This window comes from Salmo salar, chromosome 09 (assembly GCF_965601325.2).
Source record: "Salmo salar chromosome 09, fSalSal1, whole genome shotgun sequence".
NCBI lineage: Eukaryota > Metazoa > Chordata > Actinopteri > Salmoniformes > Salmonidae > Salmo > Salmo salar.
In genome coordinates this window covers 91,488,482-91,560,570 of record NC_138299.1, presented here as the reverse complement: position 1 = coordinate 91,560,570, position 72,089 = coordinate 91,488,482, and positions in this window count along the sequence as shown.

Here is a 72,089-nt window from a genome sequence, read left to right as displayed (position 1 = left end):
AGAGACAGTGTGTTATAGTGTTAACAAGATCTGCTGCCAGAGAAAGGGACAGTGCTTTATAGTGTCAAATAGCTCTGCTGCTAGAGACAGTTTGTTATAGTGTTAACTAGCTCTGCTGCCAGAGACAGTGTGTTATAGTGTTAACTAGCTCTGCTGCTAGAGACAGAGACAGTGTGTTATAGTGTTAACTAGCTCTGCTACTAGAGATAGTGACAGTGTGATATAGTGTTAACTAGCTCTGCTGCTAGAGATAGAGACAGTGCGTTATCGTGTTAACTAGCTCCGCTGCTAGAGACAGAGACAGAGACAGTGTGTTATAGTGTTAACTAGCTCTGCTGCTAGAGACAGAGACAGTGTGTTATAGTGTTAACTAGCTCTGCTACTAGAGATAGTGAGTGTGATATAGTGTTAACTAGCTCTGCTGCTAGAGATAGAGACAGTGCGTTATCGTGTTAACTAGCTCCGCTGCTAGAGACAGAGACAGCGTGTTATAGTGTTAACTAGCTCCGCTGCTAGAGACAGAGACAGAGACAGTGTGTTATAGTGTTAACTAGCTCTGCTGCTAGAGACAGAGACAGTGTGTTATAGTGTTACAAAGCTCTGCTGCCAGAGACAGTTTGTTATAGTGTTAACTAGCTCTGCTGCTAGAGACAGAGACAGTGTGTTATAGTGTTAACTTGCTCTGCTGCTAGAGACAGGGACAGTGTGTTATTGTGTTTACTAGCTCTGCTGCTAGAGACAGAGACAGTGTGTTATAGTGTTAACTAGCTCTGCTGCTAGAGACAGTTTGTTATAGTGTTAACTAGCTCTGCTGCTAGAGATAGAGACAGTGTGTTATAGTGTTAACAAGCTCTGCTGCTAGAGACAGAGACAGAGACAGTGTGGTATAGTGTTAACTAGCTCTGCTGCTAGAGATAGAGACAGTGTGTTATAGTGTTAACTAGCTCTGCTGCTAAAGACAGGGACAGTGTGTTATAGTGTTAACTAGCTCTGCTGCTAGAGACAGTTTGTTACAGTGTTAACTAGCTCTGCTGCCAGAGAAAGGGACAGTGCATTATAGTGTCAACTAGCTCTGCTGCTAGAGACAGTTTGTTATAGTGTTAACTAGCTCTGCTGCCAGAGACAGTGTGTTATAGTGTTAACTAGCTCTGCTGCTAGAGACAGTTTGTTATAGTGTTAACTAGCTCTGCTGCCAGAGATAGAGACAAGGACAGTGTGTTATAGTGTTAACTAGCTCTTCTGCCAGAGACAGTGTGTTATAGTGTTAACTAGCTCTGCTGCTAGAGACAGTTTGTTATAGTGTTAACAAGCTCTGCTGCTAGAGACAGAGACAGAGAGAGTGTGGTATTGTGTCAACTAGCTCTGCTGCTAGAGATAGAGACAGTGTGTTATAGTGTTAACTAGCTCTGCTGCTAAAGACAGGGACAGTGTGTTATAGTGTTAACAAGCTCTGCTGCTAGAGACAGGGACAGTGTGTTATAGTGTTAACTAGCTCTGCTACTAGAGACAGGGACAGTGTGTTATAGTGTTAACTAGCTCTGCTGCTAGAGATAGAGACAGTGTGTTATAGTGTTAACTAGCTCTGCTGCTAGAGACAGGGACAGTGTGTTATAGTGTTTACTAGCTCTGCTGCTAGAGACAGGGACAGTGTGTTATAGTGTTAACTAGCTCTGCTGCTAGAGACAGTTTGTTATAGTGTTAACTAGCTCTGCTGCTAGAGATAGAGACAGTGTGTTATAGTGTTAACAAGCTCTGCTGCTTGAGACAGAGACAGAGACAGAGACAGTGTGGTATAGTGTTAACTAGCTCTGCTGCTAGAGATAGAGACAGTGTGTTATAGTGTTAACTAGCTCTGCTGCTAAAGACAGGGACAGTTTGTTATAGTGTTAACTAGCTCTGCTGCCAGAGAAAGGGACAATGCTTTATAGTGTAAATTAGCTCTGCTGCTAGAGACAGTTTGTTATAGTGTTAACTAGCTCTGCTGCTAGAGATTGAGACAGAGACAGTGTGTTATAGTGTTAACTAGCTCTGCTACTAGAGATAGAGACAGTGTGATATAGTGTTAACAAGCTCTGCTGCCAGAGATAGAGATAGTGTGTTATAGTGTTAACAAGCTCTGCTGCCATAGACAGTTTGATAAAGTGTTAACTAGCTCTGCTGCTAGAGACAGGGACAGTGTCTTATAGTGTTAACTAGCTCTGCTGGTAGAGACAGAGATAGTGTGATATAGTGTTAACTAGCTCTACTGCCAGAGATAGAGATAGAGACAGTGTGGTATTGTGTCAACTAGCTCTGCTGCTAGAGATAGAGACAGTGTGTTATAGTGTTAACTAGCTCTGCTGCTAAAGACAGGGACAGTGTGTTATAGTGTTAACAAGCTCTGCTGCTAGAGACAGGGACAGTGTGTTATAGTGTTAACTAGCTCTGCTACTAGAGACAGGGACAGTGTGTTATAGTGTTAACTAGCTCTGCTGCTAGAGATAGAGACAGTGTGTTATAGTGTTAACTAGCTCTGCTGCTAGAGACAGGGACAGTGTGTTATAGTGTTTACTAGCTCTGCTGCTAGAGACAGGGACAGTGTGTTATAGTGTTAACTAGCTCTGCTGCTAGAGACAGTTTGTTATAGTGTTAACTAGCTCTGCTGCTAGAGATAGAGACAGTGTGTTATAGTGTTAACAAGCTCTGCTGCTTGAGACAGAGACAGAGACAGAGACAGTGTGGTATAGTGTTAACTAGCTCTGCTGCTAGAGATAGAGACAGTGTGTTATAGTGTTAACTAGCTCTGCTGCTAAAGACAGGGACAGTTTGTTATAGTGTTAACTAGCTCTGCTGCCAGAGAAAGGGACAATGCTTTATAGTGTAAATTAGCTCTGCTGCTAGAGACAGTTTGTTATAGTGTTAACTAGCTCTGCTGCTAGAGATTGAGACAGAGACAGTGTGTTATAGTGTTAACTAGCTCTGCTACTAGAGATAGAGACAGTGTGATATAGTGTTAACAAGCTCTGCTGCCAGAGATAGAGATAGTGTGTTATAGTGTTAACAAGCTCTGCTGCCATAGACAGTTTGATAAAGTGTTAACTAGCTCTGCTGCTAGAGACAGGGACAGTGTCTTATAGTGTTAACTAGCTCTGCTGGTAGAGACAGAGATAGTGTGATATAGTGTTAACTAGCTCTACTGCCAGAGATAGAGATAGAGACAGTGTGTTATAGTGATAACTAGCTCTGCTGCTAGAGACAGAGACAGTGTGTTATAGTGTTAACAAGCTCTGCTGCCAGAGACAGTTTGATAAAGTGTTAACTAGCTCTGCTGCTAGAGACAGGGACAGTGTCTTATAGTGTTAACTAGCTCTGCTGCTAGAGACAGTTTGATAAAGTGTTAACTAGCTCTGCTGCTAGAGACAGGGACAGTGTCTTATAGTGTTAACTAGCTCTGCTGCTAGAGACAGTTTGTTATAGTGTTAACTAGCTCTGCTGCTAGAGACAGAGACAGTGTGTTAAAGTGTTAACTAGCTCTGCTGCTAAAGACAGGGACAGTGTGTTATAGTGTTAACTAGCTCTGCTGCTAGAGACAGATACAGTGTGTTATAGTGTTAACTAGCTCCGCTGCTAGAGATAGAGACAGTGTGTTATAGTGTTAACTAGCTCTGCTACTAGAGACAGGGACAGTGTGTTATAGTGTTAACTAGCTCTGCTGCTAGAAACAGGGACAGTGTGTTATAGTGTTAACTAGCTCTGCTGCTAGAGACAGTTTGTTATAGTGTTAACTAGCTCTGCTACTAGAGACAGAGACAGTGTGTTATAGTGTTAACTAGCTCTGCTGCTAGAGACAGGGACAGTGTGTTATAGTGTTAACAAGCTCTGCTGCTAGAGACAGGGACAGTGTGTTATAGTGTTAACTAGCTCTGCTACTAGAGACAGGGACAGTGTGTTATAGTGTTAACTAGCTCTGCTGCTAGAGATAGAGACAGTGTGTTATAGTGTTAACTAGCTCTGCTACTAGAGACAGAGACAGTGTGTTATAGTGTTAACTAGCTCTGCTACTAGAGACAGAGACAGTGTGTTATAGTGTTAACTATCTCTACTACTAGAGATAGAGACAGTGTGTTATAGTGTTAACTAGCTCTACTACTAGAGACAGAGACAGTGTGTTATAGTGTTAACTAGCTCTGCTGCTAGAGACAGAGATAGAGACAGTGTGTTATAGTGTTAACTAGCTCTGCTACTAGAGACAGAGACAGTGTGTTATAGTGTTAACTAGCTCTGCTGCCAGAGACAGAGACAGTGTGATTATAGTGTTAACTAGCTCTGGTGCTGCTGTCGCTAGTTTTAGCGTTCCTGATAGAGTAATGGTTTGGAGAGAATAAGAAAAAGTGTAAGAGCTATGTTACTACTGTCTTTCAGTATGCCAATATGTATGTGTTTTTTTCTGTGTGTCTCTCAGTGTGAGAGAGATGGGGAGAGAGAAAGAGAGGGAGACAGAGAAAAAGAGAGAGAGAAAGAAAGTGAGAGAGAGAGCTTGCAAGAGAGAGAGAGGGAGAGCGAGGGAGAGAGAGAGAAATTCAATCCCTTTTAGACATCTTCCTAGACAAAACATTTCACTGTAATAGATGCAGTAGAAAGCCTAAATAGTTTATTTGACTTTTTACCTTCCCTATTAAATACAACAATTTCAAGCAGACAACCTAAGAAAATTAACAAAAATGACCAATGGTTTGATGAAGAATACAAAAACCTAAGAAATGGATTGAGAACCCTATCAAACCAAAAACATAGAGACCCAGAAAATCAGAGCCTACACCTTCACTACCGTGAATCACTAAAACAATACAGAAATACACTGAGCATTAAATTGGACCGCAGAGTGAAGGAAAAGCAGCCAACAAGTGCTCAGCATATGTGGGAACCCCTTCAAGACTGCTGGAAAAGCATTCCAGGTGAAGCTGGTTGAGAAAATGCCAAGAGTGTGCAAAGCTGTCATCAAGTCAAAGGGTGGCTACTTTGAAGAATCTCAAGTTTTTTGGTTACTAGATGATTCCATATGTGTAATTTCAATGTTTTGATGTTTTCGCTATTATTCTACAATGTAGAAAATAGTAAAAATAAAGAAAAACCCTTGAATGAGTAGGTGTCCAAACTTTTGACTGATACTGTATATTAGAGAAAACAAATTGAATGTTTAGATAAACTCCCATATCTTTCGGGTGAAATACCACTTTTGTTTATTATCTAGTTCACTCGCTTTGGCAATGTTAACATATGTTTCCCAAGCCAATAAAGCCCCTTAAATTGAATTGAGAGAGAGAGAGAGAGAGAGAGAGAAAGTCAGGTGGTATATTGAGTTGACTGGTATAGAGTCTTGGAGCCTGTCATTAAAAACCCATTTAGGCTTGTTAGCAGTTTGACATCCACTTTAGACAAATTGAGTATGCAGACTGACTTGACGTACACACACACACGTACGCAAACAACTGCGCAAATGCCTTTCATACACATACTGTGACTTTCATACTGTTAATGCTGCATGGTGTTTAAAACACTGCATATGAGTAGGCCTACATTGTCACATTACAGCTCCAGCCTATCCAGGCTTTAGATAGGGACATTTCTACAATCTAGCCCGGAATGGCCCCGAGGAGCTGAAACAGTGACCTGATTTAAACCACATGAACAGGAAGGAAAAGTGAAACTGTGAGCGGCAGGTTGCCCCGTCATTACTCCCAAAAATTGTGGAAATAACTGTTAATAATAATGAATGGTTCTGGAAAGGAATGTAACTATTGTTCCAGTTGCATTGTGTTCTATTCTTACCAGGACCTATTTCGGTGTGAGGAGATGAAAACATGTTACCAGGACCTATTTCGGTGTGAGGAGATGAAAACATGTTACCAGGACCTATTTCAGTGTGAGGAGATGAAAACATGTTACCACGGCCTATTTCGGTGTGAGGAGATGAAAACATGTTACCAGGACCTATTTCAGTGTGAGGAGAGGAAAACATGTTACCAGGACCTATTTCAGTGTGAGGAGAGGAAAACATGTTACCAGGACCTATTTCAGTGTGAGGAGATGAAAACATGTTACCAGGACCTATTTCAGTGTGAGGAGAGGAACACATGTTACCAGGAAGTGGAGTGAGAATGAACGATAGAATTGACATACATGGCGAGAGAATTGGAAGAGGAGGGAGAACGGAGGCGGAGAGGGTCGGAGAGCATATGAAAAAAAGTTTGGGAGGAGATATGAGAGGTGGGAGTTATGAGAGAGAGTGGACGTTGGACAGTACAGAAAAGAAGATAGGCAAAGATGAAAGGATGAACAGAGGAGAAAGAAAGAAGAGGGAGGGAGGAGAGGAAGAAAGCAAATCTTAATCCTTGCTCTCCATGTTGAGAACCCAGCGCGTGGGCGGTGTGGGGATGAGAAGAAAGGGGAAGGAGAAGAGAAGAGAAGGGAAGAGGAGAGAGGGAGGGAGGCAAGAGGGAGAGATGAAACCCTAGGCCCTCGTTGGTGGTTTAGAGTATGTGGCCATGTTCTCTCTGTTTTTCTGTACATCAACTGATAACCACTTCAAAGTGAGAGGGTTGAGGGAGCGAGAGATAGGAGAGAGAAAGAGAGAGCGGGAAAGAGAGAGATAGAGGGAGAGAGAAGGGAAAGAGAGAGGGAGATAAGAGAAAAAAGCAAAGGGGCGAGAGGGAGATAGCATGGTGTAGGGATGGTGGGAGAAAGAGAGAATGGTGTAGGGAGGGTGGGAGAGAGAGAATGGTGTAGGGAGGGTGAGAGGGAGAGATAATGGTGTAGGGAGGGTGAGAGGGAGAGAGAATGGTGTAGGGAGGGTGGGAGAGAGAGAGGGAGGGAGATAGAATGGTAGAGGGAGGGTGGGAGAGAGAGAGGGAGGGAGATAGAATGGTGTAGGGAGGGTGGGAGAGAGAGAGAGGGAGATAGAATGGTGTTGGGAGGGTGGGAGAGAAAGAGGGGGAGATAGAATGGTGTAGGGAGGGTGGGAGAGAAAGAGGGGGAGATTGAATGGTGTAGGGAGAGAGAGAGAGAGAGAGAGAGAGAGAGAGAGAGAGAGAGAGAGAGAGAGAGAGAGAGAGAAGAGAGAGAGAGAGAGAGAGAGAGGAGAGAGAGAGAGAGAGAGAGAGAGAGAGAGAGAAAGGGAGAATAAACAAGGGTGTTTCTGCTGAGTGCAAACTACTGTGTGGGGTGTGATGTGCCCTCCGGTTCAGTCTCAGAGCTGAGAGTCGCTCACTTAATACTTTGTCAAATCCTGTCTCAGCTGTGAAGGCACAAGCTATGTATTTAACACTGGCTATGGCATAGGCCACACACACACACACACACACACACACACACACACACACACACACACACACACACACACACACACACACACACACACACACACACACACAAGGGCTGGGTAGGTAGAATATAATAATTCGTTACAGTGTGACTGTCCTTGTCTATCAGTGTTTTATTACTTGTCAAGTTTTATGTTTTTGTGGACCCCAGAGAAAGTAGCTTCTTCTTCTGCAAAAGGATGTAAACCAACAGACAGCCACTGGACACACCAGAGCATACGACGTGGAGAATTGGCTGATATTTGGTAGATATGTACGTTGATCAATAAAATTCCAACTTCTTTTCACCCACTAAAAAGAAAACAGCCAAAAGTTTGTTGAATTCCCAATGTGTTATCACTATGCTTTCAACCATCTAAAAGCACAACCAACTTTGAATGGAAATGAATGTCTGATTTATGGTTTTGTTGTCACGTAAATGTGTTATCACTCCACTTTCAACCATGTAATAGTACACAAAGTTCAAATGGGAATACGATGTCAGATATTTAGCTTATTTATACAACAACTGTGCCTCATTTAATAGCACAACCAAATGATCTGGATTACTGTTGGTTGAGATTACGTTGAAATACATGGTGCGAATGATCAATGCCGTTTGAGATTCTGTCCAGATTATTATAGCAATTGTGAAGATTTCCACAGACCTGCGACCCTGAACATTCATACTTTCTATGATTACATAAGAAATGTATATTTAGAGTAACCTTAACATTTGGAAATGAATGTTTTACTCATTTTATGGTTGAATAAATACTTTTACATTACTTTGTAAGATAGCCTTAACATTAAACTATTGACCGTCTTACAAAAGTTATATTGAATTGTGTTTGGTTGACAAGAAATATTTAAAGGAGATTTATCTACTACTTGGATAGTTATATCTGAGCCATTGGCTTAATCCTATTGTTTAACTTTTATTTTTGGTTGAAATGGAGAAGTGAATCATATAATTTGTTAACTTTTCGACAAGTTAATTGGCTATTTATCATATTGAAAAAGTGATATTGAATTGTGTTTGCTTGTCAACGCAACCAAACATCAACATTTGAAGGAGATGTACAGTGCCAACAGAAAGTATTCATACCCCTTGAGTTATTCCACATTTTGCTGTGTTATAGCCTGAATTCAAAATGGATTAAATTCATGTTTTAGTCTCAAATTAGTTATTGATCATTGCTAGACAACCATTTTCAGGTTTCACCATAGATTTTAAGTACATTTAAGTCAAAACTGTAACTTGGCCACTCAGGAACATTCACTGTCTTCTTGGTAAGCAACTCCAGTGTAGAGTTAGCCTTGTGTTTTAGGTTATTGTCCTGCTGAAAGGTGAACTCATTTCCCAGCGTCTGGTGGAATGCAGACTGAATCAGGTTTTCCTCTAGGATTTTGCATGTGCTTAGTTCCATTCTGTTTCTTTTTTATCCTGAAAACTCCCCAGTCCTTAACGATTACAAGTATACCCATAACATGATGCAGCTACCATTATGATTGAAAATATGGAGAGTTATAATGTGTTATATTGGATTTGCCCCAAACATAACGCTTTGCATTCAGGACAAAATTGTAATTGATTGTCACATTCTTTTGCAGTAGTACCTTAGTGTCTTGTTGCAAACAGGATGCATCTTTTGGAATACTTTTTATTCTGTACAGGGTTCCTTCTTTTCACTTTGTCAATTAGGTTAGTATTGTGGAGTAACTAAAATGTTGTCTTTGTAATGATTGGGTGTATTGATACACTATCCCAAGTCTAATTAATAACTTCACCATGCTCAAAGGGATATTCAGTGTCTGCTTTTTTTATTTTTACCCATCTACCGATAGGTGCCTTGTTTGGCGAGGCGTTAGATATCCTCCCTGGTCTTTGCGGTAGAATCTGTGTTTGAAATTCACTGCCTGACTAAGGGACCTTACATATAATTGTATGTGTGGAGTACAGATATGAAGTAGTCATTGGTAAATTAAATGTTAAAAACCCTCAAAATAACAGTAGATGTCTTTTTTAAAATTCAATGTATTTTCCACGTAGATTCCATGTCACAATACGTTGACAAGTTACATAGAAACAACGTTGGTTTAACCAGTTTGTGCCCAGTTGGTAGTTAAGTATCCAAAACAGTAATTAGTAAACTAACTTTTGGATTACCCAAACGCAGTAATGAAATCTGATTACTTTTGGTTACTTTGGTGTGTCATCATAGTGGTCTCATAGTGGAACAAACTTAAACATGTGCCTTTTTTTCAATGCTGAATTGAATGTCATTGAGAAAACAGAGACATTCTTTCTGAATTTAAAAGTAATCCAATAAGTAATGGTCTAGTTTTTCAAAGTATCTGTAATCTGATTAAAATATTTTAGTTGGTAACGTAACTGATTACAGTTACATGTTTGTTTTTTTACATGTAATCTGTTATCCCCCAAACCTGCACAAACAACTCCTTCTCTCGCTCTCTCACCTAGCATGCCCCGCCCTAGGCCCTCTCCTCTCCCAGTGTGTAGTAGGGATAGTTTATCACAGGCACCAGAGGTATTCTGAGCTCTTTTCTGTTCCCTTCTGACACCACTAATGAGGAGCTTTATACTCCCTCCCTCCCTCCCTCCCTCCCTCCCTCCCTCCCTCCCTCCCTCCCTCCCTCCCTCCCTCCATCCATCCATCCATCCATCCATCCATCCACCCTAGGGATAGTGGTTAAGGCCTGTGTAAGCTCTCCTACCTCTCTCTCTCTTTCTTTCTCCCTCTACTCTGTCTCTTTCAAGTGAATTCAATTCAAAGGGGCTTTATTGGCATGGGAAACATGTGTTATCATTCTATCTCTCTCTGTCTCTCCTACTCTTGCACAGATGTGGTACTGGTGGTCCAGTCACACATCGGGTGTGTACATTGTTCATGTATGTGAGTGCCTGCATGTGTATGTGTGCTTCTCCATTTCTCCCTCCCTCTTTCTATCTCTCTGTTTCTACATCTCTCCCTCTTTCCATCCATCCTGTCATCCTCTGTGTGGCCTTCTGTAGCTTGTTTAATTACTGTCTGGTAGAGGAGAAGAGAAGCCCAGGCTGATCTGGTCTGTTCTGCTGTTAGAGCCACACATTGATAGATGTGACATTTACAATCTCTCTCATTAATCAGAGAGCTGCCAGAACAGTCAACAGGGTCAGCTGCAGAGTAAACATACATTAACTACACACACACGTACACACACACAACACACACACACACACACACACACACACACACACACACACACACACACACACACACACACACACACACACACACACACACACACACACACACACACACACGTACACACACACACACACACACACGTATACACACACGTATACACACACTCACACACACACACACAGCCACACTAAACACACATTAACCACACTGTCATATTTATATCCACACTACAGTACGCCGTCTTTCTGAGTAAAGACATTTTATTTTGGATTAAAAGCTCTGAAGTCAGCATCTCGTCTGTCTGTCTGTCTGTCTGTCTGTCTGTCTGTCTGTCTGTCTGTCTGTCTGTCTGTCTGTCTGTCTGTCTGTCTGTCTGTCTGTCTGTCTGTCTGTCCTGTCTGTCTGTCTGTCTGTCTGTCTGTCTGTCTGTCTGTCTGTCTGTCTGTCTGTCTGTCTGTCTGTCTGTCTGTCTGTCTGTCTGTCTGTCTGTCTGTCTGTCTGTCTGTCTGTCTGTCTGTCTGTCTGTCTGTGTGTGTGTGTGTGTGTGTGTGTGTGTGTGTAGCCACCCGAGGGAGAGTAGAATACTGTGGCTACAGGTATAGGCATGTAGAGACTGAACACAACTGAGCCCCTGGGGGTATCCCTGTGGATACTGTCAATTGAACGTGGGGTTTTGGCAGACTGACAGGAACCTCCACACTAATATAGACTACTATGGAGAACTAGAGAAGTGGAGGAAAGAACAGGAAGCAAATGATGAAATGAAAAGAGTGAGAGGAAGAGAAGCGAGAGGAGAAGGGTAGCGGGGGAGGAGGGAGGGAGAGGAAAGAGAAGAAGAGGAGCGAGAGAAGAAGGGTAGCGGGAGAGGAGGGTAGGAGAGGAAAGAGATGAAGAGGAGCGAGAGGAGAAGGGTAGTGCGTGCAAGAGATGGAGGAGAGAATGAGAGGAAAGAGAGGAAGAGAAGTGAGAGCCTGACGTGGAGAACATTTAAATACGAAGAGGTGTGAGGAAGATGTAGAGAAAGAAGGACTTAAACTAGAGGAGAGATTGGATCTCCACCTCTCACCGGGCCAGTCGATGGGTTTGATGAGCAGTGACAACCAGTACCCATTAAGCCAATGTTCAGCTGAAAGGGACTCACACCCATCAGTCTCACGCCTACCCACTGATAAAAGCACAGACAGATCCATTTTGTGCAACTGTGAGAACAAGGAAGATCAGTTCTAGTCATGTGTACTGTGTGAGTGTAGCTTTGACAGACATGGAAAGTTAACAACAACAGGAAATAGAGAGCAGTGTGGTCTTTTCTTTTGGTGTAAAAATAACATCATTATATTTTCATCAAAGCTAATATTTTGCAGGCTCATGAATAACTAATAGTCTAAAGGTCAGCTGAAATATCAAAACTCGCCTCTAGCCGCATGGTTGTATACCCCATATATATATATATTTATATATATTTATATATACACAAATATATAACCTTCTATTGGTTGAAAGAATTGTATATAATAATTTCAATTGAAAACCTTAAGTTTTGAATATATATTGTATCCCCCATATATATATATACATTTTTTGGTCCTTCAATAAAACTGAGGAAATGAACTAGTCTGCTGTTAATGGTAATGCAGAGGATTTTCCCAAGGTTGCTGTTGACACATATCCCACGGTAGTTAATGGGGTCAAATTTGTGTCCACTTTTGTGGATTGGGGTGATCAGTCCTTGGTTCCAAATATTGGGGAAGATGCCAGAGCTAATCATGATGTTAAAGAGTTTAAGTATAGCTAATTGGCATTTGTGGTCTGTATATTTAACCATTTTATTTAGGATACCATCAACACCACAGGCCTTTTTGGGTTTTTGGGTTTGTATTTTGTCCTGTATAATTGGAGGATCCAGTGGGTTCTGGAAGTATTTAATAGTTTATTCTAAGATTTGTATTTGATCATGATCATAATTTTTCATAGGTTGTCTGCTTGACATTTTTCGTTTTGATAAGGAAGTTGAGAGGTCAAATATACTGTTTAGGCGCTCTACTGCCAAAATTACACATTCACTATTACAGTGGAATGTTTTGTCCAGGAATTTGTCTAGAAGGGATTGAATTTGTTGTTGCCTAATTGTTTTTTGGTAGGTTTCCACACTACATTCCTTCCATCTATAGCAGTGGTCACCAACTGGTCGATCTCCAAGGATTTCTAGTCGATCGCCAAACATTTCTGTAAAAAACCCAACGATAAAGCCTTGTGGTCCTATTTATTTTTTTATTCTCGGACTGTTGGTGGTAGGTTCAGCCAATTCAGCTGCCCTGCGCGCTGGGTAGGCACACTGTTGCCATTTCATGTGTCTGAAGGTACAACCTCTGCCATCCCGGTGGGCCTGGAGAGGAAATCAAGTGCACTATGCTACCGCAGGCCAATCAGATTGCTCATATGACCGAGTCTGCAGTAACGTAGCGGCATAAAAGAAAGAAAGCTATGACAAAGTTGATACTTTAAGAATTGAAAATGTTTAAAACCAGACTAGAGAGAGACAGTCAACAAATACAGTAAAGTTGATACTGTAAGAATTGAAAATGTTTAAAACCAGACAACAGAGAGACTGTCAACGAATACAGTAAAGTTGATACTGTAAGAATTGAAAACGTTTAAAAACCACGACTAGAGACTGTCAACGAATACAGTAAAGTTGATACTGTAAGAATTGAAAACGTTTAAAACCACGACTAGAGACTGTCAACGAATACAGTAAAGTTGATACTGTAAGAATTGAAAATGTTTAAAACCAGACTAGAGAGAGACCGTCAACAAATACAGTAAAGTTTATACTGTAAGAATTGAAAACGTTTAAAACCACGACTAGAGACTGTCAACGAATACAGTAAAGTTGATACTGTAAGAATTGAAAACGTTTTAAAACCAGACTAGAGAGAGACTGTCAACGAATACAGTAAAGTTGATACTGTAAGAATTGAAAACGTTTAAAACCACGACTAGAGACTGTCAACGAATACAGTAAAGTTGATACTGTAAGAATTGAAAACGTTTAAAACCAGACTAGAGAGAGACTGTCAACGAATACAGTAAAGTTGATACTGTAAGAATTGAAAACGTTTAAAACCACGACTAGAGACTGTCAACGAATACAGTAAAAGTTGATACTGTAAGAATTGAAAACGTTTAAAACCACGACTAGAGACTGTCAACGAATACAGTAAAGTTGATACTGTAAGAATTGAAAATGTTTAAAACCAGACAACAGAGAGACCGTCAACAAATACAGTAAAGTTTATACTGTAAGAATTGAAAACGTTTAAAACCACGACTAGAGACTGTCAACGAATACAGTAAAGTTGATACTGTAAGAATTGAAAACGTTTAAAAACCAGACTAGAGAGAGACTGTCAACGAATACAGTAAAGTTGATACTGTAAGAATTGAAAACGTTTAAAACCAGACTAGAGAGAGACTGTCAACGAATACAGTAAAGTTGATACTGTAAGAATTGAAAACGTTTAAAACCACGACTAGAGAGAGACTGTCAACGAATACAGTAAAGTTTATACTGTAAGAATTGAAAAACGTTTAAAACCACGACTAGAGAGAGACTGTCAACGAATACAGTAAAGTTTATACTGTAAGAATTGAAAACGTTTAAAACCACGACTAGAGAGAGACTGTCAACGAATACAGTAAAGAGCTTCTGTTTTTTATGAGTGCCTTCATGTTTAAGGTCTTACTCAGCACTGTCAACACTTTGTATTAAACACTTTGTATTCAACACTTTTATAAACCACAAAATGCGCGTTCTTCCTATTTCCACTCAGCGCTACAACAAGCAGTGCAGCACTAATTAATGATTTGGAAAGTGTTTATATAGGCTTGCGTTGTTATTATTAACGGCTTGGGTTTTTTTTAATAGGTATATTTCACTTTCTCTGTTCATAGAAGTAACAAAATGAATTTGTGTATGAGGCAGAAATGTGGTGCGACTCGAGTTTCGCCATCAGCTGGAAGACGGTGTCCCTTTTTGGTCAGTGTCAGTGGAGGAAAGGGAGAGCGGAGGGATGCTGAGAGACTGACCCTCAGTCTGCTGCTCTCTCACTCTGCTGAGACTGACCCTCAGTCTGCTGTTCTCTCCCTCTGCTGAGACTGACCCTCAGTCTGCTGCTCTCTCACTCTGCTGAGACTGACCATCAGTCTGCTGTTCTCTCCCTCTGCTGAGACTGACCATCAGTCTGCTGCTCTCTCCCTCTGCTGAGACTGACCATCAGTCTGCTGCTCTCTCCCTCTGCTGAGACTGACCATCAGTCTGCTGCTCTCTCCCTCTGCTGAGACTGACCATCAGTCTGCTGCTCTCTCCCTCTGCTGAGACTGACCATCAGTCTGCTGCTCTCTCCCTCTGCTGAGACTGACCATCAGTCTGCTGCTCTCTCCCTCTGCTGAGACTGACCATCAGTCTGCTGCTCTCTCCCTCTGCTTAGACTGACCCTCAGTCTGCTGCTCTCTCACTCTGCTGAGACTGACCATCAGTCTGCTGTTCTCTCCCTCTGCTGAGACTGACCATCAGTCTGCTGCTCTCTCCCTCTGCTGAGACTGACCATCAGTCTGCTGTTCTCTCCCTCTGCTGAGACTGACCATCAGTCTGCTGCTCTCTCCCTCTGCTTAGACTGACCATCAGTCTGCTGCTCTCTCCCTCTGCTTAGACTGACCATCAGTCTGCTGCTCTCTCCCTCCACTGAGACTGACCATCAGATGCAGGCACCATCAGCCCAGTAAAATAAAAAGCTAATTATTTAAATGTGTGCTCACTCAGCTGTGCCTCACAAGTAATACAACAGTGGATCTATTACCGGTGTGATCATATGGCCCACCTCAAAGTTTGAAATATAATTTAAAAAAATATCCCCAACAACAATTTATTGGCAGGTAAATTAAAGCAAAGCCACTGTGTTGATAATGTATTGGGCCTATAGCTTACTGCACAAACCTCATCGCTACAGAACTGTTTTTAATTGGTTCATGTTGCATAGGCCTACATTTTTTAAGTCATGTAAATAAAAAATCAGAGCGGTAGATCTCGGCATGCATTTTAGCATGATCTATAGCATTTCTTAATATTATGCAGTTCTCTCTCTCTCTCTCTCTCTCTCTCTCTCTCTCTCTCTCTCTCTCTCTCTCTCTCTCTCTCTCTCTCTCTCTCTCTCTCTCCCTCTCTCTCTCTCTCTCTCTCTCTCTCTCTCTCTCTCTCTCTCTCTCTCTCCTCTCTCTCTCTCATATGGTGCAGCAACACTGTTGGGCTCCAGAGGTCACACTACCCACGATGCATCTGTGGCTCTGGGGACGGAGAGACTTGATAGGCTGAGGGGGAGGAGGTATCGACCAGTCAAATCAACCAGTGGTCTACTGTGTTCATGTTCGTTCTCTCACCCTCACTCTCTTTCTCCCCATACTCTCTCTCCCTCTCGTTGCCTATAAGGCAAGGAAAACAGAGCTTAGTGCAGATCGATTCCATCTCTTCTATTCTGTAGTCTTTCTCTCCCTTCCTTCCTCTCGCTCTCCTCCCTCCATGTCTCTCCGTCTGAGCTAGGGAAACAGAGCTTAGGGCAGATCAATGCTCCCTTTTCTCTGTCTGTCTCTATCTTCCTACCAGTCTCTGTCTCTTCCAAGTCTCTTCCCAGTCTCTGTCTCTTCCCAGTCTGACTCATTCTCTCCCTCCCTATCACCCTCCCGCTCTCCCTACTTCCCTCCTGAGCAAGGCAGTTAACCCACTGTTCCCCAGGGCGCCAAAGACGTGGTTGTCGATTAAGGCAGCCCCCCGCACCGCTCTGATTCAGAGGGGTTGGGTTAAATGCGGAAGACTTGTTTCAGCTGAATGCATTCAGTTGTACAACTGACTAGGTATCTCCCTTTCCCTTTCCTCCCTATCTCTCTGTCAGAGCTAGGGAAACAGTATTTAGTACAGATCAATGGTATAGAGTAAAATGGTCTAGACTCAGATGGTCTAGACTCAGATGGTAAAGACTCAGATGGTCTAGACTCAGATGGTAAAAACTCAGATGTTCTAGACTCAGATGGTAAAGACTCAGATGGTCTAGACTCAGATGGTCTAGACTCAGATGGTCTAGACTCAGAGTCCCTTTTTTCTCTTGCTGTCTCTATATCTCCCCCAGTTTCTTTCCAGTCTCTCTCTCTCTCTCTCTCTCTCTCTCTCTCTCTCTCTCTCTCTCTCTCTCTCTCTCTCTCTCTCTCTCTCTCTCTCTCTCTCTCTCTCATCTCTGTCTCTCTGTCTCTCTCCCTTCTTCCCTCCCTCTCTGTTTCTCTGTCTGAGGTAGGGAACCAGAGATTCAACATCTAGTTATACCATAGCAGCACTAACACAATCAGTGAGGATGTGTCTAAAAACAGACATGTTCCTTCCTCTTCCTCTTCGTCTAGGTTCTAGGTTCTAGGTATACAAATATGTTCACTTCACAACTTGGGGAGACATGAGACCTTGTATGTGAGGTGAAAGTGGAGTTAGGAGCTAAGACACTTCTGGTCAGTTAGTTCAACTCTATGGGCAGATATACAGTCAAGCTACCAAATATACTACAAACTACTTCCCTATGCATGTTCAGGACATGGGGAGTAACCATAGCCGTCCACGGAGGCCCTGTCCAGACACCCACCTTGCCTGTTGTACTCATCCGCCTTGTGGTGCACCAGATCAGCCACAGTGCAGCCTCCGTAGACCAGCCTCTGGTCGTGGTGGTCGAAGGCCTTGAGCGTCTCACTGGAGCTGTAGGACTTCTGGGTGGGCACGCGGCACTCCTCTGTGTCCAGGGAAGATGCGGTGTTCTGGGGGTCTTTACCACACCGAGCCCTGGTCAGGGAGCGCTGCTGGTTCTGCTGCCCCCGACGGTCCTTTAGATCCATGCCGGGAGAGGGGTTAGGAAGATAGAGGGACGGGGATGTGGGCCAGGGAAGAGGGAGGTTTGGAGGCCTCCTAGAGTGTTGTGGCAGTCAGACTCGTCTTCGGTCACCTAGAGGAAATGAGAGAAGGGGAGAAAAATGTCAGATTTAATGAAAGGTATTACCATTATATGAGTCATCTAAGTACTACCGGTAAAATACAATTTGGGAAGTAGAAACTAGATATTTTGGGAGATAGGAAAATGTCTCTATTAACCTGTCTGGGCTAGGGGGCAGTATTTTCACGGCCGAATGAAAAACGTACCCAATTTATACAGGTTACTACTCTGGCCCAGAAACTAGAATTTGCATATTATTAGTAGATTTGGATAGAAAACACTCTGAAGTTTCTAAAACTGTTTGAATGGTGTCTGTGAGTATAACAGAGCTCAGAAGGCAGGCAAAAACCTGAGAAAATTCCAAGCAGGAAGTGGAAAGTCTGAGAATTGTAGTTCTTCTTTTGATTCTCTATCGAAACTACAGTGTCTGTGGGGGACGTTGCACTCCCTAAGGCTTCCATTGGCTGTCTAAAGCCTTCAGAAAGTGGTTTGAGCATTTTCCTGTCACTGGGCAGATAATTGGAGCTCAGTTACTGAGTGGTCTGCCTGGCAACAAAGGGATTGGATATGCTCGGTCCAACGAGCACACTCCTCCTTCTTTTTCTTCTTGAATGAATATGCTATTGTCCGGTTGGAATATTATCGCAATTTTACGTTAAAAATACCATAAAGATTGATTTTAAACAGCGTTTGACATGCTTCTAAGTATGGTAATGGAACATTTGGACTTTTTGTCTCTCGTTCTGCACTCACGCGTAATGCCTTTGGATAAGTGATCTGTACGCATGAACAAAACTGAGGTATTTGTACTTAAATATGGATTATTTCGAACAAACACAACATTTCTTGTGGAAGTAGCAGTCCTGGGAGTGCATTCTGACGAAGATCAGCAAAGGTAAGAGAATATTTCTAATACTAATTCTGAGTTTAGGTTGCCCCGAACTTGGCGGGTGTCTGAATAGCTCGCCATGATGGCTGAGCTATGCACTCAGAATATTGAAAAATGTGCTTTCTCCGTAAAGCTATTTTAAAATCTGACACAGCGGTTGCATCCAGGGGTAGTCTATCTATAATTCTTAAAATAATTGTTATATATTTTGTCAACATTTATGATGAGTATTTTTGTAAATTGATGTGCACATTCACCGGACGTTTTGGTGGGAATACATTTTCTGAACATCACGCGCCAATGTAAAATGCTGTTTTGGATATAATTATGAACTTTATTGAATAAAACATACATGTATTGTGTAACATAATGTCCTAGGAGTGTCATCTGATGAAGATCGTCAAAGGTCAGTGCTTCATTTAGCTGTGTTTTGGGTTTTATTGACACCTGTCCTTGCTTGGAAAATGGCTGTGTAATTATTTTTGTCTATGTACTCTCCTAACATAATCTAATGTTTTGCTTTTGCTTTTGCTGTAAAGCCTTTTTGAAATCGGACAATGTGGTTAGATTAACGAGAAGTTTATCTTTAAAATGGTGTAAAATAGTTGTATGTTTGAGGAAGTTGAATTATGACATTTTGTTGTTTTTGAATTTTCCGCCCTGATATTTCACTGGCTGTGTCCCGCAGGTGGGACGCTAACGTCCCACCTAGCCCATAGAAGTTAAATGCCATTTAAAAACACCAGAGAACGGACACAGAGAGTGATGATATTCTGCTGATGACAGAAAGAACTGTCAGTGCTGTGCTGTCGTTGAACAGTCTAATGCTGTACTGCTGTGAGATGGACGGGCTTAGTCAGTGTCACGACTTCCGCCGAAGTCGGGTCCTCTCCTTGTTCGGGCGGCACTCGGCGGTCGGCGTCGCCCGGTCTTTTAGCCATCATCGATCCACGTTTCATTTTCCATGTGCTGTGTCTTGTTTTTCCTCACACCTGGTTTCAATTCCCTCAATTACTTGTTGTGTATTTAACCCTCTGTTCCCCCCATGTCTTTGTGTGGGATTGTTTATTGTAGTGCTTGTGCACGTTCCCTGTGTGCGCACGATGGGTTATTTTTGTGCCCATTTATCTTGTTGTTCTGGATTCCATTGGTTTTGCTTAATAAATCTCCGGTTATTACCCAGTTCTGGTCTCCTGCGCCTGACTTCTCTGCCGCCAATTACGCACCCCGCTACAGTCAGCTGCTGCTAAGTCATCGTCACCCTCCCAAAATACACCATATTCCCTGCTTTTGGAAAGTACTCATACCCCTTTACTTTTCAAACATTTTGATAAGTTACAGCCTCATTCTAAAATGGATTTAAAAAAATTATAATCCTCAGCAATCTACACACAATACCCCATAATGACAAAGCGAAAACACATTTTTAGAATGTTAGCAAATTTATTCAGACCATTTGCTATGAGACTGGTAATTGAGCTCAGGTGCATCCTGTTTCCATTGATCATCCTTGAGATGTTTCTACAACTTGATTGGAGACCACCTGTGGTAAATTCAATTGATTGGACATGATTTGGAAAGGCACACACCTGTCGATATAAGGTCCCACAGTTGACAGTGCATGTCAGTCTTGAGGTCCAATGATTTGTCAGTAGAGCTCCGAGACAGGATTGTGTTGAGGCACAGATCCGGAGAAAATGTCTGCAGCATTGAAGATCCCTAAGAACACAGTGGCCTCCATCATTCTCAAATGGAAGAAGTTTGGAACCACCAAGACTCTTCCTAGAGCTGGCCGCCCGGTCAATCTGAGCAATCGGGGGAGAAGGGCCTTGGTCAGGGAGGTGACCAAGATACGGATGGTCATTCTGACAGAGCTCTAGAGTTCCTCTGTGGAGGTGGGAGAACCTTCCAGATGGACAACCATCTCTGCAGCACTCCACCAATCAGGACTTTATGGTAGAGTTGCCAGACGGAAGCCACTCTTCAGTAAAAGACACCTGACAGCCTGCTTGGAATTTGCCAAAGGCACCTACAGACTCTCAGACCATAAGGAACAAGATTCTCTGGTCTGATGAAACCAAGATTGAACTCTTTGGCCTTAATGCCAAGCATCATGTCTGGAGGAAACCTGGAACCATCCCTACGGTGAAGCATGGTGATGGCAGAATCATGCTGTGGGGATGTTTTTCAGAGGCAGGGACTGGGAGACTAGTCAGGAAAGATCAGAGAGTACAGAGAGATCCTTAATAAAAACCTGCTCAAGAGCGCTCAGGACCTCAGACTGGGGCAAAGGTTCACCTTCCAACAGGACAACGACCCTACGCACACAGCCAACACAACGCAGGAGTGGCTTCGGGACAAGTCTCTGAATGTCCTTGAGTGGCCCAGCCAGAGCCCGGACTTGAACCTGATCTGAAAATAGCTGTGCAGCAACATTCCCCATCCAACCTGACAGAGCTTGAGAGGATCTGCAGAGAAGAATGGGGGAAACTCCCCAAATACAGGTGTGCCAAGCTTGTAGCTTCATACCCAAGACGACTCAAGGCTGTAATCGCTGTCAAAGGTGCTTCAACAAAGTACTGAGTAAATGGTCTGAATACTTATGTAAAGGTATTATTTAAGTTTTTTATTTTTAAGAAATTAGTAAACATTTCTAAAAACCTGTTTTTGCTTTGTCTTTATGGGGTTTTGTGTGTAGATTGATGAGGAGAAAAAAACTATTTAGTAAAGTTTAGAATAAGGCCGTTACGTGCAAAATGTGAAAAAAGTGAAGGGGTCAGAATACTTTCTGAATGCACTGTACTACTGACCAGAGCCATATAGGCCCTACATGCACTACATAGTGAATATAACCATCACTACTACCATCATAACAAGATCAGACACAGAGGAGAGAGAGAGAGAGAGAGAGAGAGAGAGAGAGAGAGAGAGAGAGAGGAGAGAGAGAGAGAGAGAGAGAGAGAGAGAGAGAGAGAGAGAGAGAGAGAGAGAGAGAGAGAGAGAGAGAGAGAGAGAGAGAGAGAGAGAGAGAGAGAGAGAGAGAGAGAGAGGAGAGAGAGAGAGAGAGAGAGAGAGAGAGAGAGAGAGATATTCCACAGTAATAAACATTAGACTGCCTGTCAAAGGTTAATCCCCCTCCAGCTTTATACAAAAGCATTACATTCATTAGATTAAATAAAGTCTGATACAGTCTGATCCCATCCTGGTGATGCAGATGAAATATGATCCTGCATGATTGTGACACTAATACAGCATGATATTAGAGCAGTAGCCTAAAGCACTGCTTTACATTATGGTGGTTCAAGATCCGACAACAACAGTCAACATTCAGATCTTGTGTAGGTCTCTTTAAATCTGTCCAATCCCATAACGTTTTAGTGATGATAATCTAAGGAATGTTTCCAGCTACAGAACCCAGCACCAGTCAAGTCCATAGCCAGCAGTAAAGTCCATAATCGCCATATATTGGCTATAATAAAGACTAGTAAGTAAAGTCCATCCAACAGCCAGATATAGAACATAGAAGGCAGAAACATAAACACACAATAAAGAGAATAACATTTATAATTACCTCGGAGGGAGGGAAGGAAGGAAGGAAGGAAGGAAGGAAGGAAGGAAGGAAGGAAGGAAGGAAGGAAGGAAGGAAGGAAGGAAGGAAGGAAGGAAAGGAAGGAAGGAAGGGAAGGAAGGAAGGAAGGAAGGAAGGACGGAGGGAGAGATGGACAGGAGAGGAGAGGAGAGTGGGAAGATGCATCCCTGGAATGGAGTATGGAAGATGTATGAACAGGTATAATTGTGTGTGTGTGTGTGAGAGAGAGACAGCGACAGGGCAGGGAAGTGGGGCCAAGGTGGTGAGAACGGAGAGAGAGGGAGAGGGGTAAACATGGTTAGAGGGACGGAAGAGGGGGTAAACATGGTTAGAGGGATGGAGGAGGGGGTAAACATGGTTAGAGGGATGGAAGAGGGGTAAACATGGTTAAATGGATGGAAGAGGGGGTAAACATGGTTAGAGGGATGGAGGAGGGGGTAAACATGGTTAGAGGGATGGAAGAGGGGGTAAACATGGTTAGAGGGATGTAAGAGGGGGTAAACATGGTTAGAGGGATGGAGGAGGGGGTAAACATGGTTAGAGGGATGGAAGAGGGGTAAACATGGTTAGAGGGATGGAGGAGGGGGTAAACATGGTTAGAGGGATGGAAGAGGGGTAAACATGGTTAGAGGGACGGAAGAGGGGGTAAACATGGTTAGAGGGATGGAGGAGGGGGTAAACATGGTTAGAGGGATGGAAGAGGGGGTAAACATGGTTAGAGGGATGTAAGAGGGGGTAAACATGGTTAGAGGGATGGAGGAGGGGGTAAACATGGTTAGAGGGATGGAAGAGGGGTAAACATGGTTAGAGGGATGGAAGAGGGGTAAACATGGTTAGAGGGATGGAAGAGGGGGTAAACATGGTTAGAGGGATGGAAGAGGGAGTAAACATGGTTAGAGGGATAGAAGAGGGGTAAACATGGTTAGAGGGATGGAGGAGGGGGTAAACATGGTTAGAGGGAGGGAAGAGGGAGTAAACATGGTTAGAGGGATAGAAGAGGGATAAACATGGTTAGAGGGATGTAAGAGGGGGTAAACATGGTTAGAGGGATGGAGGAGGGGGTAAACATGGTTAGAGGGATGGAAGAGGGGTAAACATGGTTAGAGGGATGGAGGAGGGGGTAAACATGGTTAGAGGGATGGAAGAGGGGTAAACATGGTTAGAGGGATGGAAGAGGGGGTAAACATGGTTAAAGGGATGGAAGAGGGGGTAAACATGGTTAGAGGGATGGAAGAGGGGGTAAACATGGTTAGAGGGATGGAGGAGGGGGTAAACATGGTTAGAGGGATGGAAGAGGGGTAAACATGGTTATAGGGATTGAAGAGGGGGTAAACATGGTTAGAGGGATGGAAGAGGGGTAAACATGGTTATAGGGATTGAAGAGGGGGTAAACATGGTTAGAGGGATGGAAAAGGGGGTAAACATGGTTAGAGGGATGGAAGAGGGGGTAAACATGGTTATAGGGATTGAAGAGGGGGTAAACATGGTTAGAGGGATGGAAGAGGGGTAAACATGGTTATAGGGATTGAAGAGGGGGTAAACATGGTTAGAGGGATGGAAAAGGGGGTAAACATGGTTAGAGGGATGGAAGAGGGGGTAAACATGGTTAGAGGGATGGAGGAGGGGGTAAACATGGTTAGAGGGATGGAGGAGGGGGTAAACATGGTTAGAGGGATGGAAAAGGGGGTAAACATGGTTAGAGGGATGGAAGAGGGGGTAAACATGGTTAGAGGGATGGAGGAGGGGCATAGAGGAATATCAGGAACAGGATATCCATCAAATCCCGCCCACAGGTGTGTTCTCTTCAAGGTGTGTGTGTGTGTGTGTGTGTGTGTGTGTGTGTGTGTGTGTGTGTGGTAGAGAAAGCTGCCTACAGAGTACAACAAGCCTCTAAACACATGTATTAACTGTCTGACTCTGAATAATGGCTGAAGGAACACATAGTAATAACCTCCACATTAAAACAGAACAGAGCACCTCTCTTCTACTTAACATTCTTTCTATGTCTCCTTTGTTTGGCTTATAGAGGAGTCGTATTGTGTTTTTGTCTTCATTTTTTTTATTTGAGGGGAATTAAAATAACAAAAAGCTGCTGGTTTCCAAACACAAGACACATGTATCACGAAAGGCTGTGAATTGTGGGTAAAAACATTTGGCTTCAATTATCTGCTGTTGTCTGCTGTTACCGTGGTAATTAAATTGTTTACTGAGTTTGTCATGAAAGAGAGAAATGAGAAAGAGAGAGAGATAGAGAATGAAAGGGAGAGAAATAGAGGGGGAGAGAGTGGGGAGAGAGAGGAGAAAGAGCGATGGAGAAGGAGAGAGAGAGGGAGGGGGAGAGAGTGGAGAAAGAGCGATGGAGAAGAAGAGAGAGAGGAGAGAGGGATGGGGAGCGAGTGAGGAGAGAGAGGAGAAAGAGCGATGGAGAAGGAGAGAGAGAGGACAGAGGGATGGGGAGAGAGTGAGGAGAGAGAGGAGAAAGAGCGATGGAGAAGGAGAGAGAGGGATGGGGAGAGAGTGAGGAGAGAGAGGAGAAAGAGCGATGGAGAAGGAGAGAGAGAGGAGAGAGGGATGGGGAGAGAGTGAGGAGAGAGAGGAGAAAGAGCGATGGAGAAGGAGAGAGAGACGAGAGAGGGAGGGGGAGAGAGAGTGATTCATCTTGACTCATAAGGGTAATTCTAGGAGATGTATCCCCTCTGCTTAACAACACAGATCTCCACTTAAAACTCTTATTTCTTATCACAACATTTCTTAGAACTGTTATGATATTTGGGAGAAGGTGGACCTTATTTATGAATATCAAAAGTAAACTGTGTTCCGTGCGATGCAATTACCAACTGCAAACCCGTCGGTAATGTCTTCCCTTGTATAGCTGCTATCATTGATCACTTTCCCTTTCAACCTAAGAGAGAATTCTAACATTCAACGTTTCACCTCCTGCACTGTACAGAGGAAGCCACGTGGGGTCTGTCTGACTGTTTGACAGGCTGTCTGTCTGACTGTCTGGGGAAATGGGATCCTTGCTGCTGATTTCATAATGACAGTTTTTAGACTCAGAGTGTGTCCTCTGAGATCTGCCTTCCCAGGCACGGAACCAACAGGCACAGACACATATACACACACACACACACACACACAGACACACACACACACACACACACACACACACAGACACGCACACGCACACACACACACACGCACACACACCCAGGCTTTGCGTGTCTCAGGACTGGGATCTGATTGGGGTCTTCTTCCAGGCAAGACTCTCACACCACAGGAAAGAAAACTGTTATAACACCATGGGACAGACCAGAGAACGATCACTCCTCCTCTCATCCTCTCACTCTCCTCTTCTCATCCTCTCTTTCTCTCACTTCCCTCCTCACTCTCCTCTTCTCATCCTCTTTCTTTCATCTTCTACTCCCTCTCTCCCTGCCTCCCTGTCTCCCTGCCTCCCTGTCTCCCTCTCTCCCTGCCTCCCTCTCTCCCTGCCTCCCTCTCTCCCTGCCTTCCTGTCTCCCTCTCTCTCTGCCTCCCTCTCTCCCTGCCTCTCTGCCTCCCTCTCTCCCTGCCTCCCTGTCTCCCTCTCTCGCTGTCTCCCTCTGTACCTGACTCCCTGTCTCCCTCTCTCCCTCTCTCGCTGTCTCCCTCTCTACCTGACTCCCTGTCTCCCTCTCTCCCTGTCTCCCTCTCTCCCTGCCTCGCTCTCTACCTGCCTCCCTCTCTCCCTCATTCCCTACCTTCTTCTCTCATTCTCCGCTCGCCTGCAAGGATGGGCCTGGGTGACACATACTCACACAGATCCACTGTCACACACACACGAACACGGACAGTGAGAGGGCTTCGCGGCAGAGCGAAGGTGCAAACACCGTGGCTCAGAGAGGTTCATGGGAAAAATGATGAGAATGATCTCTGAGAGCAAGAGGGGAGAGAAGGGAGGGGGGAGAAGAGAGAAGGGAGGGAGGAGGAGAGAGGACAGAGGGAGGAGAAGAAAGGAACAAGGACAGAATGAGAAAGAGAGAACTATTGCGTGGTTGAAAGAGGAATAAATAATTACAGAAAGAGAGAGAGACAGAAAGAGAGACAGACAGAAAGAGAGAGAGAGAGAGACAGAGCAAGAGAAAGATAGAGAGAGGAAGAGAGAGAGACAGAAAGATAGAGAGAGAGAGAGAGAGAGACAGAAAGAGATAGAGAGATAGAAAGAGAGAGAGAGAGAGAGAGATCACCCTCCTGTGATCTAAGAACTAACAGTGAATTATTAGAACAATACGCTCCTGACAGACCCCTTTTCTCTCTGCTGCTTACACCCAGGGAGAGGGCTAAGAAATAACAACTCAGAGTCACACACACACACACACAGCGTGCTCAGTGTCAGGACTTGACATTCTTACCATCTGTCCTGTCGAATATTTAAATGTGCAACAAATGCCAGTGGGGATAAGCGATGACATCTTCTCATTAATGCCTGCCAGAGGTGACACGCCAAGGGGTTAGGGTGGAGGGAGGGAGGGAGGGAGGGAGGGAGGGAGGGAGGGAGGAAGGAAGGAAGGAAGGAAGGAAGGAAGGAAGGAAGGAAGGAAGGAAGGAAGGAAGGAAGGAAGGAAGGAAGGAGAAGGAAGGAAGGAAGGAAGGAAGGAAGGAAGGAAGGAAGGAAGGAAGGAAGGAAGGAAGGAAGGAAGGAAGGAAGGAAGGAAGGACTTACGGAAGGAAGGAAGGAAGGAAGGAAGGAAGGAAGGAAGGAAGGAAGGAAGGAAGGAAGGAAGGAAGGAAGGAAGGAAGGGAGTGTGTGTGTGTAAATGATTGAGTAGGTTGTTCCGACGAGGAAACACAGCGAACGTGCCAATCAGACACTCTGGTATTTAGAAATACTCTGTGCACTGACTGACAGAAAACACACACACACACACACACACACACACACACACACACACACACACACACACACACACACACACACACACACACACACACACACACACACACACACACACACACAGCATAACAACAGCTATAGGGCTGGCTGACCCTGGATCAGTGACACATGCCAGCAGAGACACTTCCACCAGCTGAAATGTCAGAGAGAGAAAGAGAAAAAGAAAGGGAGAGATAGAGAGGGAGGGAGAGAGAGAGAGGTGATTTCACTTGCTTTGGCAATGTAAACGTATGTTTCCCATGCCAATAAAGCCCTTAAATTGAAATTAAAATTGAGAGAGAGAGAGCAAAAGAAAGAAAGAGAGGAAGGGGGTGAGGAGAAAGTAAACACACACACACACACACACACTCCAAACCCATTAGATTTGACATAAAAACCCTGTCATAGACACATGGAGGCTGTAGTGCAGCTCAATGGACAGGATGCTTGATTGTGGGTTCACACTCTCTCTTCCTCCTCCTCCTCCTTCTCCTCCTCTTCCTCCTCCTCCTCTCTCTCTCTCTCCATTACCTGTCTAACTCTCCCTCTTTTCTCTGTTTCTCTGTCCCTCCTTTTGCCATCCTCCCTCTCTCGCACCATCTCTGCTACCTCTCATCCCTCTCTCCCTCTCCATCTCTGCAAGCTCTCAATGGTAGTAGTAGTAGAAGTAGCAGTAGTAGAAGTAGAAGTAGTAGTAGCAGTAGTAGTAGTAGTAGTAGTAGTAGCAGCAGCAGTAGTAGTAGTAGAAGTAGTAGTAGCAGTAGCAGTAGTAGTAGTAGTAGTAGCAGCAGTAGCAGTAGTAGCAGTAGTAGCAGTAGTAGCAGTAGTAGTAGTAGTAGTCATAGAAAGAGCAGCAGCAGTAGTAGTAGTAGTAGCAGCAGCAGTAGCAGTAGTAGCAGTAGTAGCAGTAGTAGCAGTAGTAGTAGTAGTAGTCATAGAAAGAGCAGCAGCAGTAGTAGTAGTAGTAGCAGCAGTAGCAGTAGTAGTAGTAGTAGTAGCAGCAGTAGCAGTAGTAGCAGTAGTAGCAGTAGTAGCAGTAGTAGTAGTAGTAGTCATAGAAAGAGCAGCAGCAGTAGTAGTAGTAGTAGTAGTAGTAGCAATAGTAATAGTAGTAGTAGCAATAGTAGCAGCAGCAGCAGTAGTAGTAGCAGTTATAATAATAGTAGTAGTAGTAGCAGTAGTAGAAGCAATAGTAGTAGTAGTAATAGTAGTAGTAGCAGTAATAATAATAGTAGTAGTAGTAGTAGTATTACTAGTAGCAGCAGCAGCAGTAGTAGTAGCAGTTATAATAATAGTAGTGGTAGTGGTGGTAGTAGTAGTAGTAGTAGCAGTAGTAGTAGCAAAAGTAGTAGTAGTAGTAGTAGTAGTAGTAGTAGTAGTAGTAGTAGTAGCAGAAATAGTAGTAGTAGTAGTGGTATTAGTAGTAGTAGCAGCAGCAGCAGTAGTAGTAGTAGCAGTTATAATAATAGTAGTGATAGTGGTGGTAGTAGTAGTAGTAGTAGCAGTAGTAGTAGCAATAGTAGTAGTAATAATAATAATAGTAGTAGTAGTAGAGGTAGTAGTAGTAGCAGTAGTAGTAGTAGCAGTAGTAGTAGTAGCAGTAGTAGTAGTAGTAGTAGTAGTAGTAGTAGTAGTAGTAGTAGTAGTAGTAGTAGTAGTAGCAGTACCAGTATTTCCCATGGTACCAGTAGCCTAGTAGTTTGGGCACCAGTGGTCATGATATTGATGAAGATTGAAGCTGAGTGATCCCCCCTCACCAGGCTATATAACAGCTTGGGGTCATGATATTGATGAAGATTGAAGCTGAGTGATCCCCCCTCACCAGGCTATATAACAGCTTGGGGTCATGATATTGATGAAGATTGAAGCTGAGTGATCCCCCCCTCACCAGGCTATATAACAACTTGGGGTCATGATATTGATGAAGATTGAAGCTGAGTGATCCCCCCCTCACCAGGCTATATAACAACTTGGGGTCATGATATTGATGAAGATTGAAGCTGAGTGATCCCCCCTCACCAGGCTATATAACAACTTGGGGTCATGATATTGATGAAGATTGAAGCTGAGTGATCCCCCCCTCACCAGGCTATATAACAGCTTGGGGTCATGATATTGATGAAGATTGAAGCTGAGTGATCCCCCCCTCACCAGGCTATATAACAGCTTGGGGTCATGATATTGATGAAGATTGAAGCTGAATGATCCCCCCCTCACCAGGCTATATAACAACTTGGGGTCATGATATTGATGAAGATTGAAGCTGAGTGATCCCCCCCTCACCAGGCTATATAACAACTTGGGGTCATGATATTGATGAAGATTGAAGCTGAGTGATCCCCCCTCACCAGGCTATATAACAACTTGGGGTCATGATATTGATGAAGATTGAAGCTGAGTGATCCCCCCCTCACCAGGCTATATAACAACTTGGGGTCATGATATTGATGAAGATTGAAGCTGAGTGATCCCCCCCTCACCAGGCTATATAACAACTTGGGGTCATGATATTGATGAAGATTGAAGCTGAGTTATCCCCCCTCACCAGGCTATATAACAGCTTGGGGTCATGATATTGATGAAGATTGAAGCTGAGTGATCCCCCCCCTCACCAGGCTATATAACAGCCTGGAGGAAACATAAACCGCTCGCTTCTTTATTTGTTTATAATGTTAGGCCAGACGGGTGGCCCACTGATGGAAAACAGGCTCACTGCAGTCACGCCAATATGCATAGTTACATTTAGACAATCGACTGTATGTGCTCGTTACAACCCAACTCAGCAAGCATCTCAATTCGGTTTGAATTGAATGAAAATCCAATACGAATGCCAGAGGGGGAGAGGGACATGCACAAAGATAGAGAGAGAGAGAGAGAGAGAGAGAGAGAGAGAGAGAGAGAGAGAGAGAGAGAGAGGAGAGAGAGAGAGAGACTGGAAAGAAACTGGGGGAGATATAGAGACAGCAAGAGACAAAGGGACTCTGAGTCTAGACCATCTGAGTCTAGACCATCTGAGTCTAGACCATCTGAGTCTAGACCATCTGAGTCTTTACCATCTGAGTCTAGACCATCTGAGTCTAGACCATCTGAGTCTTTACCATCAAAGGGACACACAGAGATGGAGTGAGAGAGAGAGAGGGAGAGAGAGAGGGAGACGCAAAGATATGGAGAGAGAGAGAGAGAGATAGATAGAGGGAGACACAGAGATGCAGAGAATAACCTGAAATAATCTCTCCTGAGTGTGTGTGTGAGTGTGTGCGCGAAGATGTTCCTACATTGAAAGCCAAAGTGCTGTTCAGCATCTCCCAAGGCAAGTGTCGCTTCTCTGTCCCTTCTCTGTCTCTGCCTGTTGGAACTAGTGCACTACATTGGCAACAGGGTACCTGTTGGAACTAGTGCACTACATCGGCAATAGCGTACCTGCTGGAACTAGTGCACTACATCGCTACTGGTCACACTCAGGGAGAGGAGACACGTTGTCAAGAAGATGAAGTTGTCACAGTGTGTGTGTATTACTGGCAGACTGTCAGAGTGTGTGGGGAGCAGTGTGTGTGTATTACTGGCAGACTGACAGAGTGTGTGGGGAGCAGTGTGTGTGTATTACTGGCAGACTGACAGAGTGTGTGGGGAGCAGTGTGTGTGTATTACTGGCAGACTGTCAGAGTGTGTGGGGAGCAGTGTGTGTGTATTACTGGCAGACTGACAGAGTGTGTGTATTACTGGCAGACTGACAGAGTGTGTGGGGAGCAGTGTGTGTGTATTACTGGCAGACTGACAGAGTGTGTGGGGAGCAGTGTGTGTGTATTACTGGCAGACTGACAGAGTGTGTGGGGAGCTGTGTGTGTGTATTACTGGCAGACTGACAGAGAGTGTGGGGAGCAGTGTGTGTGTATTACTGGCAGACTGACAGAGTGTGTGGGGAGCAGTGTGTGTGTATTACTGGCAGACTGACAGAGTGTGTGGGGAGCAGTGTGTGTGTATTACTGGCAGACTGACAGAGTGTGTGGGGAGCAGTGTGTGTGTATTACTGGCAGACTGACAGAGTGTGTGGGGAGCAGTGTGTGTGTATTACTGGCAGACTAACAGAGTGTGTGGGGAGCAGTGTGTGTGTATTACTGGCAGACTGACAGAGTGTGTGGGGAGCAGTGTGTGTGTATTACTGGCAGACTGACAGAGTGTGTGGGGAGCAGTGTGTGTGTGTGTGTGTGTGTATTATATTGTTCAGTTTTTCTCCTTCACCAGCTGCTCATCTTTTTACTCTTTTTCCTCCAGATTCCTCCCTCCCTCCCCCTCCCTCCCTCCCTCCCTCCCTCCCTCCCTCCCTCCCTCCCTCCCTCCCTCCCTCCCTCCCTCCCTCCCTCCCTCCCTCCCTCCCTCCCTCCCTCCCTCCCTCTGTCATTGACTTATACAACTATCATTGTAGAGTTGATAGAGAGTGTCTTGCTCAGCTACACAGAGCTAATTGAGATGCATTCGGGGCGCAATAACAGTATTACTCCGGAGTTTGATATGAACTAATTTACCAGCTCTGGACCGTATTAGTCAAGTTCAGGAGAGAAAGCAGCTCCAGAGACTAATGACTCTCTCCTGAGACCACCTGGATCCATTCTGAACCCTCCTGAGACCACCTGGATCCATTCTGAACCCTCCTGAGACCACCTGGATCCATTCTGAACCCTCCTGAGACCAACTGGATCCATTCTGAACCCTCCTGAGACCACCTGGATTCATTCTGAACACTCCTGAGACTACCTGGATCTATTCTGAAACCTCCTGAGACCACCTGGATCCATTCTGAACCCTCCTGAGACTACCTGAATCCATTATAAAACCTCCTGAGACCACCTGGATCCATTCTGAACCCTCCTGAGACCACCTGGATCCATTCTGAACCCTCCTGAGAACACCTGGATTCATTCTGAACCCTCCTGAGACCAACTGGATCCATTCTGAACCCTCCTGAGATCACCTGGATTCATTCTGAACACTCCTGAGACTACCTGGATCCATTCTGAAACCTCCTGAGACCACCTCGATCCATTCTGAACCCTCCTGAGACTACCTGAATCCATTATGAAACCTCCTGAGACCACCTGGATCCATTCTGAACCCTCCTGAGACCACCTGGATCCATTCTGAACCCTCCTGAGACCACCTGGATCCATTCTAAACCCTCCTGAGACCACCTGGATCCATTCTGAACCCTCCTGAGAACACCTGGATCCATTCTGAACCCTCCTGAGAATACCTGGATCCATTCTGAACCCTCCTTAGACTACCTGAATCCAGTATGAACCCTCCTGAGACCACCTGGATCCATTCTGAACCATCCTGAGAACACCTGGATCCATTCTGAACCATCCTGAGAACACCTGGATCCATTCTGAATCCTCCTGAGAACACCTGGATCCATTCTGAACCCTCCTGAGAACACCTGGATCCATTCTGAACCCTCCCGAGAACAACTGGATCCATTCTGAATCCTCCTGAGACCACCTGGATCCATTCGGAACCCTCCTGAGAATACCTGGATCCATTCTGAACCCTCCTGAGAACACCTGGATCCATTCTGAACCCTCCTGAGAACACCTGGATCCATTCTGAACCCTCCTGAGAACACCTGGATCCATTCCGAACCCTCCTGAGAATACCTGGATCCATTCTGAACCCTCCCGAGAACACCTGGATCCATTCTGAATCCTCCTGAGACCACCTGGATCCATTCGGAACCCTCCTAAGAATACCTGGATCCATTCTGAACCCTCCTGAGAACACCTGGATCCATTCTGAACTCTCCCGAGAACACCTGGATCCATTCTGAAGCCTCCTGAGAATACCTGAATCCAGTATGAACCCTCCTGAGACCACCTGGATCCATTCTGAACCATCCTGAGAACACCTGGATCCATTCTGAACCCTCCTGAGAACACCTGGATCCATTCTGAACCCTCCCGAGAACAACTGGATCCATTCTGAATCCTCCTGAGACCACCTGGATCCATTCGGAACCCTCCTGAGAATACCTGGATCCATTCTGAACCCTCCTGAGAATACCTGGATCCATTCTGAACCCTCCTTAGACTACCTGAATCCAGTATGAACCCTCCTGAGACCACCTGGATCCATTCTGAACCTTCCTGAGAACACCTGGATCCATTCTGAACCCTCCTGAGAACACCTGGATCCATTCTGAACCCTCCTGAGAACACCTGGATCCATTCTGAACCCTCCTGAGAATACCTGGATCCATTCTGAACCCTCCCGAGAACACCTGGATCCATTCTGAATCCTCCTGAGACCACCTGGATCCATTCGGAACCCTCCTAAGAATACCTGGATCCATTCTGAACCCTCCTGAGAACACCTGGATCCATTCTGAACCCTCCTGAGAACACCTGGATCCATTCGGAACCCTCCTGAGAATACCTGGATCCATTCTGAACTCTCCCGAGAACACCTGGATCCATTCTGAAGCCTCCTGAGACCACCTGGATCCATTCTGAACCCTCCCGAGAACACCTGGATCCATTCTGAACCCTCCTGAGAATATCTGGATCCATTCTGAACCCTCCTGAGAACACCTGGATCCATTCTGAACTTCCTCTTTTCATTCATTTAGAATTGTTTTCCTTTTTCCCTCACTCTCTCTGCAATGTGACAGTGAGATTAAATGTCCTTGCAAAACTCTGAATTAAGGGGTGATTTTCATTCTAAAATGAAATTGCATTTCAGTCTCTTGAAATAAAAGAAAATACAATCTGAAAGACTAGCAAAAGTTTGTGTGAAGTCAGGGATGAGAGAGAGAAATAGATAGACAGATAGTGGGTATAAAAGCAGGAGAGAGAGTCTTTGATGCATTCTCCAGAAAGGGGGAGAAAGAGAGAAAGATCGTGGGGAGAGATTGTCCTCTAACAAAGTGAACTCTTTTGATGCAACCATTTCCCCTTTAATCTAAAACACTCTGCTTCTAAAATCAGAGAGGTACACACCTATACTTCTCTCCTCTTCTCCTCCTGGACTCTTCTGAGAAGAAGTGTTCATTAGAAAAACGATGATAGCTCTTATGTAGGGAGTTCAGTAATTAACCTGCTAATTGTCTAATTTGATTTACAGTCACCTCCCCCAGTGGGAGACACAGGGCACTAGAGAGAGAGAGAGAGAGAGAGAGAGAGAGAGAGAGAGAGAGAGCGAGAGAGAGAGAGCGAGAGAGAGAGAGCGAGAGAGAGAGAGAGAGAGAGAGAGAGAGAGAGAGGAGAGAGAGAGAGAGAGAGAGAGAGAGAGAGAGAGAGAGAGAGAGAGAGAGAGCGAGAGAGAGAGAGCGAGAGAGCGAGAGAGGGCGAGAGGGGGAGAGGGGAGAGAGAGAGAGAGAGACAGAGAGAGAGAGAGAGAGCGAGAGGGGGAGAGAGAGAGAGAGAGAGAGAGAGAGAGAGAGAGAGAGAGAGAGAGAGCAGGGACTAACTGTAACAGGGATTTATTAGGAGATGAGAGGAGTCAGTAAAGAGAGTATAAATGAGTGTCTTCTCACCTCTACTTCACCTTCTCTGATAAGACCAAGCCAAGCCAGGCTATTCTGAATCATTTTAATGTTAACTAAGTGCCATGCACTCTGTGTGCGTGTGCGTGCGAGTGTGTGTGTGCGAGTGTGCGCGCGTGTGTGTACGCAAATGTCAACAGAATGGTTCTGATCGAGTTTTATCTCTACCACTGACTTTCTGTCGGTGAAGGACCCGTCTTTGCAACTTTCTCTCTTTCTGTGAAGAACCCTTCTATGCAACTTTCTCTCTGTCTGTGAAGGACCCGTGTTTGCAACTTTCTCTCTGTCTGTGAAGAACCCTTCTATGCGACTTTCTCTCTGTCTGTGAAGGACCCTTCTACACAACTTTCTCTCTGTCTGTAAATGACCCTTCTACAAGATTTTCTCTGTTTGTAAAGGACAATTCTACACAACTTTCTCTCTGTCTGAAATGACTCTTCGATGCAACTTTCTCTCTGTCTGTAAAGAACCTTTCAATATGACTCTCTCTGTATGTAAAAGACCCTTCTATACGACTTCCTCTCTGTCTGTGAAGGACCCTTCTACACGACTTTCTCTCTGTCTGTAAAGGACCCTTCTATGGAACTTCCTCTCTATCTGTGAAGGACCCTTCTACATGATTTTCTCTCTATCTGTAAAGGACCCTTCTATACAACTTCCTTCTGTCTGTGAAGTACCCTTCTATGGGACTTTCTCTCTGTCTGTAAAGAACCCTTATACACAACTTTCTCTCTGTCTGTAAATGATGCTTCTATGCGACTTTCTCTCTGTCTGTAAAGGACCCTTCCATGCAACTTTCTCTCTGTCTGTGAAGGACCCTTCTATGCAACTTTCTCTCTGTCTGTGAAGGACCCTTCTATGCGACTTTCTCTCTGTCTGTGAAGGACCCTTCCATGCAACTTTCTCTCTGTCTGTGAAGGACCCTTCTATGGGACTCTTTCTGTATGTAAAGGACCCTTCAATGCGACTTTCTCTCTGTAAAGGACCCTTCCATGCAACTTTCTCTCTGTGTGTAAAGGACCCTTCCATGCGACTTTCTCTCTGTCTGTGAAGTACCCTTCTATGGGACTCTCTCTGTATGTAAATGACCCTTCTACAAGATTTTCTCTCTGTCTGTAAAAGACAATTCTACACAACTTTCTCTCTGTCTGTAAATGACACTTCCATGTGACTTTCTCTCTGTCTGTGAAGGACCCTTCTATGCAACTTTCTCTCTGTCTATAAAAAACCCTTCCATGCGACTTTCTGTCTGTAAAGAACCCTTCTATATGGCTCTCTCTGTATGTAAAGGACCCTTCTATACGACTTCCTCTCCGTCTGTGAAGGACCCTTCTACACGACTTTCTCTGTCTGTAAAAGACCCTTCTATACAACTTTCTCTCTGTCTGTGAAGGACCCTTCTATGGGACTTTCTCTCTGTCTGTGAAGGACCCTCCTATACAACTTTCTCTCTGTCTGTAAAGGACCCTTCTATGGGACTTTCTCTCTGACTGTGAAGAACCCTTCTATATGACGTTATCTCTGTCTGTGAATAATCCTTCTATATGACTTTCTCTCTGTCTGTAAACAACCCTTCTACCCAACTTTCTCTCTGTCTGTAAAGGACCCTTCCATGCGACTTTCTCTTTGTCTGTGAAGTACCCTTATATGCAACTTTCTCTCTGTCTGTGAAGGACCCTTCTATGCGACTTTCTCTCTGTCTGTGAAGAACCCTTCTATGCGACTTTCTCTCAGTCTGTAAATGACTCTTCTACACGACTTTCTCTCTGTCTGTAAAGGACCCTTCCATGCAACTTTCTCTCTGTCTGTGAAGGAACCTTCTATGGGACTCTCTCTGTATGTAAAGGACCCTTCCATGCGACTTTCTCTCTGTCTGTACAGGACCCTTCTATGCAACTTTCTGTATGTAAAGGACCCTTCAATTCAACTTTCTCTCTGTCTGTAAAGGACCCTTCCATGCGACTTTCTCTCTGTCTGTGAAGGACCCTTCTATATGACTCTCTCTGTCTGTAAAGGACCCTTCTATACGACTTTCTCTCTGTCTGTGAAAGACCCTTCTATGGGACTCTCTCTGTATGTAAACGACTCTTCTATACGACTTTCTGTCTGTCTGTAAAGGACTCTTTTATGGGACTTTCTCTCTGTCTGTGAAGAACCCTTCTACACGACTTTCTCTCTGTCTGTAAATACAGGCCATGGTAGAACTGGGACATTTTCAGCTTCCAGGAATTGTGTACAGATCCTTGCGACATGGGGCCATGCACTATCATGCTGAAACATGAGATAATGGCGGCGAATGAATGGCACGACAATGGGCCTCAGAATCTCTGTCATGGTATCTCTGTGCAATCAAATTACCATAATGCAATTGTGTTCATTGTCTGTAGCTTATGCCAGCCCATACCAAAACCCCACCGCCACCATTGGGCACTCTGTTCACAATGTTGACATCAGCAAACCACTCACTGACACGTCCCCATACACGTGGTCTGCGGTTGTGAGGCTGGTTGGATGTACAGACAAATCCTCTAAAACGAAGGAGGCGGCTTATGGTAGAGAAATAATCATGCTATTCTCTGGCAACAGCTCTGGTGGACATTCCTGCAGCCAGCATGCCAATTACATGCTCCCTCAAAACCTGAAACATCTGTGGCATTGTGTTGTGTGACAGAACTGCACATTTTAGAGTGGCCTTTTATTGTCCCCCAGCACAAGGTTCACCTTTGTAATTATCATGTTATTTAATCAGCTTCTTGATATGCCACACCTGTCAGGTGGATGGATTATCTTGGCAAAGGAGAAATGCTCACTAACAGGGATGTAAACAAATGTGTGCACAATATTTGAGAGAAAAAAAGCTTTTGTGCTAATGGAAAATGTCTGGGATCTTTCATTTCAGCTCATGAAACATGGGACCAACACTTTACATGTTGCGTTTATATTTTTGTGTAAATGTGTGTGTGTGTGCTAGAGCAGGGAGAAGAGAGGGGAAATTACAGGTATTCTTTTTCTGGGGACACTAACGCACACAGAGTCAGATTAAAACTAGATTGATCACTGTGCCGCTGCAGTTTAGCGCACACACACACACACACACACACACACACACACACACACACACACCACACACACACACACACACACACACACACACACACACACACACACACAAAGGTCCTTTATGCGACCACATCCCTTCCATAAACACAAGTGTCTTTGGCTCTGCGATGACCCTAGCAAGTCAGTCGGATTGTGGAACCCTAGACGGACAAACAACCGTTCCACAGTGTTTACAACTGTAATGATAATATTCTAGATGCTGCTTCCCCTGGCCTCCTTTTAATTTTACTTTATTTATTTATTTATTTACTCATTCGGAGGGTAGCTTTGACTCAACATGGGCTTCGACTAACATGTGATCAACACACACTACGGTGCATACCTCAGCCAGTTAAATGACCACAGCATGTGTCAAGATAATGTATTCAGGCAACATATGACATGTACTGTAAATGGGCAGCACTTACTTCCAAAGTAGGAGTTTATTTGTCCACCATTGTTTTCAAGAAAGTTATTTACGTGGTTGCATCATATTTCGCTGTGAAAAATGTCAGCTGAAGCTTACATCGACGCATGCTTCGAAATGTGTACAAACTAAGTACGCGTCCGGGAAGTGCCCTACCTTCTCCGTTTAGCATAGTTTGATTTGGTTCCAGGCTCTGACCCTTCCTCCCTCTAATTTGTGTGCTCGGAGCACAGAGGTATCCATATTGAAAAACGCCCTGTGTGAGTGAGAGTGAGTGAGTGTGTGAGAGTGTGTGAGTGTGTGTGAGCGTTCCCCTTCCGCCTCATCAGTATTGTGATACAGACATCTTGTACAGGTGAAATAGATGTGGTCATGTCTTCTCCAGAGTCTTGTTAGTGATTGGTTGTGTCATGTTCTCTATCATCTCATTGGTTCTGCTGTGTTTACACTATTCTAGCTCTTTTTCTCCTTCATTAGTCTCCCTGAAGGGTGGTAGACAATCACACACACTCACTCACACACACACACACACACACACACACACACACACACACACACACACACACACACACACACACACACACACACACACACACAACACACACACACACACACACAGACACACACACTCACAAACAGAGGAACCTCTTCTTTAAGGACAATTATGAATCATAAGAGGACAAAATAGCAGACAGACAGACAGACAGACAGACAGACAGACAGACAGACAGACAGACAGACAGACAGACAGAAACAGTATAACAGTAGTTAGATCCTGCCGATATCTAACAGCATAGTGCCATGATGTCCATCTGGCTGTTGCTTTACTGCATAACTTCTCAGTAATATCTTTCAGCAGGACGAGGGGAAGATGCAAGCCTAGGGAGGGAAGACGCGGGATAGACAGGTATAAAGAGGAGAGGAAGAAAGACATGTCTGGTCCAAATATACTGTTGGACTAGTTGTCTTTAAATGGTGCAAATTGGACAGAATATGAAATCTAGTTATCCTCTGTCTGTCTGACACTCTTTCTTTCTCTTTCTGTCTGTCTGCCATTCTCTCTTTCTGTCTGTCTGCCATTCTCTCTTTCTGTATGTCTGCCATTCTCTCTTTCTGTCTGTCTGCCATTATCTCTTTCTGTATGTCTGCCATTCTCTCTTTCTGTATGTCTGCCATTCTCTCTTTCTGTCTGTCTGCCATTATCTCTTTCTCATCTCTCTCTCTCTCTCTCTCTCTCTCTCTCTCCCCTCCTGATCTGTGGGGATCCCTGCAGTTCAGATGACATAACAGCAGGTGATCTGACTGGCCAGCTGAGAGAGTCTTAGTCCAATCAGACGACAGGATAAGTGTCTGAGTCCGGGACTAATCTCCTAATAGGCCTAACACATTGACACACTTCTTAGTACACACATCTGACACTTCGTATTAGTAGCAATTAACAACACACAGTATAAACCAGGCAGACTGTAGACTCAATCCTAACTTAACCTGTTAGGGCTAGGGGGCAGTATTTGCACGGCTGGATAAAAAAATGTACCCGATTTAATCTGGTTACTAATCCTACACAGTAACTAGAATATGCATATACTTATTATATATGGATAGAAAACACCCTAAAGTTTCTAAAACTGTTTGAATGGTGTCTGTGAGTATAACAGAACTCATTTGGCAGAAAAAACCCTGAGACATTTTCTGACAGGAAGTGGATACCTGATGTGTTGTATTACCTTTAAACCTATGCCATTGAAAAACACAGGGGCTGAGGAATATTTTGGCACTTCCTATTGCTTCCACTAGATGTCACCAGCCTTTACAAAGTGTTTTGAGTCTTCTGGAGGGAGATCTGACCGAACAAGAGCCATGGAACGATGATGGCCCATTAGACACCTGGCGCGCGAGTTCATGTTGGGTACCCTCGTTCCAATACGTTATAAAAGAGAATGCATTCGTCCACCTTGAATATTATTCATGTTCTGGTTAAAAAAGGCCCTAATGATTTATGCTATACAACGTTTGACATGTTTGAACGAACGTAAATATATTTTTTCCCCTCGTTCATGAAGTGAAGTCCGGCGGGCTTAGATCATGTGCTAACAAGACGGAGATTTTTGGACATAAATGATGAGCTTTTTTGAACAAAATTACATTCGTTATGGACCTGTGATACCTGGAAGTGACATCTGATGAAGAGAATCAAAGGTAATGGATTATTTACATAGTATTTTCGATTTTAGATCTCCCCAACATGGCGGCTAGTCTGTATCGCAATGCGTATTTTTCTGGGCGCAGTGCTCAGATTATTGCAAAGTGTGATTTCCCAGTAAGGTTATTTTTAAATCTGGCAAGTTGATTGCGTTCAAGAGATGTCAATCTATAATTCTTTAAATGACAATATAATATTTTACCAATGTTTTCTAATTTTAATTATTTAATTTGTGGTGCTGACTTGAATGCCGGTTATTGGAGGGAAACGATTTCCTGAACATCAACGCCACAGTAAAACGCTGTTTTTGGATATAAATATGAACTTGATAGAACTAAAAATGCATGCATTGTCTAACACAATGTCCTAGGAGTGTCATCTGTTGGAGATTGTAAAAGGTTAGTGCATAATTTTAGCTGATTTTATGGTTTTGGTGACGCCTGTCTTTGAATTGGCACAACATTACACACAACTCTTGTAAATGTACTGTCCTAACATACTCTAAATTTATGCTTTCGCCATAAAACCTTTTTGAAATCGTAAAACGTGGTTAGATTAAGGAGATGTTTATCTTTCAAAGGGTGTAAAATAGTTGTATGTTTGAAAAATTTGAATTTTGACATTTATTTGGATTCAAATTTGCCGCTCTTGAAATGCACCTGCTGTTGATGGAGTGCACCACTGCTGGGACGCTTGCGTCCCACCTAGCCCATAGAGGAACATCCAGACTCAAAGCTTTAGACAACAGGATTTAGACAACATTGCAGTCAGAGGAACTTAAGAATGTACTCCTATGGAATAGCCAAGCAGCTCAGAGAAGACCAACAGTTTCAGACAGAGATATCCAAGAGCACAGCATTAAGTTGTAAAACAAATGTTGTAATTTGACGTCTGACAAAACAGAAGTGTTTGGTCTGCATCGCATTGTATATGTATAATATCAACCATTATTCACTTATCTGACTCTCTCAGTCTCAGATCTGCAACGCTGTAGGTGTAGATGGCTAGAGGTTGTTTCAGGACCGGGTTTGTCACATCCTGCTCTGTTTCAACTGTCCTTGTGATTGTCTCCACCCCCTCCAGGTGTCGCTTATTATCCCAGGTGTATATATCCCTGTGTTTCCTGTCTCTCTGTGCCAGTTTGTCTTGCATGTTTCCAAATCAACCAGCGGTTTTCCTTGCTCCAGTTTTTTTCCCAGTCTCTTTTGGTTCTAGTCCTCCTGATTTCAACCCTTGCCTGTCCTGACTCCGAACCCGCCTGCCTGACCACTCTGACTGTTCTGTCTTCAAGCCTGCCTATCCCCTTGTACTGTTTGGACTCGGATCTGGTTTCTGACCCCTGCCTGGCCTGACCTAGAGACAGCCCTTCGTCTGGTACTGTTTTGGACTCTGACCCGGTTTATGAACTCTCGCCTTTCCCCGACCTACCTTTTTGCCTACCCATTGGATTAATACATATCAGAGCTCAACCATCTGCTTCCTGTGTCTGCATTTGGGTCTCGCCTTGTTTCCTTATAGGTGTCACGCCCTGACCTTACAGAGCTGTGTTTTTTCTCTATGTGGTGAGGTCAGGGTGTGGGGTGGGCATTCTATGCATTCTATTTCTTTGTTTTTGCCGAGTATGGTTTTCAATCAGAGGCAGCTATCTCTCGTTGTCTCTGATTGGGAATCATACTTAGGCAGCCTTTTTCCCACCTGTGTTTGTGGGTAGTTGTTTTCTGTTTTGTAATCGTTACCTGACGGAACTGTTTGGCTTTTCGTTTTGTTGTTTTTGTTTGTGTGTTTCATAGTTAAATAAAATCATGAACACGTACCACGCAGCACTTTGGTCTCATTCTTCAGACAGCCGTGACAGAACTACCCATCACAACTGGATCAAGCAGCGTGCCCGGGAGGAGATGGCATTCTGGTCTCTGGAGGAGTTGGAAGAAAGAATAGACTGGACTTGGGAGCAAGTATTGGAGAGATATAAAAACCTGCTGGGAAGGCAGATGGAGGCAGCGAGAGAGGAACGGCGACGATACGAGGAACTATCACGGCAACGACGGAAGCACGAGAGGCAGTCCCCCCCAAAAAATGTTTTGGGGGGGGCACACGGGTAGATTGGCGTGCTTACCGTGGAGAGCATGTGAACTGTCAGGCACTGTGTTATGCTGTGATGCGCACTATATCTCCAGTGCGCATTCATAACCCGGTGCGCTCTGTGCCTGCGCCCCGCATTTGCCGTGCTAGAGTGGGCATTCAGCCAGGACGGGTTGTGCCAGCCATACGCTCCAGAACTCCAGTGAGCCTCCATGGCCCAGTATATCCTGCACCAGCTCTACGCACTGTGTCGCAAGTGCGCCTTCACAGCCCAGTTCATCCTGTGCCAGTGCCCCGCACTTGCCGGGCTAAAGTAAGCATCCAGCCAGGACAGGTTGTGCCAGCCCTACGCTCCAGACCTCCAGTGCGCGTCCACGGCCAAGTATATCCTGTGCCAGTTCTGCGCACCCGGTCTCCAGTGCGTCTCCTCAGTCCGGTGAGACCTGTTCAAGCTCCACCTACGAAGCCTCCAGTGATGATCAATGGTCCGAAGCCTCCAGTGATGATCCATGGCACGAAGCCTCCAGTCATGATCCATGGCCCGGAGCCTGTAGTGATGATCCATGGCACGAAGCCTCCGGTGATAATCCATGGCCCAGAGCCTCCAGTGATAATCCATGGCACGAAGCCTCCAGTGATGATCCATGGCCCAGAGCCTGTAGGGATGATCCATGGCACGAAGCCTCTAGTGATAATCCATGGCCCGGAGCCTCCAGTGATAATCCATGGTACGAAGCCTCCAATGATGATCTATGGCCCGGAGCCTGCAGTGATAATCCATGGTACGAAGCCTCCAGTGATGATCCATGGCCCGGAGCCTCCAGTGATGATCCATGGCAAGAAGCCTCCAGTGATGATCCATGGCGCGGCACCTGTAGCGATGATCCATGGCACGAAGTCTGCAGCGAGGGTCTCAAGTCCGGAGCCTCCAGCGACGTCCCCCAGTCCGGAGCCTCCAGCGACGTCCCCCAGTCCGGAGCCTCCAGCGACGTCCCCCAGTCTGGAGCCTCCAGCGACGGTTCCCAGTCCGGAGCCTCCAGCGACGGTCCCCAGTCCGGAGCCTCCAGCGACGGTCCGCAGTCCGGAGTCTCCAGCGGCGGTCCGCAGTCCAGAGTCTCCAGTCGCAGTCTGCAGTCCAGAACCTCCAGCGGTGGTTCCCAGTTCAGAGCCTCCGGTGATGATCCACGGTCCGGTTCCTCCTCCGACGATCCACGGTCCGGTGATACAAAAGCAGAGGGATCAGCTGGTAGAGCGGGGGCTACGCCCTGAGCCGGAGCCGCCACCAAGATTAGATGCCCACCCGGACCCTCCCCTATAGGTTCAGGTTTGCGGCCGGGAGTCCGCACCTTTGGGGGGGGGGGGGGGGGGTACTGTCACGCCCTGACCTTACAGAGCTGTGTTTTTTTCTCTATTTGGTTAAGTCAGGGTGTGGGGTGGGCATTCTATGCATTCTATTTCTTTGTTTTGGCCGAGTATGGTTTCCAATCAGAGGCAGCTGTCTCTCGTTGTCTCTGATTGGGAATCATACTTAGGCAGCCTTTTTCCCACCAGTGTTTGTGGGTAGTTGTTTTCTGTTTTGTATTCGTTACCTGACGGAACTGTTTGACTTTTCGTTTTGTTGTTTTTGTTCGTGTGTTTCATAGTTAAATAAAATCATGAACACGTACCACGCAGCGCTTTGGTCCCATTCTTCAGACAGCCGTGACAATAGGGTTGTTTTCTCTTCTGCCTTTAACAAAATGTAGCTATTTCTCCTATAAACCTGAGATGAGGAAGAGCCTTACTGACTGCATAAAAACCCATGATGCAACTCTATCTAAATGAGCAGACAAGTCAATAAAATTGCTCCCATTCTCAGCCAGGGACCAATTATGGGTGTCTGTAGCAGCTGGATGTTTGCCTCTGTGTGTGTGAAGGTGTTTAACTATTCTTGTGGGGACCAGAAGTCCCCAAAATAACAGTAAGAAAACCAACATTTGACCAACTAGTGACATTCTGTTGTTCCCCACGAGGTCAAATGTTTAGGGGGTTTAGGGTTAAGGTTAGAATTAGTGTTAGGGTTAGAATTAGGTTAAGGGTTAGGGTTAGTTTTAGTTTCAGTTTAGGGTTAAGGGTTAGAATATTGAATGGGAGTGAATTGTGTATTCCCACAAGGTTAGTGTGTGAGTGTGTGTTTCATAAATGACCACACTGGCTGGCCTCACTGTCCTCGAGTCCCCATGAGGAGGTTAGGGTTAGGCTAACACACACAGTGTTCTTACTCAACCCTCTCGGGCACTATCCTTCAGAATTGTGGGTATTTTTACCCATGAGCCCTGGGGCGGTGCTGGAGAGCAAACACGTACCTGTGAGTAATACACACACACGCACGCACACACACACACACACACACACACACACACACACACACACACACACACACACACACACACACACACACACACACACACACACACACACACACACACACACACACACACACACACACACACACACACACACACACACACACAGACACACACACTCACAAACAGAGGAACCTCTTCTTTAAGGACAATTATGAATCATAAGAGGACAAAATAGCAGACAGACAGACAGACAGACAGACAGACAGACAGACAGACAGACAGACAGACAGACAGAAACAGTATAACAGTAGTTAGATCCTGCCGATATCTAACAGCATAGTGCCATGATGTCCATCTGGCTGTTGCTTTACTGCATAACTTCTCAGTAATATCTTTCAGCAGGACGAGGGGAAGATGCAAGCCTAGGGAGGGAAGACGCGGGATAGACAGGTATAAAGAGGAGAGGAAGAAAGACATGTCTGGTCCAAATATACTGTTGGACTAGTTGTCTTTAAATGGTGCAAATTGGACAGAATATGAAATCTAGTTATCCTCTGTCTGTCTGACACTCTTTCTTTCTCTTTCTGTCTGTCTGCCATTCTCTCTTTCTGTCTGTCTGCCATTCTCTCTTTCTGTATGTCTGCCATTCTCTCTTTCTGTCTGTCTGCCATTATCTCTTTCTGTATGTCTGCCATTCTCTCTTTCTGTATGTCTGCCATTCTCTCTTTCTGTCTGTCTGCCATTATCTCTTTCTCATCTCTCTCTCTCTCTCTCTCTCTCTCTCTCTCCCCTCCTGATCTGTGGGGATCCCTGCAGTTCAGATGACATAACAGCAGGTGATCTGACTGGCCAGCTGAGAGAGTCTTAGTCCAATCAGACGACAGGATAAGTGTCTGAGTCCGGGACTAATCTCCTAATAGGCCTAACACATTGACACACTTCTTAGTACACACATCTGACACTTCGTATTAGTAGCAATTAACAACACACAGTATAAACCAGGCAGACTGTAGACTCAATCCTAACTTAACCTGTTAGGGCTAGGGGGCAGTATTTGCACGGCTGGATAAAAAAATGTACCCGATTTAATCTGGTTACTAATCCTACACAGTAACTAGAATATGCATATACTTATTATATATGGATAGAAAACACCCTAAAGTTTCTAAAACTGTTTGAATGGTGTCTGTGAGTATAACAGAACTCATTTGGCAGAAAAAACCCTGAGACATTTTCTGACAGGAAGTGGATACCTGATGTGTTGTATTACCTTTAAACCTATGCCATTGAAAAACACAGGGGCTGAGGAATATTTTGGCACTTCCTATTGCTTCCACTAGATGTCACCAGCCTTTACAAAGTGTTTTGAGTCTTCTGGAGGGAGATCTGACCGAACAAGAGCCATGGAACGATGATGGCCCATTAGACACCTGGCGCGCGAGTTCATGTTGGGTACCCTCGTTCCAATACGTTATAAAAGAGAATGCATTCGTCCACCTTGAATATTATTCATGTTCTGGTTAAAAAAGGCCCTAATGATTTATGCTATACAACGTTTGACATGTTTGAACGAACGTAAATATATTTTTTCCCCTCGTTCATGAAGTGAAGTCCGGCGGGCTTAGATCATGTGCTAACAAGACGGAGATTTTTGGACATAAATGATGAGCTTTTTTGAACAAAATTACATTCGTTATGGACCTGTGATACCTGGAAGTGACATCTGATGAAGAGAATCAAAGGTAATGGATTATTTACATAGTATTTTCGATTTTAGATCTCCCCAACATGGCGGCTAGTCTGTATCGCAATGCGTATTTTTCTGGGCGCAGTGCTCAGATTATTGCAAAGTGTGATTTCCCAGTAAGGTTATTTTTAAATCTGGCAAGTTGATTGCGTTCAAGAGATGTCAATCTATAATTCTTTAAATGACAATATAATATTTTACCAATGTTTTCTAATTTTAATTATTTAATTTGTGGTGCTGACTTGAATGCCGGTTATTGGAGGGAAACGATTTCCTGAACATCAACGCCACAGTAAAACGCTGTTTTTGGATATAAATATGAACTTGATAGAACTAAAAATGCATGCATTGTCTAACACAATGTCCTAGGAGTGTCATCTGTTGGAGATTGTAAAAGGTTAGTGCATAATTTTAGCTGATTTTATGGTTTTGGTGACGCCTGTCTTTGAATTGGCACAACATTACACACAACTCTTGTAAATGTACTGTCCTAACATACTCTAAATTTATGCTTTCGCCATAAAACCTTTTTGAAATCGTAAAACGTGGTTAGATTAAGGAGATGTTTATCTTTCAAAGGGTGTAAAATAGTTGTATGTTTGAAAAATTTGAATTTTGACATTTATTTGGATTCAAATTTGCCGCTCTTGAAATGCACCTGCTGTTGATGGAGTGCACCACTGCTGGGACGCTTGCGTCCCACCTAGCCCATAGAGGAACATCCAGACTCAAAGCTTTAGACAACAGGATTTAGACAACATTGCAGTCAGAGGAACTTAAGAATGTACTCCTATGGAATAGCCAAGCAGCTCAGAGAAGACCAACAGTTTCAGACAGAGATATCCAAGAGCACAGCATTAAGTTGTAAAACAAATGTTGTAATTTGACGTCTGACAAAACAGAAGTGTTTGGTCTGCATCGCATTGTATATGTATAATATCAACCATTATTCACTTATCTGACTCTCTCAGTCTCAGATCTGCAACGCTGTAGGTGTAGATGGCTAGAGGTTGTTTCAGGACCGGGTTTGTCACATCCTGCTCTGTTTCAACTGTCCTTGTGATTGTCTCCACCCCCTCCAGGTGTCGCTTATTATCCCAGGTGTATATATCCCTGTGTTTCCTGTCTCTCTGTGCCAGTTTGTCTTGCATGTTTCCAAATCAACCAGCGGTTTTCCTTGCTCCAGTTTTTTTCCCAGTCTCTTTTGGTTCTAGTCCTCCTGATTTCAACCCTTGCCTGTCCTGACTCCGAACCCGCCTGCCTGACCACTCTGACTGTTCTGTCTTCAAGCCTGCCTATCCCCTTGTACTGTTTGGACTCGGATCTGGTTTCTGACCCCTGCCTGGCCTGACCTAGAGACAGCCCTTCGTCTGGTACTGTTTTGGACTCTGACCCGGTTTATGAACTCTCGCCTTTCCCCGACCTACCTTTTTGCCTACCCATTGGATTAATACATATCAGAGCTCAACCATCTGCTTCCTGTGTCTGCATTTGGGTCTCGCCTTGTTTCCTTATAGGTGTCACGCCCTGACCTTACAGAGCTGTGTTTTTTCTCTATGTGGTGAGGTCAGGGTGTGGGGTGGGCATTCTATGCATTCTATTTCTTTGTTTTTGCCGAGTATGGTTTTCAATCAGAGGCAGCTATCTCTCGTTGTCTCTGATTGGGAATCATACTTAGGCAGCCTTTTTCCCACCTGTGTTTGTGGGTAGTTGTTTTCTGTTTTGTAATCGTTACCTGACGGAACTGTTTGGCTTTTCGTTTTGTTGTTTTTGTTTGTGTGTTTCATAGTTAAATAAAATCATGAACACGTACCACGCAGCACTTTGGTCTCATTCTTCAGACAGCCGTGACAGAACTACCCATCACAACTGGATCAAGCAGCGTGCCCGGGAGGAGATGGCATTCTGGTCTCTGGAGGAGTTGGAAGAAAGAATAGACTGGACTTGGGAGCAAGTATTGGAGAGATATAAAAACCTGCTGGGAAGGCAGATGGAGGCAGCGAGAGAGGAACGGCGACGATACGAGGAACTATCACGGCAACGACGGAAGCACGAGAGGCAGTCCCCCCCAAAAAATGTTTTGGGGGGGGCACACGGGTAGATTGGCGTGCTTACCGTGGAGAGCATGTGAACTGTCAGGCACTGTGTTATGCTGTGATGCGCACTATATCTCCAGTGCGCATTCATAACCCGGTGCGCTCTGTGCCTGCGCCCCGCATTTGCCGTGCTAGAGTGGGCATTCAGCCAGGACGGGTTGTGCCAGCCATACGCTCCAGAACTCCAGTGAGCCTCCATGGCCCAGTATATCCTGCACCAGCTCTACGCACTGTGTCGCAAGTGCGCCTTCACAGCCCAGTTCATCCTGTGCCAGTGCCCCGCACTTGCCGGGCTAAAGTAAGCATCCAGCCAGGACAGGTTGTGCCAGCCCTACGCTCCAGACCTCCAGTGCGCGTCCACGGCCAAGTATATCCTGTGCCAGTTCTGCGCACCCGGTCTCCAGTGCGTCTCCTCAGTCCGGTGAGACCTGTTCAAGCTCCACCTACGAAGCCTCCAGTGATGATCAATGGTCCGAAGCCTCCAGTGATGATCCATGGCACGAAGCCTCCAGTCATGATCCATGGCCCGGAGCCTGTAGTGATGATCCATGGCACGAAGCCTCCGGTGATAATCCATGGCCCAGAGCCTCCAGTGATAATCCATGGCACGAAGCCTCCAGTGATGATCCATGGCCCAGAGCCTGTAGGGATGATCCATGGCACGAAGCCTCTAGTGATAATCCATGGCCCGGAGCCTCCAGTGATAATCCATGGTACGAAGCCTCCAATGATGATCTATGGCCCGGAGCCTGCAGTGATAATCCATGGTACGAAGCCTCCAGTGATGATCCATGGCCCGGAGCCTCCAGTGATGATCCATGGCAAGAAGCCTCCAGTGATGATCCATGGCGCGGCACCTGTAGCGATGATCCATGGCACGAAGTCTGCAGCGAGGGTCTCAAGTCCGGAGCCTCCAGCGACGTCCCCCAGTCCGGAGCCTCCAGCGACGTCCCCCAGTCCGGAGCCTCCAGCGACGTCCCCCAGTCTGGAGCCTCCAGCGACGGTTCCCAGTCCGGAGCCTCCAGCGACGGTCCCCAGTCCGGAGCCTCCAGCGACGGTCCGCAGTCCGGAGTCTCCAGCGGCGGTCCGCAGTCCAGAGTCTCCAGTCGCAGTCTGCAGTCCAGAACCTCCAGCGGTGGTTCCCAGTTCAGAGCCTCCGGTGATGATCCACGGTCCGGTTCCTCCTCCGACGATCCACGGTCCGGTGATACAAAAGCAGAGGGATCAGCTGGTAGAGCGGGGGCTACGCCCTGAGCCGGAGCCGCCACCAAGATTAGATGCCCACCCGGACCCTCCCCTATAGGTTCAGGTTTGCGGCCGGGAGTCCGCACCTTTGGGGGGGGGGGGGGGGGGGTACTGTCACGCCCTGACCTTACAGAGCTGTGTTTTTTTCTCTATTTGGTTAAGTCAGGGTGTGGGGTGGGCATTCTATGCATTCTATTTCTTTGTTTTGGCCGAGTATGGTTTCCAATCAGAGGCAGCTGTCTCTCGTTGTCTCTGATTGGGAATCATACTTAGGCAGCCTTTTTCCCACCAGTGTTTGTGGGTAGTTGTTTTCTGTTTTGTATTCGTTACCTGACGGAACTGTTTGACTTTTCGTTTTGTTGTTTTTGTTCGTGTGTTTCATAGTTAAATAAAATCATGAACACGTACCACGCAGCGCTTTGGTCCCATTCTTCAGACAGCCGTGACAATAGGGTTGTTTTCTCTTCTGCCTTTAACAAAATGTAGCTATTTCTCCTATAAACCTGAGATGAGGAAGAGCCTTACTGACTGCATAAAAACCCATGATGCAACTCTATCTAAATGAGCAGACAAGTCAATAAAATTGCTCCCATTCTCAGCCAGGGACCAATTATGGGTGTCTGTAGCAGCTGGATGTTTGCCTCTGTGTGTGTGAAGGTGTTTAACTATTCTTGTGGGGACCAGAAGTCCCCAAAATAACAGTAAGAAAACCAACATTTGACCAACTAGTGACATTCTGTTGTTCCCCACGAGGTCAAATGTTTAGGGGGTTTAGGGTTAAGGTTAGAATTAGTGTTAGGGTTAGAATTAGGTTAAGGGTTAGGGTTAGTTTTAGTTTCAGTTTAGGGTTAAGGGTTAGAATATTGAATGGGAGTGAATTGTGTATTCCCACAAGGTTAGTGTGTGAGTGTGTGTTTCATAAATGACCACACTGGCTGGCCTCACTGTCCTCGAGTCCCCATGAGGAGGTTAGGGTTAGGCTAACACACACAGTGTTCTTACTCAACCCTCTCGGGCACTATCCTTCAGAATTGTGGGTATTTTTACCCATGAGCCCTGGGGCGGTGCTGGAGAGCAAACACGTACCTGTGAGTAATACACACACACGCACGCACACACACACCACACACACACACACACACACACACACACACACACACACACACACACACACACACACACACACACACACACACACACACACACACAGGATGCCACCTTTTCAACAAGTCAGTTCGTCAAATTTCTGCCCTGCTAGAGTTGCTCCGGCCAGCTGTAAATGCTGCTATTGTGAAGCGGAAAAAAATGTCTGTGAGCAACAATGGCTCAGCCGCAAAGTGGTAGGCCACACAAGCTCACAGAATGGGAAGGTTGAGTGCTGAAGCGTGCAGCGCGTAAAAATCGTCTGTCCTTGGTTGCAACACTCACTACCGAGTTCCAAACTGTCTCTGGAAGCAACGTCAACACAACTGATCATTCATTAAAAGGGTTTTCATGACACAAGCCTTACATCCCCATGCGTAATGCCAAGCGTCGTCTGGAGTGGTGTAAAGCTCGCCGTCAGTGGACTCTGGAGCAGTGGAAATGCCTTCTCTGGAGTGATGAATCACTCGTCACCATCTGGCAGTACGACGGACAGATCTGGATTTGGTGGATGCCAGGAGAATGCTATCTGCCCCAATGCATAGTGACAACTGTAAAGTTTGATGGAGGAGGATGGTTCAGGCTAGGCCCCTTAGTTCCAGTGAAGGGAAATCTTAACGCTACAGCATACAATGACAGCATACAATGACATTCTAGATGATTCTGTGCTTCCAACTTTGTGGCAACAGTTTGGGTAAGGCCCTTTCTTGTTTCAGTATGACAATGCCCCCGTGCACAATGCAAGGTCCATACAGAAATGGTTTATCAAGATTGGTGTGGAAGAACTTGACTTGCCTGCGCAGAGCCCTAACCTCATCACCATCAAACACCTTGGGATGAATTGGATTGCCGACTGCGAGCCAGGCCTAATCGCCCAACATCTACAGACATATATTTGATATCAAAGGCATATATTACTGTTGAGACTAGAACATCTCACCAGACAGACCACCCCTAAAAGGGATGGGAAGAGGATAGAAGGACGGAAGGAGAAGGGATGGAGGATGATGGCAGGAGGGATGAGGAGGATAGGAGGAGGGATGGAGGAGGATAGGAGGAGGATAGGAGGAGGGATGAGGAGGGATGGAGGAGGATAGGAGGAGGGATAGAGGAGGATAGGAGGAGGGATGGAGGCTAGGGGAAGGACAATAGGAAGAGGGATGGAGGTGAATAGAAGGAGAGATGGAAGAGGATAGGAGGAGGGATGGAGGAGGATAGATGACGTATTGGAGGAGGATATGATGAGGGATCGAGGAGGGATAGGAGAAGGGATGGGAGGAGGGATAGGAGGAGGACAGGAGGAGGATAGGAAGATAGCAAGATAGGAGGAGGATAGGAAGATAGCAAGATAGGAGGAGGATAGGAGGAGGATAGTAATATAGGAGGGATAGGAGGAGGAATGGGAGGAGTGATGGGGGGAGGATAGGAAGAGGATAGGAAGATAGCAAGATAGGAGGAGGGATGGAGCAGCATATGAGGAGGATTGTAAGATAGGAGGATAGGAAGGATAGGAGGAGGATAGTAAGACAGGGGGAGGGATGGAGGAGGACAGAAGGATAGGAAGAGTATAATAAGATAGGAGGAGGGATGGAAGAGGATATGAGGAGGATAGTAAGATAGGAGGAGGATAGTAAGATAGGAGGAGAGATGGCGTATTGGAGGAGGATATGATGAGGGATCGGGGAGGGATAGGAGAAGGGATGGGAGGAGGGATAGGAGGAGGGATGGGAGGATAGGAGAAGGACAGGTGGAGGATAGTACGATAGGAGGAGGGATAGGAGGAGGATAGGAGGAGGATAGGAGGATAGTAAGATAGGAGGAGGGTTGAAAAAAGGATGTGACTCAGTAAATAATTGCCACACACACGCACACGCACACATACACACACAAACACACACACGCACACACAGACAGACACGCACACACACACCTAATTCTGTGTGTTACTGTTCTCCTACCGTACCGTCAGAGCTCTGGGTCAGCGACCCCCTGATCCTCTACACACTGCAGCGGTGTCACACCCTCACCCTTCCCCCTTATTTCACCTCCATTGAAAATAAAGGTCCCGTCTAAATTGCAATACACTCTAAAATATTAATCACCAGTGAAACAAGAAAAACCTTTAGTACACATGAAACAGAACCCGCCCGGCTGTGTTGTCGCTCACTATCCCTCTCTCCCTCCTTTCTTCTCTCTCGTTCCCCTCTTTATCTCTCTCTTATGAATAATGAAGGCTTAAAGAAAAATCCTCTGGCTCAGATTGCCCCGGCATTGGGATACAGCTCCCCTGTATTGATCAAATAAGACTCGCTAAATAATTAACTAGGCCTTTGTCATGCAAATGAGCAGGCCGACGCCTCACTGTGTGTGTTTTTGTGGTGTTTGTGTGAGTGTGTGTGTGTGTGTGTGTGTGTGTGTGTGTGTGTGAGAGTGTGTGTGTGTGTGTGTGTGTGTGTGTGTGTGTGTGTGTGTGTGTGTGTGTGTGTGTGTGTGTGTGTGTGTGTGTGTGTGTGTGTGTGTGTGTGTGTGTGTGTGTGTGTGTGTGTGTGTGTGTGTAAGGTTTTTCCTTGTAAGGTTTCTCTTTTGTTAGTTTGTTTGGTTTCACTGAAGGAAATCAGGACATAGTGACCACACACACACACACACACACACACTGTCACGGATCCCTCTGGAACTTTCATTACGCACACCTGTCCCCTATTCCCACTGATTAGTACTGATAAAAGTGTGCCCTTTGGTTTCCATTGGGCTGTCCATTATCGCTACAATGTCCGTTGGTGGTGTGAGTACCTGTGCGTTTTGGTCTTTCGTGCCCTTGTGGATTGTGCAGGTGATTATGGGTCTCTTCCCGTGTGATAATCATTGTGTTATTTATTCGAGGTACTCTTCGCTCTTCTGTTTGGGTTTCTACCCTGTGTTTTTGTTACGTGTTTGTTTGGTCTTCGTCCCCGTGCCTTTACACGGCACGCTGTAATTTGGGTACAATAAAAAAAAAAATACTCATTCCATGTGTCTGTCTCCCGAATCATTTATACCAGTGTGACACACACACACATGTTGGTTTAACTGACCTTAACCCCTAACCCTAAAGCATAGTAAAGTAAGACCACGCACACACACACACACACACACACACACACACACACACACACACACAACACACACACACACACACACACACACACACACACACACACACACACACACACACACACACACACACACACACACACACACACACACACACACACACACACACACACACACTCTGGAATCTGCAGTTCATATCCCATTACCCAATCAATGAGCGGCATTGTTCTGAGACCTGCATCCCCTTTCTCTCTCTCTCTCTCTCTCCCTAACACTGAATGATGTTAACCGTAAGGATTTCTTTCCTAATAATATAAAATTAACACATTTACAGAAAGAGCTGTGTGAAGGCCAACTTATAGAAGAGGGTGATCTCCGTCTGGGAAGCCCCAGGGCTTGACGGTATACCAGTACTGCTGATGTTCGGTCATGTACTATTGTCATGTGACTGCTTGTTATAAAAGTACCATGTAGGTCAAATGTGTATGTAAAATGTATATGTAAAATGTATATGTAAAATGTATATGTAAAATATATATGTAAATTGTATGTATATGTAGCAAAAAAGCTGTAAAAAACTAAAATATATGAATCCTTCCCGAAGAGGGGTGGTGATGAAGGGGTTAATACTAAAAACATTTCAAAGGAAAGTTAATGCTAACTATGCAGAAGTTATTATTCAGGGTTCCTCAGGCAAATACAGATTTGGCTGCAAGAGGAGCAGTTGCTCATTCGCCCATGAGTATTTTTTGTTTTTCCTCTTTGTTTAATAAGAGACAATTTGGAATAAATGCAGTAATTTCTGTGAATAATGAATCTCTTGGTGAGGAATATTTCTTACAGTAATGGAGAAAGCGCATCTCTGTTTCTACCTCCCCTGTCGTGCAGTGACCACATACCCGCTCCTCTCTGGGTAGGCATGTCTTTACATGTCTATCGGTATCTATTGCCATTCGATGGTCACTCAGCCGGTACTTGATAAGGATCTGTCTCTGCTTCGTATCTCTGACAGAGTAGAGATAATCAGCCAATTAATATTCTCTCTTTAGGGCCAGATAGAAATTTTGTAGGCTTTGGGATTTAGTTTAGTTTTTCCAATGTTGTAAATATGAGATATTTGATTGGTTCAATAAAGTTTTTTGTTTAGATTTGTGTTTATTGAAAATCTTTCTTTTGAAGCAGTGCTGGTGTCAGCTCGGTTGGTTAGGTCCAACACCAGCTGACTGAGAGGGCTTGTTTCTGGGCTCAGCTCTTGGGATCGAAGTGCTTTAAATCAGAGACATGAATTTGGACTTGAATTTAGGTGTGGCCAAAAATGGAATGACGTTTTTGTATTTTCATTACCAGTGGAAAGTTGCCCTACTCTTTCTCTCTCTGTCTCTGTCTATCTCTCTCTCTCTAACACACAGTACTGAGAGAGAGAGAGAGAGAGAGAGAGAGAGAGAGAGAGAGAGAGAGAGAGAGAGAGAGAGAGAGAGAGAGAGAGAGAGAGAGAGAGAGAGAGAGAGAGAGAGAGAGAGAGAGAGAGAGAGAGAGAGAGAGAGAGAGAGAGAGTAACCTTATATTGACAGGTAGTCTTTGAAGTGTTTATAAATAGTCTATAGCCTTACCTTATTGACACACAGGATAATGAGAGAAAGAGATCTAATCCAATAGATTTGCTTGATTGCTTCAGTTTTCTTGTTGGTGGCTAACTTGGAAACTTCCTGATATTGATTTTGATTGAATGGACACAACACACAACAGCCGTCCGTCCACTGCTACATTCTCATCTCCATGACGACCATCGCTTCATTCTCTCCTCGCTTTTTTATTCCTCTTTATCTACTCATGCTAATTAAGGATAACATCAACCAGTCATCTGTTCTTTTTCAGCCAATACTTAATTGACCCCTAACCCATCCCTGAGATTTGAGAGAACTTTGAGAGGACTACATAGGTGTAGGCAATAAGGTGTCGTCTCTATCTCTCTCTCTCTCCCATCTCTCTCCCATCTATCTCTCTTCCATCTCTCTCTCCTCTCTCTCTCTCATGTCCATCTCTCTCTCACGTCCATCTCTCCCTCTCCCATCTCTCTCTCCCTCCTTCACAGTCTATCTTCTCTGAGTCAGTGTATTATCAGGGGCTGACAGCTCAGTCGTCAGCAATGACACACAGTACAGAATACACACTATAGTAGTACACAGTAACACAGTACAGAATACACACTACAGTAGTACACAGTAACACAGTACAGAGATACACACTACAGTAGTACACAGTAACACAGTACAGAGATACACACTACAGTAGTACACAGTAACACAGTACAGAGATACACACTACAGTAGTACACAGTAACACAGTACAGAGATACACACAACAGTAGTACACAGTAACACAGTACAGAATACACACTACAGTAGTACACAGTAACACAGTACAGAGATACACACAACAGTAGTACACAGTAACACAGTACAGAGATAAACACACCAGTACTGTACTCCAGTCATATCAGAGATAAACACACCAGTACTGTGCTCCAGAGTCATATCAGAGATACACACACCAGTACTGTGCTCCACAGACATATCAGAGATATACACACCAGTACTGTGCTCCAGAGTCATATCAGAGATACACACACCAGTACTGTGCTCCACAGTCATATCAGAGATATACACACCAGAACTGTGCTCCACAGTCATATCAGAGATACACACATATTTTACTAAGAAACAAGGCAAGAAAAGAAGACAGGAAATAAAGGAAGAAAGCCTGTACTCCCCCCTGCCTTTTAGGATCCTCTGTGGACTCCATCTCTCTGACCCCTCCTCACGAGAGACCAAACCTCCCCCGTGCTCTGTAATTGATCAGACGGAAAGTGAGGGAAGAGTGAAGGAGAGGGGAGACTGCCACAGGGAAGAGAGAATGGAGAGGAGGAGAGAGAGACTGCCACAGGGAAGAGAGAATGGAGCGGAGGAGAGGAGAGACTGCCACAGGGAAGAGAGAATGGAGAGGAGGAGAGAGAGACTGCCACAGGGAAGAGAGAATGGAGAGGAGGAGAGAGAGACTGCCACAGGGAAGAGAGAATGGAGCGGAGGAGAGGAGAGACTGCCACAGGGAAGAGAGAATGGAGCGGAGGAGAGGAGAGACTGCCACAGGGAAGAGAGAATGGAGCGGAGGAGAGGAGAGACTGCCACAGGGAAGAGAAAATGGAGCGGAGGAGAGAGAGACTGCCACAGGGAAGAGAAAATGGAGAGGAGGAGAGGAGAGACTGCCACAGGGAAGAGAGAATGGAGAGGAGGAGAGACTGCCACAGGGAAGAGAGAATGGAGCGGAGGAGAGGACCTGCTTCACTATGCTAATGACAAACTCTCTCTCTCTCTCTCTCTCTCTCTCTCTCTCTCTCTCTCTCTCTCTCTCTCTCTCTCTCTCTCTCTCTCTCTCTCTCTCTCTCTCTCTCTCTCTCTCTCTCTCTCTCTCCTTACCTCCCTCTCTATCGATCTATCTATCTCCTTCCCTACCTACCTCCCTCTCTATCTATCTCTCTCTCCCTACCTCCCGCTCTATCTCTCTCCATCCCTCCCTTCCTTCACCAGTCCTTAGAATAGCCTGGTTTGTAAATGAAATAACGTGGAGTGGGGGGAGTTTGACATTTTCAGAGTCAGATTTGCATCAATAAGTGTTGTCACCTCAGAGTCAGACCTGTACTTACATAGCACTCACATCTAATTTCATTAACGCATTACATGACAGCCATCACTGTCACTCTCACACAAACATACACAAGCACTCACGCATGCGCGCACACACACACACACACACACACACACACACACACACACACACACACACACACACACACACACACACACACACACACACACACACACACACACACCACCTACTTCAAGGAGACCACCATCGTCCCATTGCCAAAGAAAAACAAAGGTAACATGCTCAAATGACTATCGCACTGTCGCCCTCACACCGGTCATCATCAGGATGCTTCAAGAGGCTGGTCTTGCCACACATCAAGGCCAGCATGCCAGGCACACTGGACCCACTCCAATTTGACTAACGCTCCAACAGATCCACAGAAGATGGCATTTTAACCTCTCTTGGGTAGGGGGCAGTATTTTCACGTCTGGATGAAAAGCGTGCCCAAAGTAAACTGCCTGCTACTCAGGCCCAGAAGCTAGGATATGCATATAATTGGTAGATTTGGATAGAAAACACTCTAACGTTTCTACAACTGTTAGAATAATGTCTGTGAGTATAACAGAACTGATATGGCAGGCAAAACCCCGAGGACAAACCATCCCCAAAATGTTTTATTTCAGCCTACCACTCTTTTCAATTGCTCTCAGATTGCAGTTCCTAGGGCTTCCACTAGATGTCAACCGTCTTTAGAAAGAGCTTCAGGCTGTTTTTTTTTAAATGACCCAGAAATTGTAGTTTTTCTAGGTGGCTCCCATTTTGGCTGTAGTGTTTCCAAGCGCGTGGAAGAGGACGCGTTCTTTGGTATTTTTCTTCAGTAAAGACGTTTATTTACATATTAGGGTACCTAACATTTGATTATAAAAGTTTTTTGACTTGTTTGGAAAAGTTTATTAGTAACGTTTGGGATTCATTTTGTATGCATTTTGATGGAGGGAAACTGGGTGTATTATTGACTGAAGCGCGCCAGCTAAACTGAGTTTTTATGGATATAAAGAAGGACATTATCAAACAAAAGGACCATTTGTGATGTAACTGGGACCTTTTGGAGTGCCAACAGAAGAAGATCAACAAAGGTAAGGGATTTTTTATATCGCTATTTCTGACTTTCGTGTCACACCTGCCTGGTTGAAATATGTTTTTCATGGTTTTGTATGCGGGGCGCTGTCCTCAGATAATTGCATGGTGTGCTTTCGCAGTAAAGCCTTTTTGAAATCTGATACAGCGGATGGATTAACAAGAAGTTAACCTGTTTAGGATAGGGGGCAGTATTGACACGGCTGGATAAAAAACATACCCGATTTAATCTGGTTACCACTCCTACCCAGTAACTAGAATATGCATATACTTATTACATATGGATAGAAAACACCCTCAATTTTCTAAAACTGTTTGAATGGTGTCTGTGAGTATAACAGAACTCAAATGGCAGGTCAAAACCTGAGAGATTCCTTTACAGGAAGTGGCCTGTCTGACCATTTCTTGAACTTCTTTTCCATCTCTATCATTTACTAAGGATCTCTGCTCTAACGTGACACTTCCCACGTCGTCCATAGGCGCTCAGAGCCCGGGAAAAAACAGAATGTCGTCATTCCAGCCCCAGGCTGAAACACATTATCGCCTTTCTCAAGTGGCCGATCAAGGGACACTGGCTTATGCCCGTGACCCCGACCGCCCCCGCCTTTGGGATTTTTTCCTCTGTTTGCCGAAAAGGAGATTCCCTGTCGGAATATTATCGCTTTTCTACGAGAAAAATGTCGTAAAAATTGATTTTAAACAGCGGTTGACATGCTTCGAAGTACGGTAATGGAATACTTAGAATTTTATTGTCACGAATTGCGCCATGCGCGCGACACTTCTTTACTATTTCGGATAGTGTCTGGAACGCACGAACAAAACGCCGCTATTCGGATATAACGATGGATTATTTTGGACCAAACCAACATTTGTTATTGAAGTAGCAGTCCTGGGTGTGTATTCTGACGAAGACAACAAAAGGTAATCAAACTTTTATAATAGTAAATATGATTATGGTGAGTGCTAAACTTGCCGGGTGTCTAAATAGCGAGCCCGTGATGCCTGGGCTATGTACTTAGAATATTGCAAAATGTGCTTTCACCAAAAAGCTATTTTAAAATCGGACATATCGAGTGCATAGAGGAGGTCTGTATCTATAATTCTTAAAATAATTGTTATGCTTTTTGTGAACGTTTATCGTGAGTAATTTAGTAAAATGTTAGCGAATTCCCCGGAAGTTTGCGGGGGGTATGCTAGTTCTGAACGTCACATGCTAATGTAAAAAGCTGTTTTTTGATATAAATATGAACTTGATTGAACAAAACATGCATGTATTGTATAACATAATGTCCTAGGGTTGTCATCTGATGAAGATCATCAAAGGTGAGTGCTGCATTTAGCTGTCTTCTGGGTTTTGGTGACATTATATGCTGGCTTGAAAAATGGGTGTCTGATTATTTCTGGCTTGGTACTCTGCTGACATAATCTAATGTTTTGCTTTCGTTGTAAAGCCTTTTTGAAATCGGACAGTGTGGTTAGATTAACGAGAGTCTTGTCTTTAAATGGCTGTAAAATAGTCATATGTTTGAGAAATTTAAGTAATAGGATTTTTAAGGTTTTGAAAATCGTGCCACAGGATAGCAGTGGCTGTTACGTAGGTGGGACGAATTCGTCCCGCCTAGCCTAGAGAGGCTAAGCTTTATTTTGATATATTACACTTGTGATTTTATGAAAGTTAAATATTCATAATTCTGTAGTTTGAATTTCGCGCTCTGCAATTTCACCGGATGTTGGCCAGGTGGGACGCTACCATCCCACCTGCCCATAAGAAGTTAATCGCTATTCACCCGGCCATAACACATCTGGACAAAAGGAACACCTAAAGTATGTGAGAATGCATTCAACACTAGTTTTCCCTCCAAGCTTGACACCAAGCTCAGAGTCCTGGTTCTGGACACCACACTTTGCAACTGGATCCTGGACTTCCTGATGGGCAGACCACAGGCTGTATTGGCTACAACACCTCCTCCACACTGACTCTTAACACAGGGGCTCCCCAGGGGTATGTCCTCAGCCCTCTGCTGTACTCCCTGTTCACCCACGACTGTGTGGCTTTGCATGACACCAATTCCATTATAAAGTTTGCTGATGACACAACGGTTGTAGGCCTGAAACCCATCTGGACAAGAGGAATATCTACGTAAGAATGCATTTCATTGACAATAGCTCAGCATTCAACACCATAGTACCCTCCAAGCTCATCATTAAGCTTGAGGCCCTGGGTCTGAAACCCGCCCTGTACAATTGGGTCCTGGACTTCCTGACGCCCGCCCAGGTGGTGAAGGTAGGAAACAACCCCCTCACTTCGCTGATCCTCAACACAGGGGCCTCACAAGGGTGTGTACTCAGCCCCCTCCTGAACTCCCTGTTCACCCATGACTGCATGGCCAAGCAAGCCTCTAACTCAATCATCAAGTTTGCAGACGACACAACAGTAGTAGTCTTGATTACCAACAACAACGAGACAGCCTACAGGGAGGAGGTGAGGGATCTGGGAGTGTGGTGCCAGGAAAATAGCCTCTCCCTCAATGTCAACAAAACAAAGGAGATGATTGTGCACTTGAGGGAGAAGAGGGAGCATCCCCCCACTCACATCGATGGGTAGCAGTGGAAAAGCCGGAAAGTTGTTTTGTTTTTTTCTCGGTGTACACATCACTGATAAACTGAAATGGTTCACCCACACAGACAGTGGTAAAGAATGTGCAACAGAGCCTCTTCAACCTCAAGAGACTGAAGAAATTTGGCTTGTCACCTAAAACCCTCACAAAATTTTACAGATGCACAATTGAGAGCATCCTGTCGGGCTGTATCACCGTCTGGTACGGCAATTCCACCACCCACAACCGCAGGGCTCTCCAGAGGGTGGTGCGGTTACCACAACGCATCACCAGGGGCAAACCACCTGCCCTCCAGGACACCTACAGCACCTGATGCCACAGGAAGGCCAAAAAGATCATCAAGGATGACAACCACCTTAGCCACTGCCTGTTCACTCCGCTTTCATCCAGAAGGCGAGGTCAATACAGATGCATCAAAGCTGGGACCGAGAGACTGAAAAACTGCTTCTATCTCAAGGCCATCAGACTGTTAAATAGCCATCACTAGCACAGAGAGGCTGCTGCCTATATACACAGACTTGAAATCATTGGCCACTTAAATAAATGGAACACTAGTGACTTTAATAATGTTTACATATCTTGCATTACTCATCTCATATGTACAGTTGAAGTCGGAAGTTTACATACACTTAAGTCATTAAAACTAATTTTTCAACATCTCCACAAATTTCATCTTAACAAACTATAGTTTTAGCAAGTCGGTTAAGACATATACTTTGTGCATGACACAAGTAAGGTTTCCAACAATTGTTTACAGACAGATTATTTCACTTATAATTCACTGTATCACAATTCCAGTGGGTCAGAAGTTTACATTCACTAAGTTGACTGTGCTTTTAAATAGCCTGGCAAATTCCAGAAAATTATGTAATGGCTTTAGAAGCTTCTGATGGGCAAATTGACATCATTTGAGTCAATTGGAGGTGTACCTGTGGATGTTTTTCAAGGCCTACCTTCAAACTCAGTACCTCTTTGCTTGACATCAAAGAGGTACTGGAAAAATCTAAAGAAATCAGCCAAGACCTCAGAAAAAAAATTGTAGACCTCCACAAGTCTGGTTCATCCAGTTGGTGAGAAATTTCCAAACGCCTGAAGGTACCATGTTCATCTGTACAAACAATAGTACGCAAGTATAAACACCATGGGACCACGCCGCCCTCATACCGCTCAGGAAGGAGACGCGTTCTGTCTCCTCGAGATGAACGTACTTTGGTGCAAAAAGTGCAAATCAATCCCAGAACAACAGCAAAGGACCTTGTGAAGATGCTGGAGGAAACAGGTACAAAATTATCTATATCCACAGTAAAACAAGTCCTATATCGACATAACCTGAAAGGCCGCTCAGCAAGGAAGAAGCCACTGCTCCAAAATCGGCATAAAAAACCCAGACTGCAGTTTGTAACTGCACATGGAGAAATGTCCTTTGGTCTGATGAAACAAAAATAGAACTGTTTGGCCATTATGACCATTGTTATGTTTGGAAGAAAAAGGGGGAGGATTGCAAGCCAAAGAACACCATCCCAACCGTGAAGCACGGGGGTGGCAGCATCATGTTGTGGGGGTGCTTTGCTGCAGGAGGGACTGGTGCACTTCACAAAATAGATGGCATCATGAGCAGGAAAATTATGTGGATATATTGAAGCAACATCTCAAGACATCAGTCTGGAAGTTAAAGCTTGGTCACAAATGGGTCTTCCAAATGGACAATGACCCCAAGCATACCTCCAAAGTTGTGGCAAAATGGCTTAAGGACAATAAAGTCAAGGTCTTGGAGTGGCCATCACAAAGCCCTGACCTCAATCCTATAGAAAATTTGTGAGCAGAACTGCAAAAGTGTGTGCGAGCAAGGAGGCCTACAAACCTGACTCAGTTACACCAGCTCTGTCAGGAGAAATGGGCCAAAATTCACCCAATTTATTGTGAGAAACTTGTGGAAGGCTACCCGAAACGTTTGACTCAAGTTAAACAATTTAAAGGCAATGCTACCAAATACTAATTGAGTGTACGTAAACTTCTGACCCACTGCGAATGTGATGAAAGAAATAAAAGCTGAAATATATCACTCTCTACTATTATTCTGGCATTTCACATTCTTAAAATAAAGTGGTGATCCTAATTGACCTAAGACAGGGAAATTTTACAAGGATTAAATGTCAGGAGTTTTGAAAAACTGAGTTTAAATGTATTTGGCTAAGGTGTATGTAAACTTCCGACTTCAACTGTATCTACTGTATTCTATACTATTCTAACACCCAGATGGATGCTGACACTGTGACACCGTGACCTCTATACCAGCGTTTCCCAAACTCAGTCCTGGGGACTCCAAGTGGTGCGCGTTGTGGTTTTGGTCCTAGTACTACACAGCTGATTCAAATAATCTAAACGTGACAGTTAGTTGATTTCTGAATAAAAAATGTGTACCTTTATTTAACTAGGAAAGTCAGTTAATTCTTATTTACAATGACAGCCTACCAGGGAACAGTGGGTTAAATGCCTTTTTCAACGGCAAAACGACAGACTTTTACCTCAGCTCGGTGATTCGATCAAGCAACCTTTCGGTTACTGGCACAACGCTCTAACCACTAGGCTACCTGCCGCCCCAAATCAGATGTGTAGTAATAATATGTGCTATTTATCATGAAGAGTGATGTCATAAAACATTGTCCTCCTCCCCTTCTCATCCCTCTCCCTCCACTCCTACACTGTCCTCCCCCTCTCATCCCTCTCCCTCCACTCCTACACTGTCCTCCCTCCCCCTCTCATCCCTCTCCACTCCTACACTGTCCTCCCTCCCCTCTCATCCCTCTCCCTCCACTCCTACACTGTCCTCCCTCCCCCTCTCATCCCTCTCCACTCCTACACTGTCCTCCCCCCCCCCTCTCATCCCTCTCCACTCCTACACTGTCCTCCCTCCCCCTCTCATCCCTCTCCATCCCTCTTTGTGGTAGAGTGGCCAGACAGAAGCCACTCTTCAGTAAAAGGCACATGACAGCCCACTTGGAGTTTGCCAAAAGGCACCTTAAGGACTCTCAGACCATGGGAAACAAGATTATATGGTCTGATGAAAACATAATTGAACTCTTTGGCCTGAATGCCAAGCGTCACGTCTAGAGGAAACCAGGCACCATCCTTACGGTGAAGCATGGTGGTGGCAACATCATGCTGTGGGGATATTTTTCAGTGGCAGGGTCTGGGAGACTAGTCAGGATTGAGGCAATGACGAACGGAGAAAAGTACAGAGAGATCCTTGATGAAATCCTGCTATAAAGTGCTCATGACCTCAGAGTGTGGCGAAGGTTCACCTTCCAACAGGACAACGATCCTAAGCACACAGCCAAGACAACACAGGAGTGGCTTCGGGACCAGACTCTGAATGTCCTTGAGTGGCCCAGCCAGAGCACGGACTTGAACCTCATCGAACATATCTGGAGGGACCTGAAAATAGCTGTGCAGTGACGCTCCCCATCCAACCTGACTGACCTTGAGAGGATCTGCAGAGAAAAATTGGAGAAACTCCCCAAATTTTGTAATTTATCTGTTATTTTACCAGGTAAGTTGACTGAGAACACATTCTCATTTACAGCAAAAACCTGGGGAATAGTTACAGGGGAGAGGAGGGGGATGAATGAGCCAATTGTAAACTGGGGATTATTAGGTGACCATGATGGTTTGAGGGCCAGATTGGGAATTTAGCCCGGACATCAGGGTTAACACCCCTACTCTTACAATAAGTGCCATAGGATCTTTAATGACCTCAGAGAGTCAGGACACCCATTTAACATCCCATCCCAAAGACAGCACCCTACACAGGGCAGTGTCAATCATATTTTTAGACCATTTTTGGCCCTCCAACACCACTTCCAGCAGCATCTGGTCTCCCATCCAGGGACTAACCAGGACCAACGATGCTTAGCTTCAGAAGCAAGCCAGCAGTGGTATGCATGGTGGTATGCTGCTGGACAACTACAGGTGTGCCAAGCTTGCAGTGTCATAACCAAGAATACTCGAAGCTGTAATCACTGACAAAGGTGCTTCAACAAAGTACTGAGTAAAGGGTCTGAATACGTATGTGTTTTTGCTGTTTTTCCTTTGTCATTATGGGGTATTGTGTGTAGATTGATGAGGGAATTTTAAAAAAATCAATATTATTATGAGACTGTAACGTAAATCAAAATGTGGAAAAAAGTAAAAGGGTTTGAATACTTTCCGAATACACAGAGTGGCGACCCGTCATTCAGGGCAGGTAGGGCAGAGGGGCGGCTTGCTTGTTTTGCATGTTATTTTGATATTAATACATGTCACATATCAGTTTGCAAACAATTTAAATATATATAAATATCATTGAGTTATTAAAGCAGCATACAAACATGGTCTCTTTTTTGTTTTGTTGTGTAAGGAAGCTCCAAAATACAGGGGTTTCAGCCTAGATCAGAGCTTTCTGTGGTGGTGAGGCAAGCCAGCAGAAAATACGGAGCGTTGCGCTGTAATTGGCTCAGTGTTCCGTCACTCACGGGGACACTATGTCACCGCCAAGTCTAAGGGTAGAGTTCTAAAATTCTAGCCCCTTGGGTGCTGCCATAGAGTTACATTGGAAGGACCCATCCAAGAATGCTCAAGGTCATTGGTCACTGCTAAAAATGATGTCAAATCTCCCTATATCTACTGTAGCTTTGATTGGACTGAATGTTAGCTAGCAGTTATCATCATGAATCAAGTCGACAATCTACTGGAAATGAAGAGAAATTATAGATAATTTCGAGTAGATTGTCGACTTGATTCCAATGGCTCATCGGCCATTGGACATAAACATTACACAAGTTCGAAATCTCAAATTCAGCAATGAGTGGTTTGGATGGAATCAGTGGCTAACTGCAAGCATTGTAAAGCAATCATTTGCCTGCTATTCAGTGGCGTGGCTGTGTGGTCCCAAGTCTAAAATTAAGGGTCTATTTTCCTAGTTTTAAATTATAAACATTCAACACTGGCCATGTGGTCAAAGAAGCAGGATTTTTGCCGATCTCAAAACAACTATTAACTCAGAACTGTGAAATCTGACTTTAGTGACTTCAAGACAACTGGGAACTCAGGCCTCAACTGGGAACTCGGGCCTCTTTCTAGAGCTATGACCTGAAGACGTCAGTCATCATAATTGAACCTTTTTTTCCCAGAGTTCTCAGTTGTCTAGAAAGTACCATAAATACAGAGAATGCCAGAATTTGATGACAAAATTTGATGACAAAATTTGCCCAAGAAGGACCGCCGCACCACTTTCCTATTCAAGTGAGCACAGCACAATAAGGTGAGTCCAAACATGTCTTGTATGCTGCGGCATAAATTATGTAAAATGCCAGGGAGATATGTATACTGTAGCTAAGAAAGTAATACTAAGTGTATGTTGTGTAGTAAGCTGTTAGTAGCCTATGTCTCACCCTAATCATTTTGTCTATTTTCACCTATAACTTGTTTTTGAGAAATGTAATCATCTAACATTGTAAGAGCTTTCATTGTCTGCTTATATGCACCCTTTATTTATCCTGCGGTTCTGACTTGGTGTAAAGGGAGAACACTGTAAGAACGGCCCATGTTCTGAATTCTGTCGCTGTACATTTAAAAAGTGCTGACCCAAAAGTTATATTGACTACGTCCGTCCTAGCTCGCTCATTAATGTCTTTATCGAAATTACAGATTGCGTCTTATCCGCTTGTCGTCCCATGTCATAGTTTGTACCTCTTAATTGTCAGTAGAAACCACATTTGTTTAAGCAAGTCAGCTATGTTTTTTTAAAAGGCAGTAAATGAGGCTGAATTAACTTTCGCTGCCAGACAAGGCTCCGCTGACATCCAGGTGTAGCAGTGGTATAATGCAGTTAATGTATTGTTTAGTGTTGTGTAGTGTAGTGGCTTTGCTGGCATACATCCCACTTTTTTTTTACCCCACCAAGGTTTACATGCTAAAAGCAGCGCGGCTTGGAGGGTCATGTTTCATAGGACGCATGACTCGACCTTCACCTCTCCCGAGCCCGTTGGGGAGTTGCAGCGATAGGACAAGATTGTAACTACCAATTGGATATCACAAACTTTGGGAGAAAAAGGGGAGAAAAATACCACCCCAAAAAAATCAAAATGTTGTCCTTGTTCATAGAGTTTTTGTTTTGCATACCTTTTAAAGTGACAAGGCTACCCCAGACCATTTGCGTTGCCCCCCCCCCCTCCTCTTTTACACTGCTGCTACTCTCTGTTATTATCTATGCATAGTCACTTTAATTACTCTACCTACATGTACATATTACCTAAATTACCTCGACTAACCTTTACCCCCGCACATGGACTTTGTACCGGTACCCCCTGTATATAGCCTCGCTATTGTTATTTTACTGCTGCTCTTTAATTATTAGTTACTTATATTTTGGTGTTTTTTTCTTAAAACTGCATTGTTGGTTAAGGCCTCGTAAGTAAGCATTACACTGTAAGGGCTACGCCTGTTGTATTCGGTGCATGTGACAAATAAAATGTGATTTGATTTGATTTGAAATTAGCGTAATTCCGTTACCTTTGAATTGCCCCCCTCCTCTCCTCTCCTCTCCTCTCCTCTCCTCTCCTCTCCTCTCCTCTCCTCTCCTCTCCTCACCATCAGAGATAGAATACAACCACAACAGCCTCGTTATCTTTCTAGTGACATCAGCCTCTGTTCAAAGCAGCATGTTGATGATTCCAGTCTTCTATCCACTTAGAGCATCAATGTTCTCCAGTCTCCTCTGATCTCATGATCTGCTGCTTCACAGCAACACCCACAGGACACAGGCATCCCATTCCCCACCCCGCAGCCATGGGGGAGATGGACAACTCACTGGGCCAACCATAAACACACACATGCTCCAAACACACAATTGCGTAACACACGAGCACATGCACAAAAACGCACACAAACACACGCACATTTACACACACACACACACACACACACACACACACACACACACACACACACACACACACACACACACACACACACACACACACACACACACACACACACACACACACACACACACCACACACACACACACACACACACACAGAGACCTGGGCCATTCCAGAGAAGCCAGTCCTCCCTTCCTCCACCCTCCCCTTCTCCCCACTCTCCTCATCCCCATTCTCCAAATGCTGCCTCTCTCTCTACCCAGGACTAGAAAACTAAATGAACAACAATGATTTGAATGTGGAGAGAGCTAATACACAATGTGCTTCAGTCTAACTCAGTGTGTCAGCTGAGCTCTGAGTCTGCAGGCTCCTAGCTAGAGACAGTAACACAATACAAATAGCAGGCCCAGGGGCCACAGCACTGCTCCACAACAGCTACCACATAACAATGAATAATATCTTCAGTACAAGAGAGGGAGGGGGAGAGAGAGTAAATAGAGAGAGAGTGTGAGGGAGGGATGGTAGTGTTCTGGAACAGCAAAGAAGGTGAGGCGGATAGCTGGTTGGAGATAAAGAAAGAGAGAATGTAACAAAGAAAGAAAAGAAGCAGAAACAGAAAGAAAAGAGCGATGTAGGATAGAAAAACATGACAGAGAAAGAAAAGCAAGAAAGGAAAATAGCGAGCAGAGAAAAAAACAGAGCAAGTGAGTTGGTGAAAGAGAGATGAAAGCAGAAAAGAGAAAAGGTAGAAGAATGAATGAAAGAAAGTAGAAGAAAGGAGGAAGGAAGAGTGAGAGAAAGAGGAGGGCGAGGAAGATATGGTGTGAAAGAGTAGTTGTGTGAATATACTGTATAATGATGGGGGTCTGTTGAGAGGAGTGTGTGTGTGTGATAAGGGAGATATGGTAAGCAGAGGAGTGGATGGGTATTTGCTGTTCCTTATTTCATATATATATATATATATATATATATATATATATATATATATATATATATAGAGAGAGAGAGAGAGAGAGAGAGAGAGAGAGAGAGAGAGAGAGAGAGAGAGAGAGAGAGAGAGAGAGAGAGAGAGAGAGGAGAGAGAGAGAGAGAGAGAGAGAGAGAGAGAGAGAGAGAGAGAGAGAGAGAGAGAGAGAGAGAGAGAGAGAGAGAGAGAGAGAGAGAGAGAGAGAGAGAGAGAGAGAGAGAGAGAGAGAGAAGTGTATGCAGTCTTCTCCATACCATTGGCTGTTTACTTAATGATTTATTTCTCTCTCTCTCCACATCCTTCTTCCTTCAGTCTCTCTCTTTCTCTCTCCATCCTTCTTCCTTCACTCTCTCTCCATCCTTCTTCCTTCACTCTCTCTCTCTCTCTCCTTCCTTCTTCCTTCAGTCTCTCTCTCTCTATCCTTCTTCCTTCACTCTCTCTCTCCTCTCTCTCTCCATCCTTCTTCCTGCAGTCTCTCTCTCTCTCTCCATCCTTCTTCCTTCACTCTCTCTCTCCATCCTTCTTCCTTCAGTCTCTCTCTCTCTCTCTCTATCCTTCTTCCTTCACACTCTCTCTCTCTCCATCCTTCTTCCTTCAGTCTCTCTCTCTCTCTCTCCATCCTTCTTCCTTCACTCTCTCTCTCTCCATCCTTCTTCCTTCACTCTCTCTCTCTCTCCATCCTTCTTCCTTCAGTCTCTCTCTCTCTCTCCATCCTTATTCCTTCACAATCTCTCTCTCCATCCTTCTTCCTTCACTCTCTCTCTCTCCATCCTTCTTCCTTCACTCTCTCTCTCTCCATCCTTCTTCCTTCACTCTCTCTCTCTCCATCCTTCTTCCTTCACTCTCTCTCTCTCTCCATCCTTCTTCCTTTCCTCTCTCTCTCTCTCCTTCCTTCTTCCTTCAGTCTCTCTCTCTCTCTCCATCCTTCTTCCTTCATTCTCTCTCTCTCTCTCCATCCTTCTTCCTTCAGTCTCTCCATTCGTCTTCCTTCACTCTCTCTCTCTCTCTCTCTCTCTCTCCATCCTTCTTCCTTCACTCTCTCTCTCTCTCCATCCTTCTTCCTTCACTCTCTCTCTCTCTCCATCCTTCTTCCTTTCCCCTCTCTCTCTCTCTCTCTTTCCTTCTTCCTTCAGTCTCTCTCTTTCTCTCTCCATCCTTCTTCCTTCACTCTCTCTCCATCCTTCTTCCTTCACTCTCTCTCTCTCTCTCGCTCTCTCTCCATCCTTCTTCCTTCAGTCTCTCTCTCTCTCTCTCTATCCTTCTCCCTTCACTCTCTCATTCTCTCTCCATCCTTCTTCCTTCACTCTCTCTCTCTCTCTCTCCATCCTTCTTCCTTCAGTCTCTCTCTCTCTCTCCATCCTTCTTCCTTCACTCTCTCTCTCTCTCTCCATCCTTCTTCCTTCACTCTTTCTCTCTCTCTCCATCCTTCCTTCACTCTCTCTCTCTCCATCCTTCTTCCTTTCCTCTTTCTCTCTCTCTCCTTCCTTCTTCCTTCAGTCTCTCTCTCTCTATCCTTCTTCCTTCACTCTCTCTCTCCTCTCTCTCTCCATCCTTCTTCCTGCAGTCTCTCTCTCTCTCTATCCATCCTTCTTCCTTCACTCTCTCTCTCCATCCTTCTTCCTTCACTCTCTCTCTTTCTCTCCATCCTTCTTCCTTCAGTCTCTCTCTCTCTCTCTCTATCCTTCTTCCTTCACACTCTCTCTCTCTCCATCCTTCTTCCTTCAGTCTCTCTCTCTCTCTCTCTCTCCATCCTTCTTCCTTCACTCTCTCTCTCTCCATCCTTCTTCCTTCACTCTCTCTCTCTCTCCATCCTTCTTCCTTTCCTCTCTCTCGCTCTCTCCTTCCTTCTTCCTTCAGTCTCTCTCTCTCTATCCTTCTTCCTTCACTCTCTCTCTCCTCTCTCTCTCCATCCTTCTTCCTTCACTCTCTCTCTCTCTCTCCATCCTTCTTCCTTCATTCTCTCTCTCTCTCTCCATCCTTCTTCCTTCAGTCTCTCCATTCGTCTTCCTTCACTCTCTCTCTCTCTCTCTCTCTCTCTCTCTCTCTCTCTCTCTCCATCCTTCTTCCTTCACTCTCTCTCTCTCTCCATCCTTCTTCCTTCACTCTCTCTCTCTCTCCATCCTTCTTCCTTTCCCCTCTCTCTCTCTCTCTTTCCTTCTTCCTTCAGTCTCTCTCTCTCTCTCCATCCTTCTTCCTTCCCTCTCTCTCTCTCTCTCCTTCCTTCACTCCCCAGTGGTGTAGTACATTTTCACGGGGCCACCCACAGACATCCCCCTTCCTTTCATTCTAAACCTTATTTTTATGGCTTATGACATGTTCATATGTTATCTGGGGGCCAACCCTTCTCCAAAATTATGTTTGTTGCTATGGGGCAGTGAGAAACTGTTTGCTGTTTTAGAGCTAATCTCATGCTGTTCTACACATTTTGCCATGAGGCTGAGAGAACATTTTGCAGTTAAACATTTTTGGCCGGGTGCAGCGGGGGTTTGTGATATGCCAGTGCGCTCTCCTCATCTCCTGTTAGCGTGAGAACATAATGAAGGCGGGACCTAAACATGGCAGTTTAAACAAAAGGACAGAAACAGCAGGATTTTTTTTTCTTCCATCGCTATGACAACAACCTGCTCAGAACCGCTCTGTTCTGTTCTGTTCCCAACTGTTCCGCTCAAATGTCAATTACAAACTAGAGATACAGAGTTCCACAAAGTGATGGAGACATACTGCAGTCAACACATCCATCTATCTCTCTACTCTTTTGAGAACACAAAAATGTACACTTTTTCAAAATGTTGGGAGGCAGCCAGAGCGGCGTGTGTAATGTGCATGACGATGT